Genomic DNA, 72,089 nt, shown 5'->3' with positions numbered 1-72,089 from the left:
CTGAACTAAGACTAAAATTGCAACCAGACAAATGTGAATTCTTAAAACCGGAATTAGAATACTTAGGACACGTTATATCAAAGGACGGAGTAAAACCAAATCCCAATAAAATCAAATCAGTAAAGGAATTTAGACAACCCAAGAACCCGACAGAAATAAAGCAATTTCTAGGGCTAGCAGGTTACTATCGTAAATTTATTAGAAACTTTGCCAAGATAGCTAAACCACTGACAGACCTAACAAAAAAGGACATTCCATTCCATTGGACAGACAAACAGCAAATCTCTTTTGACACGTTGAAGCTAAAATTATGCGACGAACCGATTCTTAAATACCCAGACTTCAACAAAGAATTTACACTAACGACAGACGCATCGAACGAAGGACTAGGAGCTATATTATCCCAAGACGGACACCCATGTTGTTACGTATCCAGAACCCTAAATCCGGCAGAAAAACATTACACTACGACAGAAAAAGAATTACTAGCAATAGTATGGGGCGTTCAAAGATTAAGACAATACCTATTAGGCAGAAAATTCAAAATTAGGACAGATCATCAGGCACTTAAATGGCTACATAATGTAAAAGACACCTCATCCAGACTAATCAGATGGAGACTTAGATTAGAAGAGTATGACTATGACATAGAATATCACAAAGGAAAAGACAATACCGCCGCGGACGCACTATCACGAGTACACATAACCCTAGCAGAGATGACGGGAGACCAACTCGCAGACTTAGCAAACGAGATAATAGAAACAAATCAGGGAAACGAACATCCAGATACTACAGACAATAACGCAAACGATAGCGATACAGATACGGCAGTGAGCAACGACTTATCGGACTTAGACGACATTTTCGAATATGACGAATACCTATTGTATCAAGAGACCCCTGATAATTTCAAAGAGACACCTAACCGAAGACAATACTTTCAACTAAATACGGTACCCGACAGAGACAGAGAAGCTCTTCAAGCTTTAAAAATAATATTAGGAAAACACCAAAAGATAGGAGCCACCCGACAACACTTTAATATTAGACATATTGAAATGATCAGGAAAATAATTAGATTCATAGCATCACGAGACCCGAGAAAACTTTATGTCTTAGCCACAGAACCAGTAATAGAGATCACGCCAGAGAGAAAATTAGAAATATTAAAAGAAAATCATAACGGTAATTCCGCTCAACACTTTGGAGAAAATAAGACGATAGCTAGAATTAAATCAAAGTATTTTTGGGAAAACTTGGAGAAGGACGTGAAAGAATTTATAAGTAAATGCGTTTATTGTCAAAAAGAAAAACTCAATCGAATTAGGCACCGAGAAGAGGCATGTATCCCGAACACTCCTGAATCCCCGAACGACAAAATTGCAATGGATATCTTTGGACCACTACCGATAACCTCTAAGGGTAACCAATTCGTTTTGTCCATCCAAGATCAACTGACCAAATACCTAATCCTTATTCCGATGAAAGATCAACGTGCAGAATCCATTATCGACAAATTAATCGAACATTTTATTTACACCTTTTCGGCACCCAAGCAAATATTGACAGACCAAGGTTCAAATTTTATCTCAAACCTGATGCAGGGATTTGAAGAAGCATTCCAAATTAAACATATCAAAACAACTAGCTTTCATCCTCAGAGCAATGGATCCCTTGAAAGAACTCACGCTACGGTTAAAGATCTTATTAGAACTTGTATTAAAGAGAGACAGAAAGAATGGGACGAAGTATTAAAACTTATATGTTTCGGTTACAATACGGCAGTCCATGAAGGAACAGGTCATACACCCTTTGAATTAACTTTTGGTAGAAAAGCGAATTTGCCAAGCGCGATATCTGCTACGAGTACGCTCACGCAGAATGAACTCTTTAAATTATGGAGCAAGAAACATGCAGAGTATCTAGAATCCGCAAAGAAAACGATAGAAAAAAATAAAGCTAGAAATAAAAGAAATCAAGATAGGAAAATAAGGTTGCAGAGCTTATTTAATGTAAATGATAAGGTATGGATTCACAATGACCATAAGAGTAACAAGTTAGACTCGGAATGGTTAGGACCAGCGATCATATTAGAAGTTAAAACGCCGTACTATATATGTAAAAAATTAACGAATGATAGCGTGATAAAAATTCACGGAAATAGACTAAAGTTGTATAAATCTTAAAATTTCAGATGTCGCCCACAGGAATAATACTAGGCTTAAGCATAACCTTAGCAAGTAGTTTTACACTAACACCTCTAAATGATAGTAGCGTATTCATAGAAGATATACAAGAAACGTATTTATACCATAACGTAGTAAGAATAATTGCAGGAATGAAAAAAAAAAAAAAAAAACCATACGTAAAACTAGATGATACTACAGAATCATAGAAGCCACCGCACCTGTACCATAACAACAGCAGCCCTCCATCGAGTTACGACCTGAACGACACCGAATTCAACATCGCACCTGTCAGGAGAAAACGAGTTCGTTTCGGAGCAACGAAAGTCTAATGAGGGGGGAATGTCACGGCCCGATAAGACCAAGACAACAACCCTCGCAACACGTCACCAGGCCCAAGTTCACGACTGATTCAGCACCCGACAACTTTGAACCATTAAACAGTCCCAAACCTTTGTACCCCAAATAAGATTACCCATTAATATATAAGACCCCAAACCCGTGTAGCCAGCAGTCGACGATCACCTCTGCTACGGCACGTCTCGCCGATCCAACTTTCAAAATAAAAAGCAAGTTCGAATTCCCGAAATCTTCGAGTATTCAATCGCGAAAGTGAAATACGGCGTTCCTTCGCGAAACCAGCCATTTCACCGTAACACGTCCACAGTCACTCTAAACAGTCATTCTAATACAGTGTCTCATTCATAACCCTACAAAATTTTTGTTGACAATGTTACGTCCGGTGGTTCGACCGCTCATGAATAAGACAAATAAAACTTCAGATAAAGAATTATTATACATTATTGTTCAAACCCAATAATGTCACGCGAGGAGAAGAAAACAAATAGGATTAAGATAGGCGTTAAAATTCTAGGAAGTTAGATAGCGCACAAAACAATTCCAATTCATCCTCCTGCGAGAGACACAGCAAGGATCGGTTACACCCTGAAAATAAACAGAAAGTGTGTCCAGTTATACTAAGTTCCAAGAAGGGACACTGACCCCATGGTAAGAGTGACGCACATTAGATAGAAAAATTAGAGGATTAAATCAACATTCTATTGAAACAATGGACTGTCCATCCTATAAAAGGGAACCAATCCTTCAAAGATCATTCATTCTGTCATAGAGTTCGGTTCAGTTCATTCCGTTACAAAGTTTTGTTACATTAAAGTATTGAAAGTTTGTCACGCAATAAAACAACAGTTCTGTTCTAAATAAACCACGGGTTTCTGGTGTAAAGTGCGGTGAAGTGTTTTTTTTTTTAAAGGTGCCCAGTAACCCTTTTTTTTTTTTTTTTTTTTTCGTGGGAAAATGCTTTACGCATTCCCCGACTCCCTGGGGGGAGTCGGGGTTATGTGGGACTGCCCTTGGGGGAAATCCCCAAGGGGTACCCACTAAAAACCCACGCCCACCTAAGCTAAAGGGGAGGTGCCTGGATCACGCGAGTACTCAACAGGACACCTCCCAGCTAATACATGCCACCCCGGGGGAGGGGGTTAGCCTCCCCCACTGCCTACGCTATAAGACCCCGGGCGGAGGGACCCGCCCGGTGTCCCCATCCCTGGAGCCTTCGGATTGAGCTTCCCGAGCCCCAGCTCGGTCCACCCACAGCTCCCGGAGTCTTCATGCCCCGCTCGGGGCCGGTATCCCGAAGGAACCAGCCCCGGCCGAGGCAGGAAGACGCCGCCACCGGAAGGAAGGGCCGTCGGAGGCGCGATCCGGCACGCCCCGACCCTTCCTTTCCCCACACCCCTCACGTATCCCCCTCCCCAATCGGGGAGGGACGGACCGACACCCCCCTACATCGGGAAAATAACCCGGGGGTGTCGGCCTATCACGGGGGGAGCTATGCTCCCCCCCGGGGGCCCGGGTCAGCTCACACCCCGAGCCCCCAAATTCATCGCCCCCAGTTGTGGGGGCATAACAGGGCGCGGGGAAACTCCCCGCGCCAGACCCACTCCGCCCCCCACCACCGGGGGCACACGTTGGCGCGGGGGAGACCCCCGCGCCCTCCCTACCCTCTCCGCCCCCCTCCTGGGGGGCACACGTCGGCGCGGGGGTCGGCCCCGCGCCCACACCCTCCTCGCGGAGCCCGGGTCCCGTTCCCGGGCCCGCTCGGTGCCCAGTAACCCTCCTACAAGCACAACGACTCCGACTTTCCGACTTGCGAGCGAACTGAAATACCAGCGCCCTAACTTGCGAGGAATCCAGAAAAGCGGCGACTCGGTAAATTAACATTATTGTTAAATCAAACACTCTATTTGTAAAATCAAATTTAAATATTCTCTGATTCAACACCTAATATTGAATAAATTAATAATTTTGTTGTGTTTTTCGAAAATAAGAATACAAGTTATTTAAACAATCCTCAATTTCCCGAACCGTAGCCGGTGAATGCAGGTAGGTTCGAAACTGCGTCCTATCCCATAAAAATCATAATCCGTCCCACCTGGGACGTAACACTAGTGACATATTATTTTTTTATCGAACGTAGGAAAAATTTTTATTACCATCTACAGTTTTCTTTCGATATAAGACGATATGTCGGGGCGGCTTCGATCATACCATTCGAAATTTTACAGTGCATCGCCTGAAACGTTTGCTTTTATTGTCGTTATTATTTCATTTTATTTTGACGGAGGAAACGATACCGGGCGGACATGGATTTTAAGTGGTTTTCAAGAGATTGCAATGACGCGCGAATGAACGTGTTAACTGTGCGTGTCTTCCGAGCCTACTTCCGCAGAAAACACGACACTTCTATACAATCACTAAACATTAGACACAAGATTAGAAACACGATTGAAATTGTTAGAAGTAAAGCAGACATATGTGAGAAAGTGTGTCGTAAAGTGTGCTCTGAACAGAGCTTTTGAAGATTCTGAATAATGTGTCAGTAGGTATATGTTACATTTGTATTTCGTAGTGTAGGATAGGTATTCTTATGTATAACAATGTTTGTAAGGTTGCCTTTCACATTTTACAACTTCAAAAAAAAAAAAATGACCTGCTACCGGTCTAGCAACGAATGTCTTTTAAATTTTGCTTGTTTTCTTATGCCACGGCTTTGCAGGTGAGAGGATGGTCCGGGATCCGGAATAGAGGCTCGGAAAGTTGCGCATAAAGATTGAGACTTTCGGGCTAAAACATGTATTTGTTTTCCTACAGTAGCTTACAGTTGGCTGCCTAGGAGTGCTCGCCGACTGCAAGACTCCAGGATTTCAAGACATCGATGAATCTGGAAAATAGTTTTGTGGTGTCTACATAGAACCATCACAGGGCTATTTTTTAGAATTCAGCGATAGTCAAACTTCATCGAAAGTAATGGTGCTGACCCGGATGTAGGACCAACGAAGGAAACGTTATATAAACTTTGAACCTAGTGAGGTAAGTTCCTCAGAAGTCCCACTTTTTCTAATCGTAGTTTGCAACATTCCGCAGCATGATGACTGGCTAGGAGTGCTCGCCGACTGCAAGAGTCCAGGATTTCAGGACATCGATGAATCTGGAAAATAGTTTTGTGGTGTCTACATTGTAACCGTATCGGTTACATATCGATATACCGCACGTATCGATCGGCGATACCGACCCCACCACCATATCCCACTACGTTGTTCGCGAGTCCGGAGATAGCGAGGGATCGCGAGATATCGCGATCCTTGTCAAGTTGCGCACGCATCGATCCCCACTCGATAACGATCGAAGGAGGTCGATGCGAGCCAGCGATCCAGCACTCTACGTCTGGAAGCGGTCCGAGAAACACGCGTTTAAGAATAGTGTCTGTTCGACGAAACACGGTACCCGTTCGAGGAGTCAAACCGACTCGGCAGAGCAAGGCAAACCGTCCTTCCTGCTCTCAACGCGTACGCGCCTCAAACCGAGGAGTCACGAGCACAAACCGCGCCGTGGCACTGTCGTAACATTTTATATAAAGCTCCGTGACTCTCGGACGTGACCGCGTAGTAGTCAAACGTAATTATACAATTTCCACTCGCGTAAAGATTGATCGGGAAATGTTTAATTATCCATTACGAAGTAAGGCGTTACTAGTGTTAGTGTAGATCACTTGCAGCGAGCAAGTCGCGAGTACTAGGAGCGACGGCGAGTGGAAAGCGCCGTGTGTCCGCACGACACGAAAATTTGTAAAAATTAGAGAACTGCGTCGCGCAGAGATAGTAACGCGTCGCGAAGCGTGCGATAATCTCGTCGAACAGATACAGTAGATTCGCTTCGTCCTTCAAAATATAAATGTTATTATAGGGTACGTACAAGTATCGTTTGAAAGATACGGTACGTACTATACGGGTCGAAGCGAGACAGTCAATCATCGCATGATCGCGGTGGTTCTTCCGAAACCTCGACAGAGCGTACTCTGAGGCTACGAAACGTACCAAAGGGTAAACTCCTGGGTTCCGAGGGACTGCCGAGGTTTTCTGTGAGTCTCGTCTGGTTCGAGACTATTTCACTTCGCACGATCAGGGTTTTTCTGCCGTGACCTTAATCGAGGGTACTCCGAGGCCACGCACCGTGCCAGAGGGTACTCTTCTGGGTCCCGTGGAATTACCGAGGTTTGGTGTGGGTCTCGACCAGATTCGAGGCGATTGTACTTCGTACGATCGCGGCCACTCTGTCGTGACCTTATCAGAGCTTGCTCCGAGGCCACGTATCGTGCCGAAGGGTAGACTCCTGGGTCCCGTCGAGCGACCGAGGTTTAGTGCGAGTCTCCCCCGAATCGGTACGAAAGAGCATCGCACGATCCCGAGTATTCTGTCGTGACCTTTGTCCGAGATCACTCCTAGGCCACGTATCGTGCCAAAGGGTGAACTTATAGGTCCCGTGGAATAATCGAGGTTTAGTGCACGTCTCTACTGAATCGAGACGATCGGGCCTTGCACGATCGTGGACACTCTGCCGTGACCAATACCCGAGAATACTCCGAGGCCATGTATCATGCCAAAGAGTAGACTCGTGCGTTCCGTGGAGTGACCAATGTTTAGTGTGCGTCTCCACCCAGGCCACTTGTACGAACGTCGTCCAGGTGCCTGGATGGTCTGACGGGTACGACGTCGTTCGATCGCGGATTTCGGGTCAGATAGGAGCGATCGGACTTTGCACGGTCACTGACACTCTGCCGCCGCCTCGCCCGAGATTGCTTAGAGGCCACGATTACGTGCCGAAGAGCAGAATCATTGGAAGCGTGGAGTGACGGCGATTTCGTGTTGGTCTCCATCCTGATCACTCGTACGATTATCCGGCCGAGTGTAGGGACGGTCAGACGGGTCACAAACTGCTTGTCGCGGGGCGCGATCCGTGCTGAGGGATTTTCCTAAACCGATTCCGAAAACCGGACGTAGAGTCGAGCGAGCGTACCGCGAGTGTTTTTCACGCGTTCGTAATACCTTGTTTATGCGTCGCGAGCCGTCGGCACGGGAGGCCGACCCATTGTTCCACACTGTACTTTGACTCAACTGTACACAAACACACACAACGGTTCCTATGAGAATATATCACCTTTTGTTACTTTATCTGGGCTTCGAATATCTCATTTAACTCGTCCATACCTCGCCGCTTTCCAGTGCCTGGAGGCACGAATCCATTCCAGCTCGCGAACGTGCAAGCTTTGTAAGGAATTCGAGCGACCGCGACCCATGCGGGCCGCAACCATAGGCCGGCCAAGGGCGCAGTTTATGATTACGGTGCGGACGTGACTTCAGGCTATTTTTGAGATTTAGCGGAACTTTATGTTTTATGATGATTTATTAGAGACTTCATATTTTAGCTAAAGGTCTCAATAGCCGTTGACGTTCCGTAAGACATCTGCGGACCAAATGCGTAATGTTAAGGGCCCTAGGTAGGCGACGAGGATTCGGGGCGAGGGTACCCTAATAAACTGGTCGGTTTCCCTCACCCTGTCGCCTCTCGGAGGGCGTACTTTAGAATTAAGGCACCCGTGATTGGCTTCCGAAATGTAACCGCCTACACTGCAAAACAGTTAAAAGTGTAGAGCGGAGAAGAAGCCAACGTTGTCGTTGCGCGCACGAGGGTAACCCCTAGTTCTTGTATTTTTCTGGAATAAACGAGTTTATGAAATCACATTATAAGATCCTCGACATCCTTACAGCTTCGAGAAATTAGGGTAGTAACCGGCCCTGCGAGACGGTAAGGGATAGTCTCGAGACGCGAAGTAGAGATACGGGTAACAGCGTATGCGAATAGAAAGGATAGGAAGGAAAGAACGGTTACAATAGTTGAAGCCATTTGCAATAACCCATATGATTTGTGGACCCCTAAGTATTCAATTATAGGCGGAATAATTACATAAATGTCGCACTGAAAACTGATGAATTCCCAGGAGCGAAAAAATGGTTATTTACCATGCGTATATCTCCGTAGAAAAATTTTTTTTTCAAAAATCTGACTTTGGCACATCATGCACGTACTACTAGGCTATAAAAAATTATTTCTTTTTTTATAAAAATCGAAAATTTATAAAATGGATTTTTTGCCGCCTTGGCACCATTGTGCGACGCACAATGGGCAATTTGGGCGAAATCGGATTCAAAATCAAAGAACTTTCGATAGGAATGAGGTAGAGCGATGAAATTTTTTTAAAATTGAAGCTGAAACTTTGTAGAATATGTGAATCGCGTATTAAAAACGATGATCGTCTCGTATATCGGCTGAAACCCACACGATCTCCTTCTTGTAGATATCGCGGGAAACAAAAGCCGTCCCGATGGAAAGAGTGCACCTCCTTTTGGAGCGGTTCACAGTGTGTTTGGGGACAATCGCCGAAGTCCCGGAGGAAGAAAATGGAGAAATAGCCCACCGGACAGGTAGGAACAACTTTACTGATTGTATATCTATTGAATTCGTTTAAAAAGATACTACAGCGGTTAGGTGCTGCAGTGAAGTTTGCTGAATAACATTTATTGAAGTGGTACAATTATTACTCTCTACCGACATACGCTCACCCACGCGTTCTCTCTCTCTCTCTCTCTCTCTCTCTCTCTCTCTCTCTCTCGCTCTCTCTCTCTCTCTAGCCGCTCGCGTTCGGCAGTTTTTGCATCCCCACACATATGTTCATATAACATTTTTTTCTTACTTTTGCGTGTAGAACACGCTGGCAAAGTTTGGCCGGAAAAAACTAGGACACCCTGTAGGTGATAAGATTTGAAATTTAAATTTTAAAAGGATCTGAGGTCTACGTTCAACACTCGTCATAGTTTCTGTTTAGTTAATATTTTAACGTTTGTAAAAAGTTTACCGATTTTCATCTTGAAATCTTTTTTCAATTTGCAAATGTTGAAGTAGGTATGTAAATTCGGTGCATAACTGACACAAAAAACAATATTATTTTATACTTAATTAAGCATTAAAAGTTTCGTAATTAAACATTATATTAAAATTAATATAAACGATTAAAAGTGCCATTAAGAGCGATTAATTGCCATTTTTCACGATTTTCGACTAAAAATCGCACTTTTAATCGTTTATAACTCGTAAACGAAATAACCAATATCCATGAAATTTTCAGCATGAATATAATTTATACGAGTCAATAGAACACATTTTTTAAAGTTTCAATACAGGCTTAGATAAAAAAGCTGATAAAACCAACTTTTACTATTTCTTTTGCGATTCCGACCAATTCAAATTTTTTTCAAAAATTTTTGACACCTCGTCTAATAAACTAATCCTTCTAACTTCTCAAAAACATTCAAGTCATTTGATCCAATTTTTAAAAAGTTATGCTGTTTCAAATAGTGTGTCATTAGTTTTGCTCTTTACTGTACATTAAATCAAGAGTTAGCCGACTATTTAGGTAAATGAAGATTATTAATGAAAAGTGACACATATTAAATTACAATATAATAAATAATTTAATGAAACCAAATGAAACTATATCTGAAAAATCAATAACATGAAAACAAATAAACATAAAATAAAAACATAAAAGACCCGATGAAACTTAAACTATCTCCCCTCCCCCCTCCTTTCACACACACATTTACACCTATGACCCCCCTTCCCTAACCAATGGGCCCCTCTTCCGGTCGCTCCCCGTTCACCCCTGTCCTTCATTTGTCCCATCCCTCCATTCTTCCACCCTCCTCATCCACTTCTCTCCCCCCCCCCCCATCATCCAACACCACCCACATCCTCTCTAGCCATCCTCGTTCCTCATCCATCCTCAGACATTCTTCCCACACATGCTCCCATGTCTCACTCGCCCATCCACACATTCTACATTCTCTCTCCTCTTCATTCAACCAATATCTCCCCTCCCTCATGCCATTTCCTAACCTAAACCTTGCGAACCTCTGCCACCTACTCTCCTCCCATCCTTTCTTCAAATAACCCGGCAAACCCTCCCCCCCCCCTTTACCATTCCATACCATCTATTGTATCTCGAGTTCCTCATCCTCTCCCGCCTTTCCACCCTCTGCCTTTCCTTCTCCCTTTTTACCAGCTCCCCACTTATCTCCTCTCTCTTCTCTTCTATCATTTCCTCCACCTCCTGTACTGTCCAGCCCTTCTCCTCAAAAAAGTCTCGTCTCTCCTTCTCCCACCCTTCTCCTACTACCCCCTCCTATCCCTCCCTCTCATCTCTTCCCAGCACAATCTCGCTAATTCCCCTCCTTTGCCCCCTCTTAACTTCTTTTCATATCCCCATGCCCTTAACCCCGCCCTTCCCCTCAATAGCTCTCTCTGCAGTTCTTTTCTAACCATGTACCCTGATGTACACCTTTCTACACCTAACACCCACTTCAGGTACCTCTCCTGCATCCTTTCCATACCCTCCCTTTCCTTCCACCCCCATATTTCCACTCCATAGCTCATCACCGGCCATACTAATTTGTCGAAAAGCCAAATCCTCCTACCTCAGTCCTTTCCAAATCTCCTCTTCCCTATTCCCCACACATGTCCCATCACTGCCGCTCCCTTCCTTATCCTTTCTGCCACTTGCTCTTCCTGACCACCATCCCTCTTTATTACATAACCGAGGTATCTATACTGACTGACTTCCTCTAGTACCTTACCTTTCCACCTCCACGTTACCTTCTTCCACCTTCCCCCTCCCCTCCTACACCTCATCATCTTTGGCTTTTCTGCATTAAGCTGTAGTCTCTTCTTATCCAAATAACGCTCTAGCACCCCTATCATCCCTGTCATCCCTTCCTCCTCCTCCGCCAGCATCGCTATATCATCCGCGCACGCTAATGTGTATATTCTCCTTCCTCCCACTTTTACCCCTCCCCACCCCCCCCCCTATCCAGTACCTCGTCTATGTCCGCCAATAATAACATGAACAGCATAGAGCTCAGCGGGCACCCCTGCCTCACTCCTCTTGCTGTCCAAAACATTTCCCCTTCCTCGTCCCCTACTCTCACCTTGCCTCTCGTTTCCCTTAGAATCTCCTCACATCTCCCTACCAATCCTTCCCTCACCCCCTTTTTTCTCATCTCCCCCACCAATATATCCCTGTCCACTGAATCAAACGCCGCTTTCAAATCCACAAACATCACAACCAACCTACCCTGCTTCCTCCTCACCTGCCTATTCACTATATGATTGAGCACAAATACGTTATCCACACATCCCAATCCTTTCCTGAAGCCCGTCTGGCTATCTGGCAGTATCCCCCCCCCCCACTTCTTTTCTTATCCTCTCCGCCAAAACCGCTGCATATACCTTGTACGCCGTTTGTGTTGACGTTACCCTTCTGTAATCTCCCACCTTTCTACTTTCCCTTTTCTTTGGTATTGGTATTACTACACCCTCCGTCCAGTCATCCGGCCATCCTTCCCCCCTCCATACCTTATTGCACACCCTCCACAGCCACTCCTCCACTTCTTCCCCTCCATATTTCCACACCTCGTTCGGTATCCCATCCCCCCTGCCGCTTTTCCCTCTTTCAAACCTTTTACTACCCTGCTGATCTCTCCCCTTTCTATTTCCTCTTCTTCATCCTCCTCTCTCCTTTTTGTCTCTCCCTTCCTCACCCTCCACTCTACACCCCCCACCCCTCAATAGCTGCCTAAAATGTTTATCCCACTCTTCCATCCTTATTCTCTCATCCACCCGTGACCCTTTCCTCCTTTCCTTCCTTATCAGCTGCCATATCTGACTTTCCGTTTTTATCCCCTCTACCTCTCTTTCCGATTTTTCCCTCTCCTTTTGTTCACGCGAATGGAACAATTAATTAATTATAGAATTTAGAATGTACTAGTTAATGTTGGACGCCGAATCCGTAATAAAGATTACTTTATTTCAATTGGCCTAATCGCTTTGCCGCACTTACGAATACAAGAGACGATGTTCACGAAAGAATATTGGAGACAATGTTCGAGAAAGAAGGCTGGATACAAGAGAGAGAGAGAGAGAGACGGCCATGCGGCTGCGCTATTTATTGACTGACGAGCTGGTAAAAAACGACTTCCTTGTCGAAAGATCTAGATCGTCCGTCAGCCAATAATTAGATCGATCGGCAGGATGCGCGGCCGTCAGTTATCGCAATTGGTCGCGGCACAGCGCTCGCCACTGGTACGCGCGGCGGCTGCTGTTTTGGCGCGCGTCTTGAACAGTTTAGATTTTCGGAAAGTCAACGAGGTTTCCAAGAAAGACGCGTACCCGCTCCCGATTATGTCAAGCATTCTCGATAAATTACGAGCCGCGCGATACATTTCCACCCTCGATTTGAGCCAGGCGTACTTCCAGATCCCGCTCGAAAACGCAAGTAAACCGATTACCGCATTTACCGTTCCGGGTAAAGGGTTATTCCAATTCAAAAGGATGCCGTACGGGCTCACGGGAGCTCCCGCGACGTTTCAACGGTTATTAGATCGACTTATCGGTCCGGAAATGGAGCCGAATGCATTCGCGTATTTGGCCGATATTATTATCGCGACCACGACCTTCGAAGATCATCTCGCGTGGCTCGCGAAGATTTTCGAACGGATTAAATCCGCGGGATTGCTCGTAAACCCGGAAAAATGCGAATTTTGTCGGGAAGAGGTACGTTATCTCGGGTTCGTGGTGAGTAGGGAGGGGTTGAAAGTCGACGTCGAAAAGGTCGCGCCGGTCCTGTCCTTTCCCGCCCCGCGGAATATACGACAACTGCGGCGATTTCTCGGCATGGCTTCCTGGTATCGAAGATTCATCCCGGACTTCGCTACAGTCGCGGAGCCGCTAAACATCCTGCTTCGGAAAGGACAGGCGTGGAGATGGGAAAACGGCCAACAATCCGCCTTCGAAAAAGTTCGAGAATTAATCGCGACTGCCCCGACCCTTGCTTGCCCACATTTCGATATTCCGTTCGTCCTCCAGACCGATGCGAGCACCGTAGGGCTGGGGGCCGTCCTGGCCCAGGAAATCGAGGGGGTGGAAAGGGTTATCGCGTTCGCGAGCCGAGCTTTAACCGAGGCCGAGCGAAAATACACCGCTACCGAATTGGAATGCCTCGCGATCGTCTGGGCCGTACAGAAGTTCCGTCCATACTTAGAAGGTTACCACTTCACGGTAATTACCGACCACCATAGTCTACGTTGGTTGCGGACCCTGAAGAATCCTTCGGGGAGGCTGGCGCGCTGGGCATTGCAATCGTTGGAGTACGATTTCGCGATCGCGTATCGACAGGGCGCACTAAAACACGTGCCGGATGCACTTTCGCGCATGTACGAGGTCGTGACTGAGGGGGAAGGGGAATTACCGATCGTCGCCGCGGCTAAAGTGGGATGGTACGAAGAAAAATTTCGCGCGGTAGAGGGCGACCCGAAGGGGCACCCCGGGTGGGCGATCCGAGAGGGGCAACTATATTACCGAAGAAACGATCCCTTGATCACCGAAATGCTCGGAAGCGATCTCGACGAGTGGAAGCTCGTAATACCCGAGGACCGCGTTACCGAAATTTTGCGAGAGGCTCACGACGAGGAGCAAGCGGGTCACTTGGGAGTCGAGAAAACTTACTGTGGTGTATTTAGGATCAGGTTAGGTGGCCTGCCGCGACGTGCGAGTATAATGTGATATTTATTGAAATTAACACAAGTTACTTATAAAAGGTATTTTCACCTGCCGGCCATGTGGTCTCGGCCTTGCCCGAATAGCGACTAATTACGCACACACAATACGTGCGCGACTAGCGTGCGCAGTCGAGACCACATGGCCGGCAGGTGAAAATACCTTTTATAAGTAACTTGTGTTAATTTCAATAAATATCACATTATACTCGCACGTCGCGGCAGGCCACCTAACCTGATCCTAAATACACCACAATGGCGACGAGGATGCACGAGATAATCACGGATCAACGTGTTCAAAATTAGTCAGGTTAGAAATCTGCCACGTGGGCGTGGCAGCAAGGTGTCGCGTAATACAGCGAGAACGCGAGTAGGAAGGTGCTCGCACGAGTAAAGAAAGTGTATTTTGTATCACTTTAAAGCATAAGTGTTAATGCCGAATAAAGGAACCTTAAGCTGGGTGCAAACGCTAAACAAGAAACAGTTGTTAAGTGAACTGCAAGAACGTAACGTTCAAGTTGAGGAAGGTGAAAATTTCAATACGTTACGAGAAAAATTACGAGAATTGATCAGAAAGAAAATTGGAATTAGTAAAGAATTGAGTGCTAAAAGTACGCTAGAGGAAAGTGAAATGACTGACGGTATAAAAGTAGAATTCCGCCTGCATAAGAACAATTAGAACAGTTATTCATAGCACGCGACACAAAGCCTGAAAAGAAGGCGGCGCAGTTGTTGGTGCGTGTGGACACGGAAGCGTTCAAGCTCATCAAACAGCTGGTCGCTCCGGCTAAAATAAACACAAAAAGTTATGATCAAATAGTTGAGATCATGAACGAGCACTTAAATTCAAAACCGTCCGAAGTTATGGAACGATTCAATTTTAATCAAGCCAAGCAAGCTGAAACGGACACGGTAGCGGAATTTGCAGCTAGATCGAAAAAGTTAGCACTAAACTGCAACTTTAAAGAAATCGAAGTCGCACTAAGGGATCAGTTCGTATGTGGCTTAAGAGATCACGAAACAAAAGTTGAGCTATTCAAGAAAAGTTCACTGACGTTTAACGAAGCCTACAAAGAAGCAACGTCACATGAATCAGCAGAGAAAAACGCAACGAGTTCTCTTAACACGGGAAAACCTTGTGGATCAAAGAAGGAAGAAATATTTGCTATGAGCAATGCAAATAAAAAGCATTGGCGAAAACAATACTCGGAGAATCCGCAGCCTCCAAAAAACTACCAATACGGCAAGGGTAAAATGACGTGTTACTGTTGTGGTAAACCAAATCACACAGCGAACGTATGCAGATTCAAGGAATATACGTGTCACGGCTGTAAGAAGAAAGGTCACTTGCAGGTAGCTTGTCGAAGCAAAGGGTTCAACGGTGAGCAGAAACAACAGCGTGTCCAGCTGATCCAGCGTCATGGCAACGCAGAGGCAGCAGGCGACACGGGAAATTGCAGTATGCCTTACGCTGGAAGGGTTGTAAGGAAACTACATGAAGAAGATTTCTTGTGTTTGAAAGTTAGTGAAGTGAATAATAAAGCAGAGCAAGTGTCTAAGCAAAGGTGTTCAAGTGATTGCGAAGGCAACCCGATGTATGAGTATGTAATAATCAATGGTATTAACATAAAAATGGAAATAGATACGGGTACTTATGCAACTGTAATTTCTAATTTATACTATGTAAATTATCTTAGAAATTGCAAAATGAAAAAAACAGAACGGAAATTGAAAACTTATGATGAGCAAATTTTGAAACCGATAGGAAAATTAACGAATTTGATTGTCGAATTTAAAAATGAGAAACGCATGTTAGAATGTTTTGTATTACCTGGTTCAGGTCCGGCGTTAATTGGTAGGGAATGGTTAGCAGCGTTCGGATTATGGCCGTTGCAAATTGGCGACACAGGTGTGAGCGTGATAAATAAATTAAATATCGAAAATTTAGCTGATGTATTGAGCGAAAAATACAGTGAATTGTTTAGCGAAACGCCCGGGTTGTATAACAAGAGTGAATCTAAAATTCACCTTAAAGAGAATGCAAGACCAATAGCGTTAAAATGTAGAAGTATAGCACATGCGTTAAAACCGCTGGTTGAAAAAGAGTTAGATAGACTAGTGAATTTGGGGCACTTAAAGACAGTCGACGTAAGCGAATGGGCAACGCCGATTGTTCCCGTCTTTAAAAGCAATGGTAATATCCGCATATGTGGCGGATTTTTTCTACGGTACAACAAGATTTGGTTTGCCAGCGTGCCAAGTTTTCAGCCGGACGACCAGTGTTCAAATCCTGTCGACTAACGCATTTTTTTTTTACTTTTATTATGTTTTGTCACTGTGTCGGATCGATTGCTTTCTGATGTCCCTATCGGCGATTTTGTGCTGAGTGAAATGTTCGCGGCAGAGTGTCGTATGGGGTCATACCATATGTCGGATCGATGTTTTGTCACTGTATCTTTATATTAGCAATTTCACATCGGAAAGTAGTAAAATATATCACCTCGCAATTCTAATTACGGATCAGACAGAATTTCAGTATCAAGGAACGTTCGAAAGGACAATATCATATAAGGTAGAAAAGACCGCACTTGTTCAAGAAAAGGTATTTATTTTTTTAAAATTAATTTACAGAATAATCATTATATAATTTATGTAGGGATTTGGTGTCAGGCTGGTCGAAATCAATATATATCGGTGTATGTGATACGTTTAGTAACTTAAACATTGAGTCGGCTACACTTGCTCCACAAGATCGGTCCTCTACCGAAATCTCTCTCTCTCTCTCTCTCTCTCTCTCCCTCTCCCTCTTTCGCTGTCAAACTCTGACTCTCTACTTCCGCGACCGCGACCTACCTCGCATATATAGGCCGATGGTCCTTAATACATACACCCGAATCGGATCACCTACATCGCTCGCGGTCGTCGCACCTTCGTTACTCTCTCACATTCATTCGCACGCGCTCGCTCGGGCATTCACCTGTCGCCGTGTTGATGTTTTTCGGCCATCCGCGGACGACCTGCTCCACAAAAACGCTGGTCGTTCTTTGGTCGGTCGACCTGGTTTTCCGGTTTTTATCTTTCGAGGTCTTCCTGGACCACGCCTCGGACCAATTTCGTCCAGGCTTTTGGTGATGCATCTGTTGCATAAAATGACACTTAATGCTTAATTGCATACTATAGACGATATCTTTACTGTTTTGCAAGGTGGGAACTCTTTTTCAGAATTAGATTTAACGCATATGTATATGCAATTTCCAGTAGATGAAAAAAGTTCCAAGTTGCTCACGATTGTAACACACAAGGGATTGTTCAGGTATACTAAAATACCTGAAGGTGTTTCTCCTGCACCTGCAGACGTGCAGAGGAAGATGGACGAATGTCTAAGGGGTATTGATGGTGCGATATCGTATCTCGACAACATTTATATTACGGGAAAAACGGATGAAGAGCATTTAAATAATCTGCATAAAGTATGTAGCAGACTGCAAGAATGTGGGTTGAGGCTAAATAAAGAAAAATGTCACTTTATGAAAAAGAAACTAGAAATTCTAGGTTACGTTATCGATAAGGATGGGTTGCATAAAGCAAAAACTAAAGTAAATGCAATGATAAATGCTCCTCAGCCGAAAAATAGTAAAGAATTAGCATCATTTTTAGGGCTAGTTAACTTTTATGCTAGATTTTTAGAAAACAGGTCAGACAATTTGAAACCTCTTTATGATCTGGTTAACAAAGAAAAATACGAATGGGATGAAAACTGCACAAAAGCGTTTGAATGGGTGAAAAAAGAATTAATCTCACCAAAAGTACTAGTCAACTACAACCCAAATGAGAAAGTAGTTCTGGCATGCGACGCGTCAGATTATGGCTTATCTGCTATTTTATCCCATAGGTATAAAAACGGTGAAGAAAAACCAATCTCGTATGCATCGAAAAAGATAGCGAAAGATGAACTGAATAGGAAAATCTTAGATAAAGAGGCTATGGCTATAATATTTGGTTTTAAAAGATTTTACCAATTTGTATTTGGGAAAGTTATTATACTAAAAACCGATAATAAAGCTTTACAATTGATATTGGGACCACGAAAGGGCATCCCGCAAACGGCGGACAATAGATTTCAGAGATGGACATACTACTTGTCCGGATTCAGATATGAAATAGAGCACATAAAATCGGAGGCTAATGCAAACTGTGACGCACTTTCGAGGTTACCAATAGAAGACGAAACAGAACTGATTGATACAAACTTCCCTCAGGTAAACTTCTTCGAGGAGGGAATCATCTCATATAACTACAAAACATTAGCAGAAGAAAGTAGAAAAGATGAATTGGTATCGAATGCCATTAGGTACGTCTTAGGAACTTGGCCAAAAGACACTAGCAAAATGTCAAACGAAATGAAAATCCTATTTAATAAAAGGTTGGAACTAACGGTCGAAAAAGGTTGCCTATTTTGGGGGTTAAGAGCAGTCATCCCAGAGAGCATGAAAAATCTAATCTTAAGTGAACTGCATGCGACGCACTTAGGCATCGTAAAAATTAAAATGTTTGCTCGCTCATACGTCTGGTGGCCAAACATTGATCGCGATATTGAGAGCATGATTAATGATTGTAAAATTTGTTTAATTCAAAGAAACAGACCTTCACATACTCCGTTAACAACATGGCCATATCCAGACAAAGTATGGGGAAGAATTCATTGCGACTTTGCGGAATTGTTCGGTACAATGTACTTGATTGTGGTGGATGCACGTTCAAAGTGGCCAGAAATAATTAACTTTAATAATAATACAAAAGCATATAGGCTTATAGAAGAGTTTAAGAAATTGTTCGCAAGGTACGGGTTACCATTTCACTGTGTTACAGACGGGGGGCCGCAATTTCGAAGTGAAGAATTTCACAGTTTTCTGGTCACACATGGCGTAAAGCATTCACTTAGTCCGCCATACCACCCAGCTACAAATGGAGCTGCGGAAAATCTGGTCCAAATCTTCAAAGATAAAGTCAAGAAAATCGTAAAAGGGGGAGAGGGTGTGAATAACGCGGTCAACATGTTCCTTTTTGATTACAGAAGCATTGAGCACTGTACGACTCGTAGAAGTCCGGCATATTTAATGTATAAACGCGAGCTCCGCACGAGATTTGACCTTTTACGCCCTAACGTAAACGAAACTGTAGAAATAAAACAACGGGCGCAGATTGTTGCCAGGCCAGGTAAACGGAATGTTGATTTTCAAATAGGAGATAAAATCGTATTCGATGATTATGGCGTAAGGTCAGGGAAGCGAACGGAGGGTGAGATCGTTCGCCAAAGCTCCCCATCGACGTTTATCATAAAAGACGATAATAGGGTGTTGCGAAAGCGCCACGTAGATCAAGTGTTGAAACGTAAGAAGGCGCAGGTGCAGGTTAGGCGCTCTCCACGCCTGCATTAAACCGAAAATTAAAAAGAAGCGAGAGAGTTGTCGTATACGTAATGTGTGCCGTATGCGTGAGTGGTGCGAGCGACTGCGCACGCTAGTCGCGCACGTATTGTGTGTGCGTAATTAGTCGCTATTCGGGCAAGGCCGAGACCACATGGCCGGCAGGTGAAAATACCTTTTATAAGTAACTTGTGTTAATTTCAATAAATATCACATTATACTCGCACGTCGCGGCAGGCCACCTAACCTGATCCTAAATACACCACACTTACCATCGGATCGCGACCCGATATTTTTGGCAGGGCATGTTCCGTACCGTGGTGAAGTACGTGCGACGTTGTCCCACATGCCAGTTGACGAAGGTGGAACAAAAACTCCCCTCCGGGCTGATGGGACGACGTCGTGTCGAGGCCCCGTGGGTGGTAATTGCCGCCGATATTATGGGCCCGCTTCCTCCGAGTAAAGCCGGACATCAATACCTCCTGGTGGTGCAGGATTTATTTACAAAATGGATCGAATGTTGTCCCCTCCGGCGCGCCACCGGGTTAAAAATTTCCGAGGCCCTCGAGAACCACGTATTTTCGCGGTGGGGTACCCCCGAGGTGATCCTTACCGATAACGGGACCGAGTTCGTGAATAAGGCGATACACGAATTAGCGAAAACCTACGGTATCACGATTTCAACCACGCCCCCGTACCACCCGCAGGCGAATCCCGTAGAACGAGTCAATCGCGTATTAAAAACGATGATAGTATCGTCTATCGGCCGCGATCATCGCGACTGGGATGCGAATCTCCCGAGCTTCCGCTTCGCGTACAATACCGCGTACCATACCGCACTCCAATCCTCCCCCGCGTTTTTGAACTTCGGACGGGAACCAAGGCCGAAACTATGCCGACGAGGGGACGGAGAACCGACGGCCGATACGGAACTCGCCAATACGGGCGACTGGAAAAATCGCGTCTCGCGTCTATCAACCTTGCGACACTGGGTGGGGGAAAATCTCGACAGGGCGTACGAATCGCAGGCGAAGTATTATAACCTTCGCCGGGGAGAGGTACAATTCGCGGTCGGTGACTTGGTCTTGCGACGCCAACGCGTTCTATCGTCCGCCGCCCAGAATATCGCCGCGAAGCTGTGCCCCAAATATAGTGGGCCCTTCCGCGTACGCGAGAAACTCTCGTCGGTGGTCTATCGCCTGACCACCTTAGACGGGAAAGAGGTCGGAAAGGCCCACGTCGCCGACCTCAAGACGTACACACCACCGAGTAACGGACTCGCGTGATAAGGAACCCTACATGTACACCATCCCACAGATGTCCCGAGATATCGAAGAGGCGCGAGAGAGACGTAGGCGCCTGGCGCGGGAGATGGAAACCATGACGAATCATCTCGCCGCGACGGCCAACCACCAAACTCACCTGGCCAAGGAGATGAAAGAACTTGACGAGCTGCTCCTGACGCAGCCGGAGACGATCTCCGACCACAGCCAAAATACCGCCAGGCCAGAGGTGCCCGTAGGGGACCTCTTAGGGCCTATCGAGGGGGTGACCCCCCCTCCTGCCGATGCCGCTGCGACCCACGCCGAGGACCGTACCGAAGCCGGCCCAGCCGACGGACCCGGAGGTACGCCCGGCCGAGCCGCCGTCGACCACTCGCGCTGCGGCCAAGGTGCCATGCGCCGCCATCCCGCCCGCTCGTCGCCGACCGAGGAACGCAAGACACGACAAGTGAGAGAGGTACTGGTGGCAGACGAAGGACGAGCCCCAAACCCCACCGGTGCGACCCAACGAGTGTTGGAACTGCGGCCAAGTCGGGCACAGAAGGGACAAGTGTCCCAAGCCGTCCGCGCCGCACTGCTACCGGTGCGGCCGGCAGGGGTGCTCGGTGCGCACCTGTCCGACGTGTGGCCCGTCGTGGGAAGCTGAAACCCACCCCGCCACCCGGTAGGGATAGGCAGACGACCGCCAGGGTGATCCCGTCGCCGCCAATGCGAAGGCACTAACCTCCCGTACCCACCAGGGAAAAGATCCCGAAACGAGATTATATATTTTATTTTGTGTTGTTTTTTTTTCTTTATTGATTAAATTATTATCGCCTTGAGACCACTCAAGATGTTCCGGGCCCCCACCAAGAGGGGCCAAGTGTACCGACCCTCACCCAGGGAAAAATAAAATACCGTTTGAACTACTTCGTCAATGTCATTTAGGCCACCCGGTCCCGATGGTTTCCTCCCCAGCATCTGGTTATTCGTTTGTCGAGTCCGAGTGTTCGTCCGCCGGTGAAGGCTCCACAAGTGTAAAGGGAGACTTCCGAAGGGAACCGCGCCAGAACCAATCGAGCGAGGGGTCACGAAGGGGAAATGCCGTAGCAGTCCGGTCCGGTTTATAGGAAGAAGATCTTTATTGTTTGACGGTTTTACAAATTCTGGTGTTACGCTGTTCACCCTCAAACATCAGGTTGTTATAAACAAATCGATCGTCGGCTTGTAATGACAACCGGTTACCAGTGAAACGAGCAGACGAGACAAACGGATGACTGTCAGATCGTCCCAGCTGACTGCCGACGATCGATCGTCACCAACATTAATGTATATATATGTAACAAACTCCTACAGGTTTAAGGGGGGGGGGAGTTGTGACGTTGCACAAATCGCGTCGCCCCTTTGGCGCCCCAAAAAACCGAACGAAGGGACCGGACTGCCCAAAAACAACGTTATCGCGAATAGAACCACGGCTCGATAGGTTAGGAAGCGCTCCCCGAGGAACTCCCGAATCGACAGGAAACTCGCATTTTCACACCTTTCGCGCACGCCGAGCCCGGCAAGTTTCAGGTAGGCGAACGGCACCCCGGTATCCAGCCGACCTGAGGAAAGGGCACAGCGCTTCGCGGGACCACCTACGCCAAACCCTGGCCAATACGAAAATCCGGTGCACCGGTAATGTTGAGGAATGGGCGACGCCACACACGGGCCAGACAACCCGGAGGTGACGAAGCGGGACGAAGGCCCCTGTCGACCAACCGACAACACATTTCGCGGTCCTGCCGCCGCCTCACCTAGCCATTTGCAAGGGGCCTCGGCGAGGGTGGTGTAGGCGCCCCCCCCCCCTCCTCCATACCGGGGGAGATCGCGGATCTACCCCGAGTTCCAATTTTGGGATGATTTTCGCGTAAGGTCTGGGGCCCAAGGACCCGACGTAGGCACGATCCTGCGGGTTACGAATTTCGCGCCAGTCGCGCGCCCTATTAGAGGAAAAGCCGGACTAGGGCACGAAGTGGGGATACGAGGACCCTGTCGTAACGCGAACGGACCCGGACGAATTACTGTCGCGGTGACTTCCGTACCGAGTCGCACCCGGAAAATACCGAGCCAGCGCAGACCACCGTGTAGTTTGTGATACCGCATTATTAATACCGATTGCCGTAAACGCGAAGTGCGTGCACTCTACTACCGAGCTGCAGCGGTCCCAGGATCTCGATCCCGTCACGAGTCGAGCGTAGAAAACCGGAGACCATCCCGAGCTAGACGGACAGAACCGCGACCGAAGGCGGAATTATATCGAGAGGAACGGTGAGTCCCCTCAGTGACCGTATTCGTTTGTTTTTCGCGAGTTGGTTCGCCAGGCTCTACCGGGGAACCGACGAGGTCGGCCGACGACGATTCTGTCACAGGGACCACACCTGATTATGGCCCGTTGCACACGGCAACACCTTCGTTGCACACGGCAACACCTTCGTTGCACACGGCACCACCTTCAGAGAAGTCCTGTTCATAAGAAGGGATCAAATATCCTCAGCGGTCAGTTGTCTCCGACGGTATAAGAGGCCGCCGCCCCAGGGCACGAGCGTTCAGTTTTGTTTTAGTATCGCCTACGTACGTTCTCCGTGTATTTCAATCATTGTAATAATCTTTGTAACTAACTCAGTGGTACTCAACTCCGGTTGAGCAATAAAGTTTTTTTTTATATATTTTCTTCTTGATTATTACGTGACAATTCCGTGCTCTCGCGGGAACGCGAGCTCGCGAATCGCCCGTCGGGCGCGTAATATCGCGTCTCGTTCCCCGAGTTTTCGCGTGCCGGGGCGCTTCTCGCCTCGGACATTCCGCTCGTACCGAATACATCGGTACTTTGAGCCGCGGCACCGGGTTCTCGGAAAAATACAGTGCGGAAGTCTTCCTCGGAGGAGCTGCCGCCGTTAACGTTTGCAACCGTCCGTCCGTTACGTTACTTCTCGCGTTATTCCTATCGAGCCGTCGCGTAGCCTATCGTGAAGTTTTCGCCGAGCGTTCGCCGTCCGTCGGAACCGAAACCGCGCCGCGACAGTCATACCGTAATCGCGCCGACCACCTGCGTGCCGCGAATCTCTCGCTTCGGCGAGGGGCAATTCTCGTGCCGATCTACCGCACCCTCGCGGCGTATTTTACCGATCGACAACAGCGCGTTGCGAACCCTCCACCTTATCGCAAACTTTGTACGAAGAGCGCGGGCTCTCGGGTGCGGCCACGTGGCCGCGGCTTTGTAAAATCCGACGCCAATAAAATTGTAGAGCCCAGCCCGACTATCGATCTTTTCACCTGCGCGATCCGTCCTGCCGTGAGGGCTGTCCTCGCTCCCTTCCGTGTCCGAACCCCCGACCCTTTTCGCGCCTCTCGACATTCTCGCGGTTCCCGAAAGTTCACCTCCCGCCCCCAGCTTCAGCTAAGGGCGGACTTCGTCCGCGTTTCGCGTGGCACCCTTCCGGTGCCTGGCGCCCGAGCAGCAGGTTCGTTTCGATTTCCGAGAACCTTCGAGAATCAGTTAGTACCGGGAGGACCGCGTATTCACGGCCGTACGCGGCCCGGCCTCTGAGCCCATAAATTCCCGGAGTGGATCCCGCCCCCGCCTTCCCACGCGGCGAGTGGAGGTCCACGTTACAAGAAATAAAACGATTTATTCGTTCGTGCGACAGTTGTCAAAATAAAAAATTGGTACGTTCTAAAACACGCGAACCCATGTTAATAACGGATACTTCCGCAGAACCTTTTGAGAGGGTAGCGTTGGATACAGTAGGACCATTACCAACAACTCCCAACGGAAATAGGCATATATTAACGATGCAAGATAATTTAACAAAATACTGCATAGCAGTTCCCGTTCCTGACATAAGAGCCGAGACAATCGCGCACGCTTTAACGACCCATTTGATATTACAATATGGTACTCCTCGGGCAATATTCAAAAATTGACAAAGGTTTTCAAAATCCGACATTTTATGACATCTGGTTATAGACTACAAACAAATGGATCATTGGAAAGAAGTCATATAGTGTTAACGGAATATATCAGCCATTATGTAGATAGATATGACGATTGGGATAGGCTAGTACCGTTCGCAATATTTTCATATAACACTTCGGTACACGAAACAACCAACTTCACACCTTATGAATTGGTGTTCGGAAAAGTTGCTCGTTGTCCAAGTTCGTTCCCGGGGAACGAAAATTTACCCACATACAACACTTATCTTTCTGATCTGATTGTACGACTAAACGAAATGCATACAATAGCCGCGAGAAATCAGAATAAGGCTAAGGAAAGATCCAAGGTTTATTATGATAAAAGGGCGCGACCGTTCCGCGGAAAAATAGGGGACATGGTACGCGTCGTAGTCGAGCCGCGAGCTGGAAAGTTTAGTAGCCGTTATCATGGACCATACAAAATTGTTGGAATTTTGGCAAAGAACAATGTTATTTTAGAAGATGATAACGGAAAACAATTCACCAAACATGTAGATAAATTGAAATTATAAACCTTGTTAACGCTGGAAGAGAGAGACATATTAATGCTTAAAGATTTACCGCTATTCACTTTGCAAATCTTAACGGATGAGACGCATCGATACGGTCGGCGCTTGTGCAACGATGGGCCCGACTGGCGAATTGCGCAAACTATTTAAGCAGATATTAATAAAATATTGTAAATAAGTTGCAGAACAACCTAGGCTAAGCCACATCTTCGGATGTCACAAGCAATTGTAAGGTTAACCAAACCAGACCGTGGACATGACTGTCATGCGACATAAACAGCCAGTCATTGGGACACAAACGATGTGATACGAATGCGAACCGCTGCCATGATTGGCGCGAAAGGAGAAACATTATTATTTATGTGTTGTGTTGTCTCCGATTATATTTACACGAACTTATACAAGCATTGTAACCATAGGATTATAAATGAACCATGGAGCCGCAACCAGGATGCAGTTCAGGGACAGCAGGAGAAGGAAGGAGGCTATTAATACTGCGATTAGCCAATCATACCAAGAAGGAGGACTTACTGAAAGTTTTCCGACCCCACGGAGCGGAACACGCAGTAGTATTGAGAAAACCCACGGGCAATCAGGCGTTCATCACGTTTGAAAAACCGGAACAAGCAAAAAAACTGGTAGGACAAAATTTCGTTGTCCACAAGCGGAAGCTAAGGATCCGTCCTGCAGACCCGTGGCATGAGGCTAAACTGATAGCGCCGCGACCGTCGGTTAATGCGTTTCCGGGCCTAGACCTTGTGGATAAGGTACTCCTACCGGTGGAGTGTATTGCGAAGATTGCGACGTATTTACAATTTCAGGATAGAGTAGCACTAGAATTAGTCTCGACAAGGTGGCGAGAGGGGACCTTAGCGTCGTATGGTAAAATTAAGCGTCTCGATGTGACTGATTGGCGTTGGCCGCATGGGTGGAACGGTAAGACGGTTACTATGGGCGCATTACATTGGTTATTACGTAGAACAGCAAACCATATAACAACGATAGTGGTAGATGATGAGAGTATTTCAAAACTTCTACAACCACAAATAATAGCTATAGCAATAAAAACTTTCCCGAACCTTACATATTTAGATTTTACAGCAGCGACCATAAGGCCAACGTCACTTAGGAACCTTGTCGAAGGGGCAAACCAAGTGGTACATATAGCGTTTGGAAAGTCACAACCACCGATAGAGCCAGAACTAGCCCAGGTGCTCGAAAAAGCTAAAAATTTAGAGACATTTGAATTAACAAAAACTGTATTAAGTGGGAAAGCATTACATTACTTAAATCCAAACTTGAAACATTTTAAAATAGACCAGTGTGTAGGAATATCAGTACAATATTTAATCGATATACTAGGAAGGTTACAAGCCTTAGACTCTTTGGACTTAATATTACAACAAACACTGACCGACGATACTATATTGAGTACTTTTGTTGAAAAGATTTCGAAGCGAAATTGTGCTCGAAGCAGCTCGGCGTGTTTGCATGTAAGCGAGTTGCGGGTGCGTTGTGCGTGCCCGTGGAATCCGCGCGGTGTGTGTCCGCCTTGATGCGAATGCTGCTGTTTCTCGTTCTTTTGTTTTTTTCGTGCGTGTATGTTTTCTCCCCAGTCGTTCATCAACCGCTATCCGTTGCGGTCAGTTATTTGTTTGCAACCAATTGTTCAATAACTTTAGCCAATAATAGAAACCTACAACAAACGCTAAGAACTCTAAGAATCCACGCGCTGACCTTCGGCGTGGCCCAGTTAAACCAAGATGAGGAGGATGACCAGCTCCAAATAGGACGAGGGGACTTTGTGGAAATAGAACTGGGACCAGTAGATCAGGCCCTACCGATAATCCGGGATTACCGTCGAATCACGCATCTCTCACTAACATTTTGTGGATGGGTGACAGGCACTACGGTACAAGAAATAAGTGCGAATCTCACACAGATCGAACACCTAGATCTAAGTGGTTGCACAAATATCAGAGGAGAGTCGTCCCTCGACACATTATCTAACTTGGATAAGTTAGCGGTCCTGGAATTGAACAACATGTATCCAGAAATGCCAGGGTATGCGTTGGGGTCATTGTGTGGATTAAGAGAAATACACTGTAGGTCAAATCCATCAATACATAGCGAGCATATTTGCAGTATAATTAGGAATTGCCCACAAATACAGGTAGTAGATGTGGAAGGATGTGCGAGAATAGACAAAGCAGTGTTAATGTGCGCATACAATACCGTTAGATTAACGGATAGAACACAGATATTGCATATATATATGTCGGGGCGTGATGGCAGCGATGCACCCCATCGGCAACAACGCGTAACGCGTATAGGATTTAGTTTAATCGTAAAATAACGATTTACCGTACCCTGACAATTGCCCTGTGAAGGGGCAATAAAACAGTCCCTGCGTACCTGCGCTACCCCACTTCGCGCGCGGGGCAAAGGGAGATGCGAGACAGGGTGCCTGGAATGATGGGCTGGGACCCTGTTGAACGTGACCACGGGCGGCAGAATAGTTTGGGCAACGGTAGGCCGAACACCAGCTTTGAGGAAAGTCACTTTTCGTGGGTAGAAAACGTAAAGACGTACGCGAACATTCTGTGAGGCCCGTGTGCTCGTTGACGTGTCTGTCGTTGCACCACGAGATCGGGCATAGCGTGTACGCAGAGTCCATACGACAATCGCGTAAGCGCAAAAGGGTCGAATCGATGCAGAACGACGCTGGACAATCTCCGGCGGGTCCGAGGACGGAAGAGTCCGCCCAGCCTCCGACATATATATATCGTCTATGTCATGCCGTATTTTATCTAGACTACAAAAATTGGTGTGGCGCGACGGTAGCGTGCCAAGCTTTCACCCGCCCGACCAGGGTTCAAATCCTGCCTACTAACGCATTTTTTTTTAATTTTATTATGTTTTATCGTTATGTATTTATATTTTCAATCGATTTTTATATAATAATTATATATTAAATTTTATAAATTTCCTGTGATTTTCCGGATTTCGAACAAGTTACTATTACGTTTGTGTGATGAGACATCTCGATGTTGATTTTAAATAGACGTGTTAAAAACGGATCACCCTTTCTTCATTACATTATAAAGTCAGAAAAGTAAAACCATAAAAGTATCTACTAAAAACGTTTCCCCTTCGTAATGACCCCTTGAGAAGGATGGAGAATTGAACATTGGCTTCACAATGAGCTGGAAAAGGACACGGGGTGTCCCCGTTTCAGGTAGGTGAGTGGTGCGCTCCGCAATACCAGCAGACTTCGTTTACGACTAAATGACCCTATTTTTACCTCGAGAACTATGGGTCATCCCTGTTGTAGTAATATTTCGGCTTTTATTCTTTCTATGTGGTGTTTAGTGACCGAATCTGAAAGAATTTTTCGATCTCTTACAAATTGTTGATTTTACAGACATTTCAAAAAACGTGTCACCCTTTTTCCATTAATTCTAAGACTAGAACTCCCAAATCGACGATATGACCTTCGAATGACGAATCAAATTTTTTTTTTCATTCATTCGTTATTTGAAATTTTTATTTAGACATATATTTTGCAGACAGTACCTCGCAGACTGCAAAGCCAACAACACGAAATTCTGGTTTTGAAGTATATTTTATGAAACCCTAATTGTCAAGTAAATAATCACCACCTTCTCGTCGTTTTCATTGAGCAATGACACCTTTCTTGTAGAACATATTCAATTCACATACAAACTAACATGTATACGTAATCAATCAGAATTCTCCATTCTTCTGAAGGGTTCATTTTGAAGGGGAAACTTCAGGGAATGTGACCATATTTTTTCCAACATGTGAATCACTGGCTCATCATCGGAAAAAAACGCAAAAGAGGAATTTGTTTACAGTTTCCTACATTGTAAAGTTACTTGTCATGGTCGAAAAAATTATTTTATAACAGCCGTATCCTTTCTAAATTAAACAAAAAGTAGTGTAGCTGAAGTGGAGAAACAGTCCCGGAGATAATAATTCGCAAGCGAGGTCCGTTCATCGACAATGTAGGCAGAAACTGCAAACTTCGCCTGTAATTTCTAAAAATAGTTCTCAAGCTGCAAAAAAGGAATTATTGCTAAACCTCTTCAACTGTTACATGGACTACAACATATTTCATTCTAGTTAATTACTGGAATATAACGGATATTTTTCTATTCTATAAATAAATAGTAAATAATCAGACTTTATTCGAACAGATCTTCAAATAAAGGTATCATATTGTCATCCGACACTGACGCTCAACACGCACCAGAGACCAGACTTGAGCATTGTTTCGATAAAAAATTATTTAAAAAACGATTCGAATAAAAGATACTTTATCTTTATTCGTTATTCGAAGGTTCGAATAAAAAAAGTATCTTTATCCGACGAGTATCGAATAAATAATTTTATTCGACGAGAATTTAACCGACGAATAAAGATAATTTTTTTTATTCGAAGCGGATGTATTCGCTATAAATCCTCGGATAACTTTTGCCAGCTCGACGAATGAACGGCGACGACGCCCGACGAGGACCGACGAGCGCCGAACGTCGAAGACCCAGCGACTGCCAAACGCCATACAATGTACGCGGATGGAGAATCGTGCATTATTGGCAATTTATGCTTTTATATTTTTAATCAGAACAATATTGTTAATACGAATGAGTTTTAGAGCTTTTCACGATCAAAATGAGTCCAAACACGGCATCATTTGTTCGTGATTTTTATCGTAACATTACGAATCAGTGAAACTTGTTCGATTACACTCGAATTTGACCTCATTCTCATCAGGAAAATCCCCTCCATACGCTCGTCACAATTTCATGAGGATATATTGAAAAATCTAAAAGTTTAAACTTTCATTCGTCCGCGATTCTCCATCCGCTTACATTGTATGTCGTCTGTCGTCGCTGGGTCTTTGATGCTCGGCGCTCGGCAAAAGATATTCGAACATTTATTCGAAGCCTTCGAATAAAAGATACAGATAAAAGATGGAAAAATTATTCGAAGTTCGAATAAATCCGCTTCGAATAGAAAAATAACTTTATTCGTCGGATAAATTCTCGTCGAATAAAATTATTTATTCGATACTCGTCGAATAAAGATACTGTTTTAATTCGAACCTTCGAATAACGAATACAAATATTTTTATCTTTTATTCGTTATTCGAAATTTTTATTTAGATAAATATTTTGCCCAACTCTGCCAGAGACGAAACCAACGAATTATCATGCCCGGTCCTCTCGGCCTGGTACGGGGGGGAGGTTTATGGCACTCTCAAGTGCTCTCTCATTTCGGGTTCTTCGACGGGGAAAAGCGAATTGGCGCAAATAAGGCTGGGTTCCATAAAATATGGAAACACGTGTACCTGAGCAGGACAGACCTGAATTTTAACATTGTGAAATCATATTTTTATTATGTTTTCTTCAGTCAAATACTGCGAACTGTAATGCTTGTTTCTTCCTATTGTGTCAAATGTGTACACTTTGGAGGACAATCTTGCGATTGAAAGTTATTACTTGATTAAAATTGCTTGCGTGACCATGCATCAGCATGTACATAGTTTCAAATGTACACTGTCATAAAAGAAAAATCATGTTATCCGACCAAAATAAAAAAATCAATTAATGAAAATGTAACGAGTCCGTTTCCCGGCGGATCTCGTAGCAACGGGTTCCTCGCGGCCGGATTTGGCTCGCCGTGCCAGGGTTCACGCAGGATAACGCGAGGGTTACGGCGGGGCGCGGGCGGTCGAGCAGGACGGTTTGGCGACACGTTCACGCAGAATGTTCGTCGTGGGCCCGGCTTCGCATTTCGGCGGTCGGCGGTCGCGGTTCGTGACTCGTATCACGGCGGGGTCGTGGCCGTGCGCAGCGGCGCATCCGGACCAGGGTAATTTCGGCGGGCGAAGAGCCTGTGCCCCAGGACGGCCGGCAAGGTGCCGGTCGTGGGTGGTTCGCTCTCCGTGGGTGTGGGGGGCGGAAGCGGAGGTATCGGGTTAAGAGGATGGAAGGTTACTCACCCTGGGTCCGGTCTCGATCGCTCGGCGGTCGGGTCGGCGCTTCGGGAGGTTCGGCACGCTGCGGCGTGGCCGGTGCTGTGGTCTGCTGACACACGTCGGTGCACTCCTGGGGATCTTATCGGCTATTTCGGTACGCGGACTACGCGTGTTAAACTCCGGCGATTTCGGCGTCGCGGCGGAGCGGTTTTCGGCAGGATCCGGCGGTTCGCTTCGGTTTCGGTTCGCAATCGTATTCGGATACGTCCGTACTCGCGCGTGGCGGAAAGCCAAAGGGACCGTTTTCCGGCTCGTCTCTCTCGTCTTCTAGGCGAGGGGTGCGGTGCGGTACGGTTCGCGGCCGGCTTTTCCGGCGTCGTCCTGTATCCGGCGCGGCGGTACTTCGTCATGGCGAGTTCCGGTTCCCGCCAAGATCGGTTCGGGGGAGCGGGGATCGTCGGCCGTGTTCGGCTCGGAACAGGCCTGGCGCAGCCAGGTCTGTTACAAAAATTAAATTATTGATTAAAATGTTAAATTAACATATTCGTGTCCAGCGACCTCAAAAACCCTTGCGCACGGTTTTCTTTTGGAAAGGTTTCTAATGTTTTCTTGGCCGGCTTTTGGGCCTTTGGACGTTGTGCTGCGCGCTGGAAATTTAGTCAACGAAACCTATGATATTGGTTTTTTCCTTCGTTTACGAGTTATAAACGTTTGGGAAAAATTGCAATTTTTAACGAATTCGACTTATAATTGACAAATATCGATAACATTTTCAGCATGGATATAATTTGTTCGAGTTAATGGAACACATTTTTTGAAGTTTCAATAGAGGCCCAGATACAAACGTTGTAAAATGTAACTTTTCCTACATCTTCGACTAATAAAATAATCCTTGTAGCTTCTCGAAAACACTCAAGTCTTTTGGTGTGAATGCTGTTCAAAACGGTGTTGATTCAATTTTGCTCTTCACTGATACGTCTCCACCCCGTGGATTTCCGACCCATCCCAACGATTATGTACCCGATTCTTTCGAATTATTACACACCTGCAGTCACTTAGAATCTTTGTTCACGAATCCGATACGGTCACGAAAAAACCGTTCTCGCACACTTCCAAATTCTACACAACACCATAACACGCGTCCAACGAATCAAATCAACTATTATTTCATTTGTATATTAGTTTTCTTCTGGACGCTATAAGACGTTTTTTTACATATATACATTTCACTCCTTCGATAATCTTATAACATAATTTTTTTTCTTTTCCAGAATAATGGAACCTACTCGAGCAAAATTTGAGAGGCTGTCGGTGGAACATGATGTGGAGCTGAATCAAACAGCCCCAAAACCTCGGGTATCAAGGATCCCAATAAGGGTCGGTGACACAACACCGCCCACCGCCTCCCACATCGCGATGCCGGCAACTTTCAGCATACTGGCCCACCGCCCACGGCATCCGCAAAGCTGGAAGGGAGAGCGCTCCCGAGATTAGATGAATATTCATACGTAAGTCACTATAGAATAATCAATAATGAACAGTCTTAACAATTATACATAATAACATTATTTTTCAAAACAAATTAGCGAAACCCATAAAGCGGGCGGAATACCGCCACAGAAACCGTGGCCAACGCAAGAAGAAGCGGCTCGACGTGGGAGGAGCCAGCGGAGGAGCCAGCGGAGGAGCCAGCAGTGGAGCCAGCGGAGGAGAACGCGGAGGAGCCAGCGGAGGAGCCAGCGGATTTTTATTATGGACATCAACAATAAAAAAAAATTATTTTTTAAAACAGGGAGAGTTTATTTTCCTGCATCCCTTCTCTTCCTTTCCTATAAGCTTAATTAAAATGTAAATAAACGTTACTTCTATATCATAAATTTTCAATCTTGTACATAAGCATATTCTTGTTATTTCATTTTACAGTTACATACAATGATTATTATTTAAATTTTTTTATGGAAAGGAATTATTTTTTATGAATTTGAATCTAAATTATTATTTACACGAACAATAATCAATAAGAAATTTAAATAATAAATATTGTAGGAATTGTTGGAGGTCAAGCGGTCAGGTATTGCAGTGAAGTTTTGTATTGCAGTAACGTTTATTGGACCTGTATAAATATTCCTCTTGACGCTCACCCACGTGTTCTCTCTCTCTCTCTCTCTCTCTCTCTCTCTCTCTCTCTCTCTCTCGCTCTCTCGCTCTATCACTCCGCACTCTCGCAAATCTCTCGACTCGCCGAAACTCGGACAATAACTCTTGCACTCCCGCGACCTACCGCATATTTATATTGGTCTAGTTACACACACATGCATACATACATACTACACGGTCATTTTCCTTCTAAGATTCTTTCTTTCTTTCACTCACGCTCTCACTCTCTCACACTCGCTCTCTTGGACATTCACCTGTCGACCGTTGTTTTGGCGACTCGCGGGTGTCCTTTGGCAAAAACGCTTTGCGTTTTATCCTTCCCCACAATATAATTCAATTTAGATTCAAATACTACTTAATTTAATTAATAATCATTGTATATAAGTATAAAATGAAAGAAGAAGAATATGCTTATGTACAAGATTGAAAATTTACGATATAGAAGTAACGTTTATAGCTTCTTATTTACACGAAAAAGGTATACCTTTTTGTAAGGAAGAGGGGGAAAATACCGTACGCACACCCCAGACTGGGGTAGTGTGGGGCTCAAGTATATTGCAAAGAGCAGTTTATAAAGGGTCAATTGTGTTTCCTAAAAATCCAATTTATGTCTGTACAGAGCCCAAATTTCGAATTTCCACCTCATCGGGGAGTAATTAACAATATTCGGCAGCATGCAGCCGGTCGCGAGGCGTACGAAACAAGCCTGACGTTACGAGCCGCGTAGCGGCAAGTGCAAGGGTCAGAAACCTTTTCAAACTATCGCTTCAATATTGCAATGAGCAGTTTATAAATGGTCAATTGTGATTCCCAAAGGTTCAATACATGTTTGTACAGAGCCCAAATTTCGAATTTCCACCTCATCGGGGAGTAATTTACAATATTCGGCAGCATACATATCGTACATACGTAACCTGTACTATCGATCTGCATTATCGACCGTATTCTATCGCAACATACAGTGTTTGCCGCGGAGAGACCGTGGCACTAGAAACCGGAACCGCAAAATTGTGCCTTTTTTTCTAAACATTTTACGTCTTCAATAAGTAAGTAATCAATTAAAAATGCATACCACCGTGTTTGTACATGTCTTCGCTATGTCTGTATAGAGCCCTTTTTTCGATACGAACACTAAATCTCGCGAAATTAAGAGAATCTCTCAGGGGCAGCCATCTTGTGACGTCATACTTGCTTCAGAATTCGAATTTTCTGCCGAATATTGTTAATTACTCCGCGATGAGGTAGAAATTCGAAATTTGGGCTCTATACAGACATAAATTGGACTTTTAGGAAACACAAGTAACCACTTTTAAACTGCTCATTGCAATATTGAAGCGATAGTTTGAAAAGGTTTTGACCCATGCATAAGCATATGGATTTCAAACCCTGCCGGCCCCCTTAATTGGTGAACGAGGGGGTTTTCCAATGCCCAGTCCACAACACCTACGGACTGTTTCCTTCGCAACTGATGGAGTTAGGGGTAGAGAGCCTAACATGAACGGCTGACTTTTCCGGTATGGGGCGAATCCCCGAGGTACGGAACTCCCCTCACGGGGAGTGGTCAATACTGCATGTTAGTCTGGGTTCCGATTAAGCGCAAAATGTATATTAGCCGTGTTAACATCATCGGGGACGACGATGACTTTAAGGAGGGAGGACTGTTACGTTCCGAACAATTATTATTAGTTTCTGAAACCATTTTGGCTTTGTCCGTCGGTATCACTGTGATTGATAATTCTTGTAATTGTGGGATTTCTCTAATTGATCACAGTGTGGCCTTTGACGATGTTTAATATTTTAGATTATTCCGCGGTGAATGTATTAATGTAACTAATACCCTTCTTGGAGTCAACGCCGTTCGAAAATATTTAGTTTTATTTAGCAAAGCGTTTCTGTGAATAGTAGATCGACAAAGGGAGAGGTAGCGGCGCCCTGCTCGTCACCTTGTTTAGTATTAAGCGACCTCGTCAGTCGGGCCGTAACATAAGGCATGTTGCACCAATGGTCGGGGGAGAGACTGGCTTATGTGGTGTTGAGTATGGGAGCGTGAGGGTGTTCGGTAATTCTTTGCAATTGTGGGGCCACCCTAACCGAACGCACCGAGCGTCGTCTCAGGTATGTTGACCGTTGAAGGTTTTCCTTTGTTTACACGAGCTACGCCGTTCGGCGACCGTTGGTGTAGGCATGGGTGTGTGAGAGAGAAAGAAGTCGCAAAAGTGAGAGAGGAATGCGTGACGCGCGTGATTGGGCTGTCAAACTGAGACCCAAATTTTATTGGCTAGGCGCGTAGAGAGGGGAGCTGGCTAGCGGGCCGAGCTAGCCGAAACGCGGCACGGAGCGATCCTTCTTCGATGTACAAGCGCGAGGTGCGTGTCGTCGAATCCGTGAGATCCGTATTAGGCAGAGTTTCGTCTTAGGGTTTCAATAGCGCCCGGGCGGAAAGTCCTAGATCTCTCGTTAAATAGTTGTAATTTGTTTTAAACATTAACTCGTCTTGCCGAGCCCGTTGTGCTCGTAGTTTTAGTTCAGTATCACTTTTACAGTAGCTCGTTAGCCCCGCGGTATCGTTATTCGCGTGGCGGAGTGTTTAACGAGTTAACCGTTTTAATTTTAGCTTTTAGATACATTACTCAACGGCATATTGTATTCTCTCTTTGCGGGTTATTTCCACCGTTGTATTGTGTGGAGAGAGATATTGTATTGGTGAGTGGTTTTCGTTATGTTTTTATATTGTTTATATTCATGTGTGATATATTGCTAAACTGTTGCCTTGCCGGTCCCTATACAGCCGTGCGGGTTATGTTAACCGATTTCACTCGATTGTTTTCTCTCCGCATTTGCGTAAATATATTCATACGTAGTTCGTTCATCTACTCGAACCCATAGTTTGTCATTCAAATCCTCCTGTTCCTTTATGCTTTAACCGTCGGGAGAGCAGCGGAACAGTGGGTAGTAAATCTGGACGATTAGAGAGATCCCGCTCTCTCGGTTTAGGCTTATGCCCTTCCGGGAGTTCGCGTAGTCGTCACACTGGTGACCGAAAAATGTATTTAGTTATTTATGTTGATGATGGGCTTTTAGCAGCTACGCAGAATTTCTCAATAGATCAATTCTTTACTGAATTAGCGAAGGAATTTAAAATAACTACCACAAAAGAAGTAACGAATTTCTTAGGCGGAGAAATTGTCAGATTAAAGGATGGTTCTATATTTGTACACCAGACAAAATATATTGAAAGCATTTTACAAAAATTTAATTTAAACGAAGCAAATAGTGTCTGTTCTCCAATAGAGGCAAGTTGGGATGCAGGTAATTCAGAAGGAAACAATTGTAAAGCGCCCTATAGGGAGGCCGTAGATAGCCTTATGTATCTTCAAGTATTTAGCCGGCCCGATATAAGCTATGCCGTAAACATTGCTTCGAGAGCTCTAGAAAAACCAAGCGAAGGACATTGGCTACTCGTTAAGCGAATAATGAGGTACCTCAAGGGTACGTTAGACTTAGGATTATTTTATATTAAAGGCGGTAATTTAAAGGTATATAGTGACGCAGATTATGCGGGAGACAAGGAGACGCGTAAATCAACGTCGGGTATCGTATGTCAATACGCGAATGCAGCCATCTCATGGCAGAGTAAGAGACAGCAATGTGTATCATTGTCTACGACAGAAGCTGAGTATGTTAGCGCAGCATCAGCCGTTAAAGAGATTGTGTGGCTAAAGAAATTGTTCGGTGAATGTGAAATTAATGTACAATACACGTTATTAGTAGATAATATGAGTGCGATCAAATTAATCAAAAATCCAGAGTTTCACCAGAGAAGTAAACATATCGATATAAAATATCATTTCATACGTGATCTACATAATAAAAGCGAAATTGACGTAGAATATGTTAAGACCGATAAGCAGTTAGCTGACATTTTTACGAAAGCACTATGTAAACCGCGATTCATGCATTTAGTAAAGGAATTAGGACTGTTCGGTGCCGTCGCCGCAACGGACGCGGTCGTCATGCGACACCACGACGACGATGAGCACCACTGCTCTCGCCGACTCCGCGGAACAACAGACCACGGGGACCTCCAGCGAAGACGACTGTTTAGGTCACGTTTTTTGGGAACCCCCACCAAAGGAGAATCGACGCTCGATACTCGTCGCGAGGTCGATCGCTCTCTCGCTTTCCGGATCGTGAATCGTTCACACCTTCGTTTTTCGTATCCCGAGCAATCGGTAGAGTGTCGGCCATTCGTGAAATTAACCGCTCGTTTAACAATATACCGGCGATCCTAAGATTATTGTTACGCGAGTGCTTGGTGCCCGCCAAGTCTCGCGATCAGACGATATCAAAATAAACCTGGTCATTTTTCGCACCACCCAGTGACTTTTTTCATATCCACGTGGCACCCATCTCGCTGTCTCCTCACTCAACTCCACCAGCCTTCACGAAACACATGTTAATTCGTCTTTCGAGGCCTCCCGAGAGGCCAAGGTGTTCCTACCGCAGGCGCGGAAAAACTAATAAAAAGACTACCGCAAAACCAACGGTGAGTCGTCTCATTTTCTGTTCCGACCAGGCCCAGCCCAAAACTCGGTTCACATATTCCAGTGTGAGTATTCCGGCGGTCACGTCCGGCGGTTCGCCGATAAACGCCTAAACAAAGACCATTAGTATTATCACACGGGAAAACAAAATAAAATCGAAATATACGTGACAAGCCGACGCGGTTAAAAATACGCCGACTTATCTTCCTGCAAGACACGCAGTTGAAGACCAGATTACAAATTAGACGAAAAAGAGGAAAATATCAAATTACGCCGAACCATAAGAAAAGACGACGACTTCATCTTGGCAACACACAGCTGACGAAGCAAGAAACATCGAGAAGATCGGGAAGCAGAAACGCCTAAATCAGCACTTCAAGAAAACAAAGGACCGCCCACACTATAAAAAGGAAACCAGCTCTTCAATTCGGATTCACTCAGTTCAAAATCAGTGCTACTGCTCAGTTCCGTTGACAGACCCTTGTACCGCACACGCGTCGCGCCGGCAGTAAGATAGTGTCGCCGAATTTCGAAACCCCGTTGCGTGAAGTGTCCGCGTGTGTCCCAGCGTCCAGCGGCCACAACCAGCGAGCGCCCAAAAACCCCACAACCACGACTTGCGAGCGCCTACCAACGACTCGGTAATTTAAACGTACTGTTAAGCGAACTGTTTATAAGTGCTCTAGCTTATGCGCTATAAGAATTCATCCTTGTATAATCTGATTCAGAACTAGACTCTAAATAAGCCAAACCTTTGCCGTTTTTATATAAAATTGAAGGTACAATTTATTTAACCAGCCCTCAATCTCCCGAACCAAAGCCGGTGAACGCAGGTAGGTTCAAAACTGCGCCTTATCCCCGGAAAACTATAAACAGCCCCATCTGGGACGTAACAATTAATTCATATTTAAAAACACGAAGGCAGAATTTGAAGTCTTCAAATAGGCTACTCTTCAAGTAGGGTAGGGAAAATGCCGTCCTAGTCTTGCGTAAGCCGTCGGAAAAAGAACTACTAATCTGCGAATTTAATTCAAAATTCAAGATTTTGGTCTACGGTCTGTAGCGGACGAAAGCGGAGCTATTCTACGCGATGAAGGTACGTAACTTTTTGGGTTTTACACAAACTTTTCATTTCGATAAGACTTTGGACCCCTCCCCTATCGGTCTTTTCGAAATGTGAGGGGTACAATTGAATTTACAGTAAAACGCCATAAAAACCATCATTTGTACCACCTTCGGAAATGCGTCTGCCGAAAAAACGGTTGGGCATTTTATGAACACGGAATAAACTTCGGGACGTCCAAAACTGTTTTATTGCCGTAACCGTCAACTACCTGCGCTGACGAATCGGGCAATTCCCAGCGTTAGTCCACCCCCACAAGGAGCGTCTTCCAAAAAATATTCCGCCAATCGAATTTCGAGAAATCAACTCCCCGCCAACGCTCGGTTCACATGCCGACCAGGAAAGAAGAGACTCTCGAAAACCGGCAAAGCAACAACATCTAGCGTCTAACTCAACAACCTGTAGCATACTTTCTGACCAGTAATGCAGTAAAAATGAGCGATTTATCATCCTTATTGGATGAAATAATAGAAGCAATTTTCAGCACGGGATTAAAAGTACGTGCTGCTGTTTCTGATCAAAATGCCAGTAATCGAAGTGCTATTAAATATAGAATTTCTGTAGACCGTCCATATTTCATGCCTGGAAATCAAAAAATGTACACGACCTTTGATATACCGCATATTTTTAAATCTATAAGATATCAACTTTTGAGATATGATATTATGTTTGATGATCATAAAATTGCATCGTGGAAAGACGTACGTTCGTTATGGAAATTGGAAGGTGATGAAGCAACGAGAGCTGCTTGCAAATTAACGGAGAAACACGTTTATCCAAATAACTTTGAAAAAATGAAATGTCGTTTAGCTCTGCAAGTATTTAGTCGCAGAGTTTCAGCAGCTCTTTTAACCGCGGGAACGGTGGGGGGAATTCAAAGTCAAACAGTAATGCATACTGCTGAATTTTTCAAAATTCTTAATGATAGTTTTGATTCCTTAAACAGCCGGAGTTGCAACGATTCGAATCCAGATAGATGTAAATTGTCGGAAATTCGATTAAATTCACAAAATAATTTAACTGCATTATTACAAAGATGTCCCAAATGGCGCAACATTAAAACTAATGGTCAGAATATACCACCATGTTTCGAAGGCTTGGAAATTTCTGTGAAAGCAATTTTGCAATTATGGGAAGATCTCAAGTGCGATGGAATTCATTTTTTGTGTAACGTCTAGAGTGAATCAAGACCCATTGGAAAATTTATTTTCAATGATGCGCACTTATGGTGGAATTTATAATCAAAACCTGTCTGCAAAAGCTTTTCGCTTATCATTGCAAAAAAAATATTGTATTAAATTTATCAAAACCGGCTCAATCTGCCAATTGTTTATATGATGAGGACGAAACATTACTTCCAAGCTCGAAATATGATGCAACATCTAATGTTGCACTAATATCGACAAATACAAGTCGTGAATGTGAAATTGATCAAGAAACGTTTATTGATGTCGAAGAAGTTGTCATTGATGCGTCATATATAATTGATAAAACATTAGAAGTCACTGCGGTTGAATATTTTGCAGGATTTGTGGCCATGAAATGGGTTACAAAATCTGGTTGCGAACAATGTTCGATCTCATTAATTAGCGAAAATCACGAATTCCTGGACGCTACAGATACATAAGGGACAACGCGCTGATCCCCACTCCAGTGCATACCAATCAGCATGCATTCTAGGTTTCCCCTTAGGCATCGAAGCTATGGTTCTGTAACAGTTATTTCTCGATTCTGTATTTTGGTTCTAGTTTCGGTTATATTTCGATTCTGTTATTTTGTTCGGCCATATATCAGAATATACAATGTATACAAGCAAATGAATCATCGACGATCGACAATCGTATTTATGTAAGTAATCGTTTAAGTAATAAATACTAATAAATAATTATTGAAATAAGACAGTTTTGTTCCGTTATAAGGCAACGGTGTTTGTTCCAAAATAAGGAAATCGTTATCCCCTCCCGCCGCTTAGTGTCGTTACACGAGGGTATGTTACATTTTATCGTTTTAAACGAAAGATACAGTCTTCCTTCCACGAGTGATAAAATTGTATCCCCACTACTATGGGGGAATTTCGATTATACTTACTTATTTAAGAAGCAACGAATGTTTAAAACGCAAAGAAGAACAGCGTGTGGAAAGAAGGAGATGCACAGAGTCGTAGCAGTCGACATAGATACAAAACTTTCTTTTTTTCCTTTTTTTTTTCTAGAAATTTTAATAGCATATTTAGATGATTTTTCTGATTAAAATGTGTCTAAACACGGCATAATTTGGAATTTTTTTACTTTTGTACTAATTCATAGTAGCTCCTCTTTAATCTTTATCTCGGGGTTTTCATCGCTCAGCTGTCGTAGTGGTCGACTTCGTGTTCTTCAGTACTGATGAAAAACATGTATGATGGATTCTTGAAAAGAAGCAGAGAAGACACAAATTTCCTATTCACGAAACGAACATTGGTGCCGTTTCTCGAGACAGAATATATCAAAACATCTTTGCGGTCGATATTCTTCCGATACCGTTTACTGCCAGAAGGAGAAGGACAACTTTATGATCTTGCGCTACCTCTCCCCTCTTGCTGACTCTCCATCTTGCTCCTCTCCCGACTCACAGGAGAACAAAGTCAAGCCAAATACAAGATGTACATATGCAGCAGAATGAGAGGGCATGTTACACTTGTACCACTGCTCGGCCGACCACTTTATAGTTATAGTCGCTACATTCGAGCCTCTCGCAAAGTCAAGCCGTATAGGTAGTGTGATCCAAGAAACGGCAGAAGCCGTTCTGATCCATCTCCGTTTCTTCAACAAAACTGTATTATGTTTTTGTAAGTTTTGTTTATCAAGTCAAATATTTCCAAGGCCTCCAAATGTAATTGTAGAGAGCATGCCAACGCCCGTTCGTGTTCAAGCTGAACACGCAGTTTTTGAGTATACATTTCCACTCGCACCAACATCTTTCTTCTTCATATCTTGCTGTACTGGTCTCCGCAATTCGTTAACTTCTCTCTAATCTTCATCTTAACTTCTCTGTAATCTTCATCTTCGTTTTCATTTTCCTTACAGTTGTTTTGTGACAACAGTAAAACTGTGCATTACAGGATGATCAATTAGTAATGCATCAGGTTCCATTAAACCATCAATTCAATCAATGTGATGAGGCTTCCACTGTTGCAGAAGTGGTCAATGTAAGCATAATGTTTTAAAGGTCTAGTGAATGACCTACACCGCCGACAGCGGTCAAAATTCGCTACCACTATCCCGACAGTGATCACTGTTAGCATCCGAATCCCCTTCGACAATTCCAAGAGTGATTAATGAACAAGACATTGTAATTTCTTTTCAGATTTATGAGATTTATATGGTTGAAAAGAGACCAAGCTCGATAGAGTTTTAATGATATTTACTTGTATTCTAGCGAGCTATGGTCACTCATTAAATAAGTATACAACATCAAAATTATGCCGTGATTACACTCATTTTAATCAACTCCTCTTTGTAGTCACCGCGCTATCCTTCTCTATCGTCGGCAAACTTCAAATAACGTAGTAAATACCTACGTCCTATACGATCATTGATACAGTTTTCTTTCGAAATAAGACGACGATGCTTTTTCGCAAGAAGAAAATGTTTATCCCCTCTCTTTCTTTTGAAGTTGTCTGCTCGACACCGGCCAGAACGAGAGGGTATGCCATATGCTATCGTTTTTGCAACGAAAGATATGACTGCTCGGCCAACCACTTTGTAGTTTGCCGCCACATTCAAACCTCTGGCACATTCTCCTTACTCACTCGCGGCCCGCTCAAGAACAAACCGAAGCGACATAGATACCGTTATTCATAATAGGTCAAAAGTCGTACCGAGCCATCGACTTATAGCAAAAGAAAACTGTACTCCAGAGCCCGGAGGTTTTATCACTTTCGGAGGGAATACTGTATTGCTACACGGCTGACAACTGTATGGTCTGCAACTACCTCTCGCCTCTCTCATTCTCCGTGTTCACTCTCGGGCGACTCCATAACAAAGTCAAGTCGCATAGGTAACCTGATCTGAAATACGGCGAAAGCAGATCCCGAGCTTTCGCCCTATATAGGAACGAAACGATAAATATACAAGTGAGTTTTTACAATTGTGTTCACGATGTTGACATCTACAACATATTAAAAAATCATCGAAATAGGTGAGGTGAGGTGGTACAGATATCAATAGTTGACCGATCTCGTCGAACAGTTTTGTGTTTTGTCAGCATACGCTAACCTTTCATCGTGGTATTTTAGGGTCGCACTGACGATGATTTAGTTGCTTGCACACATTGTATACTCTACGTTCTATCACAGAACCGAATTATAAATGAAACTGGAACCAAAAAATAACAGTTATAGGATCGATATAATATTGGTACTTAAGAACCATAACCGTAACCGATATAAGCCAGAACCGTTGTCCTCATAACAGATAGTATTGAAACTTCGCACACTTATAGATCTCGTTCTCCTGTTCACGAATATATACCATGTCACGTCCGGTGGTTCGACCGTCAATGAATAAACCCTCAGACAAAGAATTATTATGAACTATTATGCTGTGACGTGGCACATTTATTCACGTCCCTCCTGTAAGAGCGCGCGAGCGCACGATTTGCCACAAGGGGTAGCAGGGCAGCGACGACGTCGATGGAATTCGACGATCGCGACGCAATCTGACGATCCGCGGCGCAGTTCGCCTAGACAATCAATAACGTTAACATGTACGGGCGAGAATAAATAAAGTTTCGTTGAAATAAAGTTTCGCGATTACACTCCGATCAAAGATCGAAAGACCGGGCCGCCCTTTGGCAGCACCGCCGCGATAACGGCTGTCGTGATCGCTCTCCCTGGGCACATCCGAGATCCCAGATTGGAGATTAAAGCTCAATGCATTGAACTCGTCTTGACATCAGCTACAACACTGTGAAGTTAAAAATATGTGGTGCTATTTGAAAATCATCGATGACCTTCAAAAGACCTTGAAAACGACTACAATAGGAACATTTTTTTATATCACCATATTTGCCCCCTTTAACAGTACAACTTTTCTCTCTAACATTTTCTTCTATCTCTAATCCTAACGGAGCTATTTAGGTGGCCTGTTTGTCGTGAACCACCCGGTATACTACATATTGAGAGAAGGCATCGGGAAACCATTCATCGCTGCCTTCGTATACACTGTGGATTATAGGAGTGGGCTAAGATATGAAACTGTTACCGCCCACTACTACACGATTGTAGGGGGTGTCAAGACGCCATTTCGTATGGGTTCGAAGTGATGACATTGTATTGATGCGAAGCTTAGAAGAAGGTTCCCCGGCAGGACTGCGGTGACGTATCTAGATACGAATGCGCGGCCGATTGGTTCAGAGTGGAAGAGACAGGCCTTGTTTCACACGCATTTTCGGCTGAATTCGAAATAATGGCTACAGCGGTCACACATACTGTGTAGCGTGACGGTCTTCGGCCTCAAAAATTGGGCCAACAGCCGCGGCAGAGATGGGGATAGGCATACCTACGATAGACTCGGTTTGTTTAGGTACCGTCCCCCGGCGCTGCTCCGTATGGAGCGGTTTATGACGGATTATTACTATTGAGCTGGAACGTGTAACGACTAGATGACTCAGGACCGATGACACATTGTATAACAAACAAGCAGCCACCGATCGCCCCTGTACCTTGCCCTTAGCAGATAGTACCCGATGACTGTATCCACCCACCCCCAAAAACCAGCGCATCCATAGCGATAAGAAATAGTACTTAAACCGGAGAACCCCCAATAAAGAACCAGAATATTCGTGTCAGTCTTAGACTAAATTCTGTGTCTCTTTTATTTTAAACCCCTATTCGACCGAGTATCTACGGAACGCGATCGCTAGGCGGTATCTTTGTTGAAGTTACGTTTTTCCCCGTAACATTTTGGCGATCCTGCCAGGATATACACAAGAGGACGACTGGAAAACTCGGGAGACAACCGGATCCACGGAACCTGTTGAAAGCTGAGGGACAAGTCCAGAAGGTCGTCACGATTTGTATAACGGACCAAAGAAGGGAAAAATCAGGATGTCCAATCCTCTCGAAGAAGCCATCGTGGCGTTCACGAAATCTATCAAAACCTTGACCACGCAACAGGAAAAAATTACGCAAAATATTGCGATACTGGCAACTGAAAACGACAAAAGAAGACAGGAAACACTGCCATTTCATAAAGTATTAAAACCACTGCTTGCGGACGACGAGACTACAGCTACGTATGGTGACATCGCTGCAGGCAACCCTACGCGGGACATCCCGCAGAGGAAAGGGAAATGGACAAAGGAGACGGATCATTTAAGAACCACTTCCGACTACCGGGTACATCTGGACAAAACTCCGGCCAGGTTAGCAACAATACGGAGCCCAGGTATGACGAGCATCGTTTTAAAAGGGCCAAAGACCTGGTCGACACCATAAAACCTCTCAAAGGACGGGATGACTCCGGGGTTGAGGATTTTATACGACTGGTTAAGCGCGCTAGATCTCGTTGCTACGAACCGGATGTTTTACTTGACATAATACTTACTACTAAAATCATCGATCAAGCGGAAAGAAGCATTCGGCATTTAGAAATTAATAGTTACGACAAATTATACGACGCGTTGCGAACATACGTGTTCCCAAGTGTTCCGCCAGACGCCGCGAGAGATAATTTGTATAATATAATTCAGGGAAAGACGGAAGGCGTGATGAATTATACTCTTCGCTTTAGACAGCAGTTAAATGAATATCGGTACGCGACACAAAACGAGCATTCGCAATACACCAATACCTGAGGTTCGGCCCTCTGTAGTACTAACCACGCGCACTTTCGAATCAGACATTATGAAAAGGTTTTCGTCATTTTCAAAATTAAAACGTGTCTTGGCATACATATTACGTTTTCGATATAACAGTTCACGCAAAGAAAGCAACAAAGGCACATTGTCAACAGTAGAACTTCACAGGGCAGAACAACTAATCGTTAAAATAATTCAAAGACAAGAATACTTGTTGGAGTTCCACGCGTTAGAAAAAGCTGAACCAGTAACCGGAAACCTCCGTCCTTTAAATCCATTCTGTAAGCTAAGATTTCGGTAAATCGGGACGATTTGTCGTCAGGACGGCCGAGTTGTAAGCTAAGATTTAATCCGTCACTGTATATATTGTTCATGCAAATACTCATATGTTCATATTATTGATAAAACGAACGTCGAAAAACGAAAAACGAACGAGACGATAAAAGGACGAGCAGTCTCGTCAGGTCGGACACCGGAGAAAGACGTGTTGTTAATAAATGATTTAATGTTTTACGTCTGTTTAAATTCCTTACAAATTCAGAAGTGGGATCGAGGCAACCCTTTTGCAATTTCTTGTCGGTCTTGTCGGTCGAAGTTTAAGTTACGTGACGGACGTTTGTGTGAAGTGTGCATTCCGATTAAAAAATGAATTGTTCCCTTACGGTGTCGGAACTGAAGGAGAAGCTGAAAACCAAGAATTTGCAATCGACCGGTACGAAAGCCGAGCTGTTAAAACGGTTACTGAATGCTGGTGTCACAGCGGAAGAATTAGCCATGACAGAGGTCGACACAGAACCGCTGCCGGGGTCGACCAACGAGACTCAAAACCAACCCGATACGAGAGGGCTGGACGAGATAACCATCCGTGAATTAGACGTTTTAAGAAGAGAACGAGATGTTATCGCTCGGGAGAATGAGCTGCTTAGGAGAGAATTGGCGTTATTACGGGAGACGCCAAGCTTGGAAACAATCCCATCTGGATGGACGAGAGTGAAAAAGTGGCAAGAGTTAAAAGACATAGTGGGTGAATTTAGTGGAAGCAGTAACGACTTTGATCGGTGGGAGAAACAGGTGAGAGGACTCCTGTCGACGTACGAGTTGGACAACCACCAAGCGAAAGCTTTAGTGTGTAGCAGATTGACAGGTCGTGCATTGAAGTGGTATCACTCAAGAATAGACTGCGTAGACTTAACTGCCCACGAGCTTTTGAGAGAGTTGAAGAGGCTGTACGGGCAACGACCGGATCCTTTATGTTTGAGACGTGAGCTTGAAGCGAGGAAGTGGGGCGTGGAAGAATCTTTCACCGATTATGTGCACGATAAGACAATCCTTGCAAATCGAGTACCTGTTTCGGAAACAGAATTACTCAGCTACGTCGTCGATGGTATACCGAATAGGGAGTTGCAAATACAGGCTAAGGTACAGCGTTATGAGTCCGTGGACGAAATACTGACGGCTTTCACGAACGTACAGTTGCCGGTGGGAAGACTACGACTTTCGGAGGGAGTTTCGCTGTCCAGAAAAGTCGTGTCATCAGATGGGTCTGGTAGACCACCCATACGAAGACCATCGCCGAAGGAGGGTCTAGGATCAGCGAGCACCGGGCGGAGATGCTTCAATTGCAACAAGCCAGGTCACTTCTCAGCCGATTGTACGAGACCAGTGAGAGAGAGAGGGGATCCTGTTTCACGTGCGGAAAGATGGGTCATCGAGCGAATCAATGCAACGCACAGACAACGAGGAACGACGTCAACAACATCGCGCGCGGGCGAAAAGAAGGCGATGATTTTCGGCGAGCGGTAGAAATACAGATAAGTAGCGAGTGCGGTAGTTTCAGTTCAAAAGTAAACGCACTTATCGATTCGGGAAGTCCGATTTCTTTTGTTAAAGAGAATTGCGTTCCGAGAACATGTTTTACAGCCGATCGCGTTTCAGATAGGTTTCACGGGATTAACGGTAGCGACTTGAACGTGTTAGGAAAGACGCAAGCCACAATTATTTACGACACGGAAAAATATTGCGTTATGTTGAGAGTTGTACCAGACGAAACGATGAAAAACTCTTTAGTTTTAGGACGCGATTTCATGAAAATTGCCAACTTATCGTTGAGTAGAGAGGAAACAGTAGAACGCGATGATATAGCCGATATTATGAACATTGAGGTAGATCAGGGTAATACGTGCATCAGCGCCGATGACATGCGTTTTGACGAGAACCTTTCTAATGAAGTAAAGACACGAGCGCGGGAGTTATTTAGTAAAATGTACATTAACGCACAAAGACCTGTGGAGCCAAGTGTAGAAAACACAATGAAATTAACACTTACGAGCGACAAACCCTTTTCATTTTCACCTCGTAGATTATCGTATGACGAGAAAAACAAATTACGTGGTATCCTCGATGGATTATTGGAAACAGGGATAATTAGGGAGAGCACATCCGAGTACGCGTCTCCTATCGTTCTAACGAAGAAAAAGAACGGGGAAATTAGAATGTGTGTAGATTTCCGTACATTGAATAAAATCACGATCCGCGATAACTTTCCGCTGCCGTTAATCGAAGACCAATTAGATTTGCTGGAAGGGAAAAAGTATTTTACCACCCTCGATTTAAAGGATGGATTTTTCCATGTCAAGATGCACGAAGACTCGATTAAATTTACATCTTTTGTAACACCTTTCGGGCAATACGAATACACGAGGATGCCATTCGGGTTAAAAGGCGCGCCTCTTAAATTCCAACGCTACGTCACCGAAATCTTTAAAGAACTAATCAACGACGGCGAAATATCTGTTTATTTGGATGATTTTCTCATCGCGACCGAGACTATAGAGCACCATTTAGAAGTCCTTGGAAAAGTATTTAAACTACTGACAGTGAATCTTTTGAATTTACGGTTAGATAAATGCAGATTTCTCCAAACAAAACTCGATTATTTGGGTTACACGGTAACAAGCGAAGGAATCAGGCCGACAGAACGAGGCTTCGAGGCGGTAAAAAAATTCCCATTTCCGCGAAACGTTCGAGAGGTGCAGGGATTTTTGGGCTTGAGTTCATACTTTCGGAAATTTATTGAGGGTTTCTCCATCCTCGCGAAGCCCCTATACGATCTTACGAGGAAGGATGCAAAGTTTCAGTTTGCCGAAAAAGAAAAACAAGCGTTCGAGACGCTTAAGAATCGATTGTTAAGCGCGCCGATATTAAGTATTTATTCTCCACAAGACGAGACCGAGTTGCACTGTTATGCGAGCGCGTCGGGGTTCGGTGCTATCCTGTTACAAAGGAAGGCCGATAAGAAGCTACACCCAGTGTTTTACTTTTCTAAACGCACGACTGAGATTGAATCACGCTATCACAGTTTTGAGTTAGAAACGCTAGCAATCGCTTCTGCTCTCCGACGTTTCCGAACATATTTACTAGGAAGAAAGTTTAAGATAGTTACGGATTGCCAAGCTCTTAGTCTGACGCTAAATAAAAAAGAGACGAATCCCCGAATTGCACGTTGGGTGTTTGAAATGCAAAATTACGATTACGAGCTAGAGCATAGGGCCGGTTCGCGTATGCTCCATGTAGACACGTTAAGTCGTCAGGTTTTTGTGATTGAAGACAATTCGTTCGATAGAAATTTAGCGCTATGCCAAAATGACGATAAAGTTATCGGGAAAATTCGTACGGAATTAGAAAATTCAGAAAATAAATTGTACGAAATGAGAGACGGTCTAGTATACCGGAAGCATCAGGATAGAATTTTGTTTTACGTGCCGAGCACTTTAGAATCGAGTATTATGTACAAGTACCACAATGAGATGGGACACGTCGGAATTGAAAAAACGGTGCGAAACATTACGGATAGTTATTGGTTTCCAGATATGAAATCCAAGATCGAGAAACACATTCGCGGCTGTTTGAAATGTATCGCATACACGCCGAACTGCGGAAAGTTAGAGGGAACCTTGCACTGTATACCGAAGGGTGATAAACCTTTCGATACCCTACACATCGACCATTTAGCTCCTGTTTCAAGAGCGCATAAATCGGGTTACAAATATATATTTGTTGTAATCGACGCGTTCACCAAATATATAAAAATGTACGCCACTAAGACTACGAACACCGCTGAAGTCATAAAGTGTCGAAAATCGTACTTCGAGCATTATAGTCGACCGCTGCGCATAGTTTCGGACCGAGGAAGTAGTTTTATGTCTCACGAATTCAATGAGTTCACACAAGAATATAATATACAGCATGTTAAGATAGCGACCGCTTCTCCTCAGGCGAACGGGCAGGTCGAGAGATATAACCGCACAATTTTACCGATGATCGCCAAACTGATGAGTGAGCGTGGTGTGGTATGGTATAATGTATTGCGAGAGGTTGAATTTGCGTGTAATAATACTGTTTGTAAGTCTACCGACAAAAGTCCAAGCATGTTACTGTTTGGTATGCGACAACGTGGTGAGGTCATAGATGGGTTGCGTGATATGTTGGAGATTTGTGGAAAAATAAGTATTTCCCGTGATTTGAATAGCGTCCGAAAAGAAGCTAGTAACCGAATTCGAAAGAATCAGGAGTCGTAAAAACGCATTTTCGATAAAAGACATAAGGCTCCGAATAAATATAGGGTTAAAGATAAGGTGCTTATCAGAAATTACGATTGCACCCCAGGAGTGTCAACAAAAATAATTCCGCGGTTTAAAGGACCGTACGAGATCGATCGTGTATTGCGAAACGATCGATACGTAATCAAGGACGTAGAGGGGTTCCAATTATCGCAAACGCCTTACCGTGGGACATGGGAAGCCGCTAATATACGACCATGGCGACCATGAGTGTAGATTTAGATGTATAACGTTTCATTGTTACTTTTGCGTGTTATGTTTATGTTCAAATTTGTTCTACTTTGCGCCGTGATTAGCGATTGATTTCAAGATGGTAAATCGGGACGATTTGTCGTCAGGACGGCCGAGTTGTAAGCTAAGATTTAATCCGTCACTGTATATATTGTTCATGCAAATACTCATATGTTCATATTATTGATAAAACGAACGTCGAAAAACGAAAAACGAACGAGACGATAAAAGGACGAGCAGTCTCGTCAGGTCGGACACCGGAGAAAGACGTGTTGTTAATAAATGATTTAATGCTTTCCGTCTGTTTAAATTCCTTACAATTCATAGATAGCGATGGCATATTGAGGGTCGGTGGGCGATTATCCAGATCAGAATTGCCCTATAACGCTCGACATCCAATGTTACTGCCCAAAGGGCATTCCGTTACAAGGCTAATTATCACAGACTATCACATAAAGAACTTTCATGCTGGAATTCAAAGCACACTTAATGCTCTACGACATAAATTCTGGATTCCGAACGGAAAGGGTATAATCCGAAAAATAATTCACGGATGCGTTACTTGTTTTAAGGCAAAACCCCCGGTTGTCGAGTACAAGATGGGAGACTTGCCCAACGACAGAGTCACGTTTACAAGACCGTTCAAGATATCCGGTGTTGATTTCTGCGGCCCAATTTTCATAAAAGAAAAAACACAGCGAAATCGGAATAGAGTTACGATATATTTAGCCATTTTTGTATGTTTTTGTACCAAAGCAATACACATTGAAATCGTCGGTGATTTGACCACAAACGCATTTTTAGCAACGTTACGGCGATTCTTTGCACGGCGAGGTATCAGTTCCGATATTTATTCGGATAACGCAACAAACTTCGCAGGCGCGAGCCGGGAACTCAAAGAAATATACGCATTTTTCAAATCTAAAACGACAAACGACACAATCTCGACCACGTTGGCCAACGAAGGCATAAATTGGCACTTTATTCCACCACGATCTCCGCATTTTGGCGGTTTGTGGGATGCAGCAGTTCGCCGAACAAAACATCATTTGGTAAGGACGATTGGTAATACGTTGCTTTCGTACGAGGGGTTACTAACATTCATAAACCAAATAGAAGCCATTCTGAATTCCCGTCCCATCACTCCATTGTCCACCGATCCCAACGACCTACAAGCATTGACTCCTGGCCACTTCATTGTCGGTGAACCTTTAACAAGTGTGCCAGACTACGACTTCACTGAAACACCAGTCGGCAGACTATCGTCTTGGCAGCATATACAACTAATGCGGGAACATTTTTGGAAGCGGTGGGCCAAAGACTATTTGCAGGAGCAAATCGCAAGGAAAAAGTGGTTTAAACAAAGAGCAACGAGTATTGCCGTGGGCGTGCTGGTAATCATAAGAGAAGACGATGCCCCCCCATTGCAGTGGCCACTCGGACGTATTACTGCAGTGCATCCTGGTCAGGACGGTGTCATTCGCGTAGTCACCGTAAAAACGATTCACGGAGAGTACAAACGTTGTGTAAAACGCGTAGCTCCACTTCCGTTATACGATCAATGTAAGATCTAATGTAATAAGACGTTTCTTTATATTCGAATAATCACTAACAAAGCGTAGATTAATACGAAGCTAACCCATAGGTTAAGAACATAAACAATATTCGCGTGTCTCCTTTTTTGGTTTTGTTTGTTCTCATAAACACTTTACATTATTCGTATCTTACTTATTCGTTTACATTTGTATAACTTTAGTTTAATCTAGTTATAACGAAATGTATCTATCGTATAGTCTTATTTTGAATCTTGTCGTAACAAATCATAACACATATCGTAGCAAATCGTAAAATCACATTGTATATATTATTGAACTAAATAGTTCAAGGCGGGCGGCATGTTCGGTCCCACACAGACCGAACGTGAGTTATAATAAACACGGTCGGTTGCGATAGCCAAAACACTTTAGGCGAAGCGACGGTCCCAAGATTTGGAGTGTCATCGGACACCACTTGGAGACCTCCGTGAACGAGCCCATTGAAGGGGCAATACACAAACATTTAATTTTCCAGACCATCTTTCCCATATCTCTCACACCTAATCCATTCAGATCATCTAAACACAATTCCACCAAATCGCATCCCCACTCCGACGACCAAATGCACCACCCATTAACCAATAGAAGAAGAGCCCGAGTTGACTTTATAGACGACACGACACCGAACCGCAGAAAGCTAAGATACCTCGAAGAAAACACAAATCGATCGCGTCTAGAAAACTCGTTGTACGCGTCATACCTCGCCAACTGACTTGTAAATGTTAAGTTAAAATATATTGAAGTGTTGTTCCAAAACGTCGAGTTTCATTTCAACTAGACGTAACTACCCCGTAACTCCGTCAAGGCCCGAATATCGTCCGCGAGCAAGAGAAACGGGATTTACGACCCCGCGAAGTCCAACAGGCGGACTGACGACACTTTCGGACGCCTCAGTAGGAGTGTCGACACACTAGCCAGAAGACATCAAGAAGGTAAAAAGATGCAAGGTAGAGACTCCTGAGCCAGCATCTTTGAAAAACAAAGGACTGTCCATCTTATAAAAAGGGGGAACCAACTCCTCAAACTCAGTTCATTCCGTCATAAAAGTTTCATCCAGTGAGTTACGTTTTGTCAAAGTTCATTCAGTTCTCCCAGATATAAACAATAGCAGTCCAGTTCGGTTTTTAGTTTAAAGTTCCGCGAAGTGCTTGCAGTGCCCAACGACTCCTGTACTTGGCGAGTGAATACGAAGCGACTCCTAGCGACTACTATTTTTGCGAACAAATTCGAAGCGACTCCCACAGACTCGGTAATACTAATATTATTGTTATTATTGTCATAAACGAAGTACTAGTAAGCACTCTAGCATACGCGCTATATAATCCCTATGTGTAAAATCAAATTTGCAATCTCTGATTCAGAACCTCACTTTGAATAAATCAATAATTTTGTTAGTTTCGAAATAAGGGTACAAATTTATTTAAACGATCCTCCATTTCCCGAACCGTAGCCAGTGTATGCAGGTAGGTTCGAAACTGCGTCCTATCCCCTAAAAATCATAATACGTCCCACTCGGGACGTAACACCATTATAGGGGCAGAAGTTTCAACGCAGTTTGAACAGGACAAAGTTTGCGTTTGTGTGTGTGTGAGGTCGTCTCCTACCGGTATGATCTTTGGGTTTCTCTGTTTAAGAACCCTCCCACGCCCTAAAGAACAAATTCGGTCATTCAAAATAGGCAGAATTTTTCATCAAAATAGACAGTTTTTTTCGAATATCTCGGAAAATAAAGAGACCGCAGCACAGTGCGGACAAATGGCCTGTTTTCGGGCACTTCTCGTAATTTGGTTATTAATGTATATATTAATATATATATATAAGGCACTAAAACTCAAGGAACGTAAAGAATATATTTCGCAGAAGTTATAAGGGAATAGCAATCCCTAAGACCCCTATCCTATAAATTCCAAATTCAAGAAAACAAGATCTATTCAAATTAAAACATTGATAAAGAAATAATGAGAAAATACCTGTAAAATTTCTTCTTAACTGTTGAAAACAAAACACGAGGCCCTGGGGTGACCGAGGAACCAGTCAGTGAGGTGAACAGCGAACCCACATTGCATCCAATGGCCGGCCTCACACTTAAAACACTGAAAATAAATAATAACATGTATTCAACGGCAGAAGGTAAAGTTTTCAAGCTACTACACGCGGTAAGGAAAATAAATTGTAGGGACAACTTCAGAATAAATGAAGGGATCGTTTGCGGTGCAATTAGAAATCGTCTGTACCTGAAATACTTGCACTTGTGAAGACTTCATTTAACGTTTATGAACTCAATGGATACATATACAATAGTATATCATGAATAAATTACTTCTGTGAATTTGATTGCAAAGTTTAAGAACATTGACCCCTTCGACTCGATAATTTCATAGGGTGGATAATAAAAATCTCCTTGTGGATTTTAACCAAAGAACCCTCCCCCGCCCTAAAGATCAAATTCGGTCATTCAAAATAGGCAGAATTTTTCATCAAAATAGACAGTTTTTTTCGAATATCTCGGAAAATAAAGAGACAATTCATGTCAATTTTCATCCTAATATAAATTTTTTTGCAAAAGAAATATATTTTATATGGTGATATAGACTAACATTGAATTTTGCACAGTAAATTTTGAATCTAACTCAAGACTAACTCAAACCTACCTCGAAAACTAATCCAAATGTAGTCCAAACCAAACCCGATAATACGTACTTACACCCGGCACGTCGCGAAATGGCGTTCGTTACTAGCGCGACCATTGCAAATGGCTGCTCTGAGGTGACTACGTGCCGGAAAGTTAAAAACGAGGTAGGTCGAAACAAAAAAACGCGAAGTCCGCGACGCGACTTTTAGGGGAAAACAACCGAAGAAATCGATCGCCGCGACGCACTTGGTTGTGACAACGGCCGCCGAAGGGCACAAACACCGTGATATATCTGTAGAAATAGTCGCGCGATCGTACCATGCTGACACATACGCACCCCTCGGACGTACACATACAGGCAAAATTCAATGTAGTAGTAGCTCCAGTTTTTCGCGAATATTTCATAAATTAATGCTGAACAGCGGTTATATGTATAGGAGAAAGTTCAGAATATTGAGTTTTACAGTATATTTAAATTTTATCAAAATCGGTGCGGCGCGGGGGCATCTCCTGGGCACTCGGGTAACCGGGTAAATAAGATATATTAAATAAATAAGATGACATTTGCGCCAAAAACGACAACATTTGGTGTGCAGCATGTAAAAAAGGACTAGAATAATCTATGTCATATTTCGAAAAGAGCGGTTCGGGGTGGGGGTGTCCAAAAGTCTTATTAACCCTTAGCACTCGAATGATGACTGTAATGCACCACTAAAAATTGTTGTATCATTATTCAAAATATTTTTTACATTATCAAATTTGTTTGTATTTAATAAATTACTAAACATTCGGTATTGTACGAGTAAGTTGCACTATTTTCGTATATATAACATGAAAAAAAATATATAGGAGGGCAATATTCTAGGTCGGAAGAAATGTTTCATTTTGGAATTGAAATAGCTTCGAGTGCAAAGGGTTAAACAACATTTTTATATAAAACTTAAAAAGTTACATACCTTCATCGCGTAGATCTGGTTCGACGGTTCGACGGCTTAGGCAAGACTAACTCGCAAGCTCCGTCAGCCGGATGACCTGACTACTTCAGTGGGGGGATTTTCGTCGGGGTTTTTGCGCATGCGCGTCCGGCGCAGTAATGTATCTATATTGTGACGACAGTAGTGGGGTACTATTATTGGCAGGAAAAACCGGAAGTGTCCAGGACGAGACGACGAAACAAGCGTGTTACATATTTTTGATAAATTATTATTACCATTTGATTGGCATACACATGTTATACATTCATTTTTCATAATCAAATCATTTTGCGAAATTATACGGGATGACTAAAGTACCCCATTTTAGCCAAAATTGTACTTTAATCATGCTACAATCGTCGCGCCTGCGCCAACAAATCCGATCAATATCCCATCACTAGACCAACAAGGAAGCGAATCTTCCACCAATATCTCCTTCTTTTTCCTGCATACGATCATGTCCCTGCGCAGACCAGGACCTTACAGAAGTGGCCCCTTACCTAGGCGGATTGCAATTTCCAGGAAGACCGTCATGGACCCAGATTTAATTGAATATTTGTGTTTTAATGTTTTGATTCGAAAGTCGATCAGCTCGAAGTCGCTGATTACGAAATTGAACGCAAAATTTAAAAAAACAAAATGGCAGATCCAATATGGCGAACGTGTACGTTACGAAATTGTTCGTTCTGTTAAAAAATTAGTATTCTAAGGTTTTCGGGATCGCCGGTTACAGATCCGCACTCAAAATTAAAAAAAATGGCGGTCGTGTATTTGCAAAAATTATTTGATTTCCGCAAAAATTTGAAATATAACGTTTTGAGGTCTCTGATTGTGGACGTAAATTTTGAAATTAAAAAATATCACTGATTCAAATTTTTTTAATCACAAGGAAAACTTTCCTTGTAAAACGAATTTCGGTATCGCACGATGCTGAAAAATTACATTAAAAAAACATAAGTCGTGTCTCTGAGAGTAAAACTGTCGCGATTTACTCTCGAGAGAAAAATTCGTCAGTGTTTTATTTTGCAAGATAGGAATAGCACTCTCCGATAGCATTGGAGATCTCAAACGGCCACGCACCCTTAAGGGGGCCGGCATGGTTTGAAATCCATATACGTATGCAAGGGTCAAAATCTAGACAAACTGCCGCTTCAATATTGCAATGAGCAGTTTAGAAGTGGTCAATTGTGTTTCCTAAAAGTCCAATCTACGTCTGTATAGAGTCCAAATTGCGAATTTCTACCTCATCGTGGAGTAATTTGTAATATTCGGCAGAAAATTCGAATTCTGAAGCAAGTATGACGTCACAAGATGGCTGCCGCTAAGAGATTCTCTTAATTTCGAGAGATTTAGTGTTCGTATCGAAAAAAAGGCTCTATACAGACGTAGCAAAGACATGTACAAACACGGTGGTATGCATTTTTAATTGATTACTTACTTATTGAAGACGTAAAATGTTTAGAAAAAAAGGCACAGCGTAACACAGCGTGACAGTCAAGGCCAAATGCCTGCCGGCCCCCGAATTTAAAATGTCTTGTAACTATGCGAATCCCCTTTCTGATGCAGCTGTGAATCCCCTGTCTCGTTCCCTTTATTGTTACCCCTATACGATACCCCTATTACCTTTGTATGAAGCAGATTATGTACAGGGTGTATAAATAGTAACGGTCATCCGTCCTAGGGATGAATCTACATCTCTGGATCGGTGGACGTTTATAAGAGAAACTTGCCGTAAAATTGTTTATAACGAAGAAACTTGTTGTTACAGTTTCTTTTTTACATTGACACCTTCTGCTGATCGAGAAGAGAAAAAGCTTGAAAGGAACAATATGTCGCAAACAAATAGTTATTGAGATAGAAGCTGTTAAAGTTTTTGCAAAATTGGATTGTGTGGAGTTTACACATATAGGAAATATGAAAGTGATTACTAGGTGACAATCTAACAAAATATCAGAATTTAAAATTACTTTGGAAATTATTGCGATATTTATAAAATAATGATTCTTAAACAAAAAATATTCTGTAATAATTATAGAATAAAAAAAAAAACAGAATAAATACAATCTACAAGTACTGACAAAATTCAATCGTTCTTATGGAGATCCTTAGTAGAAAACGCTGTTTTTTTCTTCGTCAACTGATTTCGATGAAATTTTCAGTATGCGTATCAGTAACATTGATGTACTTGAATAATGATGCAGAATAAAACAATTACGCTGCACAAGAATGTGCTGTGAAAACATGGAATGGCACGGTAGGAGCCGCTTGCTTCCCCTACCAAATCTCTTTCGCGCAGCTCGCATCTTTACCGGGCTGCGGTGCCCCTTCGTCTTTTCCCTCGTACGACTCAGCTTAGCCGACCACGTTGGTGGGAAAAGCGTTTTGCCAGGGGCAGGCATCTGTTCCCATAGATGACCTACATGGCGTTGATCGAAATAAAACATCGAAGTACCTCGAAACGATCAAGTAACAAGACATACAACCCAGATATTTTCTTTGTAGAAATGTTCTAGCGAGAAATGAAAAATTCCGTCTTCAGGACAAATATTTAACAAATGCAGTTTTTAAATATTCAAGACAGGCCCGAATAAAAAACGGTAATAAAAAGTAACCCTCAAATTTTTCTCTACGATTGTGACCAATTGCAATTTTTTGAAAAAAATTCTGTTGGTTTGTGACACTAATTTTTCTAATATCTCGAAAAGATTAAAGTCGTTTGGTCCAATTATTAAAAAATTGTCTTATTACAGTTGTGGACATTACACGACGCTGTAATACTGGTATAACACTATCATCGAATAGGGGGTAGAAACGCAATTATCAGGTAGCATCCTCGTAACAGGCTCTGCTCTAAAGACAGAGGAAAATATTATTTCAGTAAATGGTTCAATTTATTCCAAATCGTTTGCATACTTGGAGAATTACGCGTTTGATTTTAGTGACTTTTTTGTTATTTCGATAAGTCCTCGTTTGCGAAAAGTCAGAGTATTTTATTTGAACAATAAAACGATTCACTCGTTCGATTCTCACTCTCCTTCAAAATACTATTTCATCGGAACTGTGTAATAACGATCGCGTTACGAACGCTGCAAACAATCTTGTTTTATCTGCATTTCGTTTTTCTTATTTGATTTTCCTCAAATGAATTCACAGAGTCGGTCGTTGAAATTGTCGCGCGTGTATGGCAATCGCGATTTCATTCGTGCAAGAAAAATCAAATTAATTTTCCCCACGTAGACATTCAATATTACATATGAAGCATAGAACGATTCAGAGAGAAACTCTTCGCGTTTTTGTAATCATATATTGTTCACATTTCGTAAGAGGATGTGTTGCGTTTGATAAAATGTTACACCTTAAAGAAATATTGCCGAAACAAACGCTGGTAGCGAACGCGTTAATTATTTCTATCGGTGTGTTGTCTCACCACTGTATTAATACGAAAATGTGTGCAAAATCGAGGGTGCGCAACAAGATCCAGCAACTCGTAACAGCGTCCCTGGCAACGGACATAGTCGCCAGATCAATACTTGTCGCCGCTCGAATTTCCTCTTCTTTTTTTTTTTAAGGGTGAGGGGGAAAATGCCGTACGCACACCCCAGAATGGGGTAGTGTGGGGCTCAGGTCGCAGACGTTCGGCGTACCCATACCCACTAAAAACCTAACCTCACTAGGGATGGTCAATAGACCGCCCCTCTACTTCCACGCTCCTAGCCCGTGGTATGAGAGAGAATGAGGCCCCACTGTCCGCATTTCTCTCCTTCACTCTTCTCACGGAACTCTTCCCCACATGTTCTTGGCTCTTTTGAATTTCCTCTTCTACAAGTCTTCTGCAAACAGAGGGTAACTTTGTCCCCTCAATTCGTGCTCTCCCTCCTCATCTAGGGACACTGAACGTGGAACGAACGAGGAGTTCATGCAATAAATGAGGTTGCAACAGGCGAGGTTATACTGTAATTATTAATATTTCCATCGATATTTTACCGATCGTATATGACACCACATTTTAAAAGAGGACGTTTTGAAGAATATCATATGATGAAGCTTGTTGCCAAAACAACCGCTAGTAGCAAACACTAGTAGCAAACGCGTTAATTATTTCTCTCTCCGTCGTCATGTTTTCTATAATCGTATCAATTGGTCACAGATTAAATCTGTGATTAAATCATCTGATTAAATCTGGATGAATTCAAAAACTGTAAGCAATTCTCCCTCTAAATTCTCCTCCCTCGGCCTGGGTTCGGCCTGAAAGAGTATGCTTCTGTTTCAACTGAAGAAAAGAGTGGTATTTGCTGAGAACACGTGGGTGGTGCCCACCGCGACACACATTTTGTGCAAAAGACTTATGTTGCGCAAAAAAAATTGCCCTTTCTATGGGCGATGCTTTATTTCTAGAGAAACTGTTTGTCCCTGAGCCTCGTGGCTGGAAGAATTATGGCAGTGGAACTAACAAAAGTGAGAACACCTCTCCTCACCGGAACAATGTTTCTCTTTCCTTGCGTCGCACAGTGTGTCGTCCAATGGAAAAAAGTCCGAAAATCAAAGTGTAAGATCTGCAAATTTATGTATCCTAAAATGTTCGTAACAAAACGTAGTTTCTAAAACTGCCTTAAATTTTAACTGAATAAATCAATTTGTTATTAAAATTGAGGCTGAAACTTCACTGTCAAATTCCGCGCATTTTTTAAAACATGCGTCCCTCGCAAGCTATTTGGTTTTTTAATTTGATTTTTACAGGGTGTGTTTAGCATTATTAGACCTTCAATCTCCCAAAAAGTTTTTTTAAATTATCGCAGTTTGTCCTAATTTTTTATGTTTAACATTTATCAACTTTGATTAGAGTTTTAGAAAAAGTACATCAAAGTACACCCGTGAATTTTTTACAGTAATTGGTGGCACATTAAACTTTAATTTCGCATTGGTTTAAATCTGCTCACATTTGCTCAAGCGGAGAAAATATAAATATAATTAAATTCCAAGAAATAATTCAAGAAGCTAGAGAATTATATTTAAAACATTATAATTGGTATGTGATGCCGGTAACTACGCATAAATTACTTTTCCATGCAGTTGAAATTATTAAAAATACAATTGTTCCTATTGGCAAATTATCCGAAGAAGCTCTAGAGGCTCAACATAAAAATATAAAATATTTTCGGGAACATAATACCCGCAAGACATCAAGAGAAAATTCAAATAAAGACCTATTAAATCGTCTTCTACTGGAGTTGGATCCAATTATTGCCCATTATAAAAAAAAAAACATACGAAAAAAGAAAAAAAGGATTTTGCAGATATAAGAGACTATTTATTATTAAATGAAACATCCTACTTATCAGATTCCAACTCAAACACTTGTTCTGATGATAGTGAAGCTGAAGTAGTATAGTACGTACACATATTATTTAATAACATATTATCTATGTTAATTTATTAATTAATTAATTTATTCATTTTATTTATTTCTAGGTAAAATAAAGGAATTCTCTTAAGGATTCCTAAGTTTTAATTCCTCCTTGTGAAGATTTGAATAAGTAATGTATACAGTATTGTACTTTTTTTTTAAATTTTCGTTAAAATTGTAAACTACGTTTTATGCAGTAAAAAAAACATAAGAATTTATTAAAACATAAGAGTTATCGCAATTAAAAAAGAAATTTTTTTTTAATAATTAAAAAAAAAATTTTTTTATATACCAATCGATTCGCCTTTGCATTTTATTTCAAAAAGTATTAAGATACTTTACTCGAAAATTTCATAATTTAAGAGTTATGACTTTTTTCCCGAATTCCCATATACTCGACACACTGTGCGTCGCTGAAAACGTACCAATGCAATTATTGGCCACGCCTGACACCGATTCCTACGGAAACATTAAACTCTTATTCGTTATGTTCCGTCGAAATTCCTTGATCGGGAGATTAAATATCTTCACATTCAAATTCGCGGAATTTAAAAGCTTTGCATCAGCCGAATGAGAGCATCGTATTTAACAATTATATTTTGAAGAATTATTCATCCCAGGCTAAACGAACAATAATTAACAAGACTGTTAATTAAAAATGGATGGATCAAACGCAAAACAGTATAGAAGCATTTAGAAAATCTAGAAACGCTTAAATGATTTAAAAGGGAAATAAATTTGATCTCTTTTTTGGTGTGTCTTTGGTTTATTTCGCATTAGAATTCTATCGCCCGAGCTACTCGATGACTTTTCTCTCTACTTCAACGTGCAATCTCGATAATTGATCCCGGATACTCGAAAATTGATCCCTTAGAGTCTTGAAACTCAATGCTGGAAGCGGATACCATATTTTAATTTTGCATCGAATTGAAATGTATAAATTCTATGGACGCATACAAACCCGCAGTCTACTTATACTATTTTTAATGACTCAACTATCTCTTTAACGATCGTATATAAATCTCCATGAGCTGCAAAAAGCATCGACTTCATCAAAGCTGCTGCAATGGAAAAATCGTGTCCCGCCATTGTACAACAGGATATTTTCGTACCAACCCACACGAATCTATCCGTGTTTGTATATTTCAAAAAAGTGTTGAGCATGTCGAAAAATTATTAGTTTTGCAGATATTTTAATTTACATAATGATAAACGATCCCAACAAGCTTCGCAATTGTTGATCCAACTAATTTTCCGAGAACAGGACATCAACGAATGAATTTCTTAGATTAATGGCCGTCCAGAAGGCGATTTCATACCCTTCATCCTACACGGAAGCCAAACAAGTGGCTCGGTTGTCGAAGCAGGAGATAAGCTCGTTGATGAATAATATCGCAGCTAAATGGGCACTGGAGAGAAACAATTTGTCAAACATGCGAAACCCTGGTCTGAGATATTTGATCTCGGACGGATGAATCTCTGGAGCAATTGGACGCCATTCGACAGTCGGCGATTGTGTTCCGGTAAATTGGAACATTCTGTTGGAACTACGCTCGGGGATTCCATGAATTCCAGCGAGAGAGAGAGAGAGAGAGAGAGAGAGAGAGAGAGAGAGAGAGAGAGAGAGAGAGAGAGAGAGAGAGTGGGATGGCGGGAGGGTGTAAGAGAAAGTGGAAGAAACCGATACACCAAATCGAACGTATCGACATGACGCGCCGGGAATCCTTGGTAGATTCTCCCGTGTAATCTTGGCACCATTGGAGCAGTCTATCTGGCGGCTTGTACCTTCTGAACGGCTTAAAGTGCTTGTATCGATAGCGAAAATTCCATTTAATCGGAGCGACATTGATCGACGAAATCAAACGAGCGAATTACAACTCGCAGGCTCGCCAGCCCTGTCTCTTGAACCTTCTCGTTTCTCTCAAATTTTCTAATTAAACAAGATAATTTATCATTCGTTTCCTTCCTTTTATTTGAGCCTTGCTACGGGCAAAACATGGGGCAAAGTATTGATATAGTCTCCGCACAGTCATAATTCAGTTTCGAACCTTACTCCTCCGTTATTGTGAAAGAGGACATTTTTGAGAATTTATTCGAGAAAAATCGATGAATCGATTTAAGGTTTGTTCTATTAGAAACGGACTACCTTGTGGTGACTGGTTAGAAAGATTCTCGTGGTTCTACGGAAATAAATATGGCTGATAAATTAATCGACTTAATTCTGGTCTTATTGCAAAGAGTACGCTTCGTCGTATATTTAAAAAAATTGTGGCAATTTTATGAAATCAAATATGCCCGAAAAACTAATTTCCGTATTACGTAGGTACATCTTTCCTCCCCTTTATTGTGAGCTCTTAAAAAATTGATTTTAACGGTACACAAATTTTAACAAAATCGTCGCAATCGTACAAAAACATATAAAGTCTAAAAATTTATTTCCGTTCTACATCCGCCGCCGGTTTACCTATTTCTTTCTAATCGATACCTGCTTCATCAGACGTGGCGTACCTACCAGAGTTGGGCATTATTTAGATAAAAAATTATATAAATAACGATTCGAATAAAAGATACTTTATCTTTATTCGTTATTCGAAGGTTGTAACCGTACTTTCCTTTCTTTTCACTCTACCCGAATACGTTGCTACCTGTATCCCTACTTCGCTTCTCGAAATTATCTTTAATCGTTTCGCAGGGCCTGCTACTACCCTATTCTTCGAAAACCCGCGAGTTCGCGAGATAGAATGGATTCGTGCCTCCAGGCACTGGAAAGCGGCGAGGTTTGGACGAGTTAAATGAGATGTTATAGACCCAGATATGGTAACAAAGGATATCTATATTCTGGCAAGAACTGTATACAAAACAAATACCACCGCGGTGACGAGTAAAACAAAACGCGTCGGGCTCCTGCGTCGAAGGTTCGCGACGCGTAAATAAATCGTTTCAACGCGTGTCGATCGCTCGCGGTACGCTCGCTCGACTCTACGTCCGGTTTTCGGAATCAATTTAGAATAATGACCCAGCGTGGATCACGGCCCGCGAAAAGCAGTTCGTGACCCGTCTGACCACCCTTACACTCGGCCGGACAATCGTACGAGTGATCAGGATGGAGACACACACAAAATCGCCTTCACTCTACGCTTCCAATGAGCCTGCCCTTCAGCACGTAACGTGGCCTCTGAGCAGTCTGAGACAAGGCGGCGGCAGAGTGCCCGTGATCGTGCAAAGTCCGATTGCTCCAATCTGACCCGAATTCCGCGATCGAACGACATCGTACCCGTCAAACCATCCAGGCACCTGCCCGCTGTTCGTACAAGTGGCCTGGGTGGAGACGCACACTAAACCTTGGTCACTCCACGGGACGCACGAGTCTACTCTCTGGCATGATACATGGCCTCGGAGTGTTCTCGGGTACCGGTCACGGCAGAGTGCCCACGATCGTGCAAGGCTCGATCGTCTCGATTCAGTAGAGACGCACACTAGACCTCGGTTATTCCACGGGACCAATAGGTTCACCCTTTGGCACGATACGTGGCCTCGGAGTGATCTCTGACAAAGGTCAAGACGGAATACTCGGGATCGTGCGATGCTCTATCGTACGGATTCGGGGGAGACTCGCACTAAACCTCGGTCGCTCTACGGGACCCAGGAGTCTACCCTTTGTCACGATACGTGGCCTTGGAGTAATCTCTGATTAGGTCACGACAGAGTAGCCGCGATCGTACGAAGTAGGAGAGTAGGCTCGATTAAGGTCACGACAGAAAAACAGCGATTGCGTGAAAAGAAATAGTCCCGATCCGGACGAGACTCGCAGAAAACCACGGCAGTTCCTCGGGACCCAGCAGTCCACTCTTTGGCACGATTCGTGGCCTCAGAGTACGCTCTGTCGAGGTTTCGAAGGAACAACCGCGATCATGCGATGATCGACTGTCTCGCTTCGACCCGTGCGGTACACACAGTATCCCTCAAACGATACTTCTACCATAGACGAGGTATAGGAGTAGACCAATCACCCAATGTATTTTTCTGTCTCACGCTCGGGGGGCTCTAGAGCCCCCTTACCATTCCGTGTCAGATCCTACCGTATCAGCCAGAACTAGTATTGTATAAATGATGAATGAAACAAAAGAATGTTGTGTCCTTTTAATTTCGTTACGCCTGTTACGCGAGTGCATCGAAGGAGACGTTTCTACATGGGGAAGCTTATATTCAGGTAAATCATATACATACATATATATTATTTTATATTGCATGCGCTTAGTAAATATCGCATTTACTATTATAGAAAGCTAGTGTTCCGTAATCTGCTTATTTTCTCTCTAATCACTTTGCTATCCTATTTCTCGCATACAATGAAGCGGAATGAACGGAAAACTCACTATAAAAAGTGTGCCTATTCCTTTTGTGGTTTAACAAACCGTACTACAACGAACAATATTTCTTTTCATTCATTTCCAACGAGAGATAGTGATAGGTGCATAACGTGCCTGATTAACTGTGGCGTAGATGATTGGGTGGAAATGTCTGATAAAATATTACAAAATCAATATGTGTGCAGTCAACATTTTTCTAATAATTCTTTTTACGCGTCGGGTAGACTGCGCAAAGATGCCGTACCGGAAATTTTTCATTCGTCCGATATGAATAATAATAGTTTTAGCACTGAGTCAGACACTATGTCTATACAGGATGACATGTCATCAATACAAAGTTGTAATGGTTTGGAACAGCAGCTAATGGAAACCTAGGTGCAATTAGAGGAAGAGAAGAAAAAATATAAGGCTCTTCGCTTGCAATTGCGGGCAAAGTGTAAGGCAATAAATCGGTTGCAAGATAAGCTTTCTTCAGGCAATATCGATGATACATGTTTGAAGAACGCAATTTCTAAAAGAATTTCCGGGTACTTATTGACATTTGTCATCCTCATATTGCTTAAACTCAAATCGTGGAGAATTTTTTCGAAAAAGGAGCAACAATTATGCCTTACAATGCACTACACTTCTCCCGTTTTGTACCATAAAATGCGTGAAATTTTTGGTTTTCATTTGCCAAGTCCATCCACAATTAGTCGATGGTTCGGGAAAATCGACATTTGGCCAGGAATTTGTCCAAATTTATTTAACGCGATAAAATTTAAATCTTCTTACATGGAAATTGCAGATCGTAATTCCACCCTTGTATTTGATGAAATGGCCATCAAAAAGTGTCTCGATTTCCACCCAAAACGGCAGGTCATTGAAGGTTTCGAAGATTTAGGATTTTTGGGTAGAAATGTAGCTGTGGGTACACAGGTTCTTGTATTTATGATACGCGGGCTGTTCACTAATTGGAAACAACCTTTGGCTTTCTTTGTATCAAAAACTGGTGTTAAAAAACATGATTTATCAATTACTTTAGATGAAATATTAGATGCACTGCATGAGACAGGTTTGAAAGTCAGAGCAGTTGTTTCCGATCAGGGAAGTAGTTATCAAAGCGTAGCAGATGAACGTGTTTCTGTTGAGAAGCCATTTTTTTATAAGAAATGGTCAAAAAATGTATTACATTTTTGATTATTTACATTTATTCAAGAGCATTAGGAATAATTTATTAAATTATGATTTTTCTATTAATGACTGTATAGTTTCGTGGCGCGATGTAGTACTTCTCTGGAATTTGGAGAAAGATAAAAGTACGCGAGCAGCTTACAAATTATCCGATAAACATTTTTTTCCAAATTCTTTTGATAAAATGAAGTGTAAGCTTGCTCTTCAAGTTTTTAGCAAAAGAGTGTCAGCTGCTATGTTTACCGCTTCACTCACTGGTAGCATTAATACAAATACTGTACAACACACAGCTAGTTTCTTTGAAACGCTTAATGATTTGTTTGGTAATTTAAACAGTCGATCTACCAGTGATCCAAATCCCATGAAGCGTGCTATTTCGTGTTTTAATAACATTGATCAACATTTAATTGCGCATGTTACCAACATGAGCAATTGGTTTGTACTTTCTTCTAACGGTCGTAAAACACATCCATGTCTTTTGGGATTACGGCAATCTATAAATGCCACCTTGCAGTTGTGGAACGATTTAAAAGAAGAAGGCAGTATGTTCCTTATAACATCACGCTTAAACAGCGATTGCATTGAACATTTTTTTTCCGTTCTTCGAATGCACGGTGGCACCTATGATCGCAATCCTTCGGTAAAAGCGGTGCGTCTTGCAATTCAAAAAAATATATTATTGAATTTGAATCGTAGTATACATAGTGGTAACTGCATGCCTGATGACGATGCACCGTTAATGCCGGGGGATATGATAGCACAATGTGAATCAGCCACGTTGGAATCAGATGCTTCATTGTCTGCTATCCAAGAGAACACAGATGATGATAGTTTTGATGACAATATTGAAATCGATAATATTGAAGAACTGTCAACATCGGTGTGCTAGCTAGAATCGTGTGCGCTTGAATACTTTGCAGGGTATATCGCTAAAAAATGTATTGAAAAATCGGGATGTCGTAGGTGTTACGATATGTTTTTGGAGAATAATGCAACGTTCACACGAGACGAGCAACTACTGTTATCCTTTAGAGCATATATTGTACACGATAACATTGAATTTGGGCATCTTTGTGTCCCGAGTGTACATTTTTCGGCCATTTTTAAAATTATAAATAAAACTTTTGACATGGTTTACCCATCCATACGCAGCGAGGCATTCATATTAGATAAACTATCGATATTTTCGATAATTTCACGTTCTGTGGAACAGAAATATCCAAACTGCTTTAACCAAGATGAATGCGCTGAACATAAGAAAGACATTGTATATTTTACATTAACAGTAAAAATTCATAAGGATACAGTGTGGCTCGGCAAGAAATGTAGATGTATAAAAAATTCCGCGAAAACATTTTCCAAATTATCGCATTTCAGACATGTTTAAATTTTTTCATTTTTATCGATAATCCTGTTGGTATTTCAATATACTTTTTAAGTGTGTCTATAATAAATTCATTAAAATCAGTTATTAATCATATTTTCGGAATTTCATGCATAGAGATTTGCGTATACGTCGTGTATATGAAATTCTGGAAACTAGGTTAATAAACATTTTGTAAATGATTTTTTTATAGAAGCAATTAAGAAATATATACAGCTGCATTGTAATATTTGAAATACATTTGTAGTTGCTTTGGCTCGAGGAATATGGTGATTGTAGTAGTTTGGTTTGGATGTTTTATTATCATGCAAAGACTTTGTATTATATTCTTAACGATTTTTTTGCTTGATTTATTCTTTTTTTCACGATTCGGAGTACACTCAATGTTCTTTTACTTAATAAAATGTGTAAATATATAACTTCGTATATTTTATTGTGGTGTATACGTTTGTACACGTATGCTGATGTTGGTAAACATTTAATGTACTCTGGGATGGATAAGACCTTCTTTCACGCCTTCACGTGGCCCATCCTGTTAATTTTATTACTTTGACCACTGCATGTACTACATCAATGCATTGGGAAGTAATAGAAGAACTAAGATGAAAGAGTGGCATGCTATTACAATTGCATTATACGTATAATGGTATATCTGGTTTTAATAGTAACGTGGCTTGATTTTTAAAGCCCAATAACTAGTAGAATTTATTACATATGTAAAAGTATGTTTTTATGTCTAATTGTAATGTATTCTTTCTAGGAGATCATCTGCGCATATACATATATAATGTACATGTATGTATATGTAGGGAGCATCAAGAAGCACAAATTCACCCACATGCGGAGGAATTCATATTAAAAACATTATTATGTATTTTTGCTAGTATTTAAATATATCATTATTAATGTTACTTTTTTGGTAAATATTCCGCGTAATTATGTATATTTATTTACACTTTATTCCTACACACTTCCTTAACATCCTTTTCATTCTATTTATGGCGTGTTTGGACTCATTTTTACCAGAAAAATATTTACAATTTGTTGTTCATATTTTCATAACATGACAATAAATTATTGCAAAAATTAGATTTTTATTATTAAGCAATGCTTATGAGCTTGCATTGTTGTGTCCGGTAGCTGCTTGCCTGACTGACAATGAGCCACTTAAATTCTCAAGACCACGATCGGAAGAAATTACGAAAGGAAACATTGTAACACATTGCCTATTAATAATGAACAACCAGAACCCAACTGTCTTATTATTAAAAATATCGTAATGAAAATATTATGAGCCGATTGGAGATGTTTTTCTGATAAAAACGAATCTAAATTCGCTATAAATCGGAGAATAACGAAGACTAAATTAATATTGAAAACTCTTATGGAAAACGGTTTCGGTAACGAATCTTGCCTACGCGGCCGCGCCGTCCCACGGCAGGGGGGGGGGAGTCTAACCCCTCCGCCGACTCGTAACGTCGTCAGAGCTGCCTGCTCGACTATTCGACGCGTTCCACCGATTAGCGCAATCGATTCCCGGTTCGGCGAAGCGCACATTTTGCTACAACTTTTAAAATTAGGACTAATTCTCTTTAAAAATCGGGTTTAATGGTGTGTACAGAAATAAGTTCTATAATTTTTAAGTAATTTTTTTTTGTCCATTTTTAAGATATAGCCAGAAAAGATGATGAAAAGTGCTCCCAAACCAAATTTATTTTTAGTCGCACCATGCTCAACAAAAAATTATAAAAAAAATTCATCAATATTCTACCTAATATCATACACGACTAAGATTTTTTTCATAATTTTTGGTTGCAAAATCGATTTTTAAACAACTCCGAAAGCATAAAATTGACGATTTTATATCGAACTTTTCAGTTGACCACGTTTATGTTATTATGTTATTTGTGTCTCATCGTGATTATTAATATGAATTTTTTTCGAAAAATCGATTTTGCAAACCAAAAATTATGAAAAAAATCTCAGTCGTGTATGATATTAGATAGAATATTCATGAATTTTTTCGTAATTTTTTGTTGAGCATGGTGCGACTAAAAATTAATTTGGTTTGGAGGCACTTTTGACCATCTTATCCGGCTTTATCTTAAAAATCAACAAAAACAATTATTTCAGAAATATAGAACATATTTCAGTATACGACATCAAACCCGATTTAAAAAAAATTTCTAGTCCAAATATCGCATTGATATCTTTATTAGTTTAAAATTTGTAGCAAAATGTGCGTCTCGCCGAACCGGGAATCGATTGCGGTTCAGGCGCTCGATATTTTGGTAATGTGACGACGATACGTCTGAGTGGGGCCAAGCCGGCGAAAGGGTTTGCCCCCACCCCCGCCACGTGGGACGGCGCGCCGCGCCGCGGCGTCCCATGATTCTGGCATCACGACTGGACGAGTCTGATCGAGCTCGATGAATGCAGTTGTGTTCGTACGTGTCGTACAACATATTGCGTTCGTCGTTTATTTTCTCACTACAAACGTGAAAGAAAATAACACAACTACATTCTGAGTCATATAGATTGACATCTCGCAAAAAACGATCAACTACATAATTATTGATTAATTAATTCTTAACTCTTTCGAATTTCACAATTAATATTAATTGATATTTTACATGATTCTTTGAAGCTAAAATTTATGTTGTTTAAATGAAATATACATGAAAATATATAGTAAATTTCAATTTAATTTCTTTTTCAAATTCAGTTACAAAATATATTCAAAATGGATGCGCATCAATAGTGTTAAAAAATTATAGAAATGCGAATAATAATTATACGTATGGAGAAATGTATAAATAAAATGTATAAAATGAATGTATGAAAATTGTATTTCTATAATTTGAAAATGTGGTATCTATATTTATTTAATGTTATATTTGTAATAATTAATATTATATTTTTTATGATATCTAATAAAAAAATATAATTTGAACATATAGTCATCCCGTACATAACTCGTCAATCATTTGTATTTGACCAGATTTTATCATTCTTGTGGATCTAGTTCCAGCAGTTATCGTTCGTCAGCGTAGAGGGCGTAAGAAAACCAGTTGTTTACATATGAAACACGAAGCCCCATATGGTGATTGGTCTACTCCTATACCTCGTCTGTGCTTCTACGTACCCAGTAACTATGCTTTAACCTTGAATTAGGATTTGTATCGCGAGACGAATGTATTGTGTCTGTTCGACGCGTCGATCGCGACTCCTCGGTTTGAGGCGCGTACACGTTGAGAGCAGGAAGGACGGTTTTTGCCTTGCCCTGCTAAGTCAGTTTGACTTCTCGAACGCGTACCGGTTTTCGTCGATCAGACACAATTTACTATTAGGTGTTTCCCGGACCGCTTCCAGACGTAGAGTGCCGGATCTACGGCTCGCATCGACCTCCTTCGATCGTTATCGAGTGGGGATCGATGCGTGCGCAACTCGAACGGTATCGCGATATCTCGCGGTCCTTCTCTACGTTCGGACTCGCGAGCACCGTAATAGAATGTTGTGGTGGGGTCGGTATCGCTGTCGGATACACGCGATACATCGATATGTAACCGACACGGTTACAAGGTTCGAATAAAAAAAGTATCTTTATTCGACG

The 72,089-nt window shown here is 42.8% G+C and overlaps 2 protein-coding genes and 1 long non-coding RNA gene across 3 annotated transcripts; all 3 read left to right on the top strand.

The window, feature by feature from the left end:
* Positions 1–46,739: 46,739 nt before the first annotated feature.
* LOC143363456 (uncharacterized) lies at positions 46,740–50,923 on the top strand. The gene is made up of 5 exons (XM_076804034.1): positions 46,740–47,886; positions 48,030–48,952; positions 49,172–50,152; positions 50,369–50,495; positions 50,763–50,923. Exons 1-5 carry the CDS (start codon positions 46,740–46,742, stop codon positions 50,921–50,923), a joined length of 3,339 nt encoding a protein of 1,112 aa, XP_076660149.1.
* A 100-nt stretch (positions 50,924–51,023) lies between these two features.
* Positions 51,024–53,874, top strand: LOC143363455 (uncharacterized). The gene is made up of 4 exons (XM_076804033.1): positions 51,024–51,063; positions 51,272–52,457; positions 53,545–53,595; positions 53,694–53,874. Exons 1-4 carry the CDS (start codon positions 51,024–51,026, stop codon positions 53,872–53,874), a joined length of 1,458 nt encoding a protein of 485 aa, XP_076660148.1.
* A 14,902-nt stretch (positions 53,875–68,776) lies between these two features.
* On the top strand, positions 68,777–69,387 carry LOC143363417 (uncharacterized). Its single transcript, XR_013083819.1, has 2 exons — positions 68,777–69,122; positions 69,237–69,387. It is a non-coding gene; the product is annotated as an uncharacterized LOC143363417 (long non-coding RNA).
* The last annotated feature ends 2,702 nt before the right edge of the window (positions 69,388–72,089 follow it).

This window comes from Halictus rubicundus, unplaced genomic scaffold (genome assembly GCF_050948215.1).
Source record: "Halictus rubicundus isolate RS-2024b unplaced genomic scaffold, iyHalRubi1_principal scaffold0047, whole genome shotgun sequence".
Classification (NCBI taxonomy): domain Eukaryota; kingdom Metazoa; phylum Arthropoda; class Insecta; order Hymenoptera; family Halictidae; genus Halictus; species Halictus rubicundus.
This window is presented reverse-complemented; position numbering and strand designations above follow the sequence as displayed.

Bases quoted from the DNA above. Each gene is read 5' to 3' on its own strand.
- LOC143363456 (XM_076804034.1), top strand. From the start codon at position 46,740: ATGAATTGTTCCCTTACGGTGTCGGAACTGAAGGAGAAGCTGAAAACC. The intron at 47,887-48,029 runs GCGAGCGGTAGA...ATCGCGTTTCAG, and splicing joins AAAGAAGGCGATGATTTTCG to ATAGGTTTCACGGGATTAAC. The intron at 50,496-50,762 runs GTAAGTCTACCG...GCACCCCAGGAG, and splicing joins TGCGTGTAATAATACTGTTT to TGTCAACAAAAATAATTCCG.
- LOC143363455 (XM_076804033.1), top strand. From the start codon at position 51,024: ATGGTAAATCGGGACGATTTGTCGTCAGGACGGCCGAGTT. The intron at 51,064-51,271 runs GTAAGCTAAGAT...TACAATTCATAG, and splicing joins GTCGTCAGGACGGCCGAGTT to ATAGCGATGGCATATTGAGG. The intron at 53,596-53,693 runs GTGAGTTACGTT...AAGTGCTTGCAG, and splicing joins CGTCATAAAAGTTTCATCCA to TGCCCAACGACTCCTGTACT.